Here is a 72,089-nt window from a genome sequence, read left to right as displayed (position 1 = left end):
CTCCCCTTCACAGCTTCTGATGGTTTTTGGAGGTTTAGAGGAAAGCAAACTGCACCCAGACCTCCCTGTCAGAGAGAAACCTCAGTCTGTTCCCCTTTGGGTGCTCCAGAGTACGTAAATTCCCCCTCTGCCACTGGTAGAGCACATTCCCAGTCACAGTCTCTGGGGTCACAGGAACTCCCTCTTGTACCCAAAACCACAATAGCTGAGGTTGTTTGGGCAGCTCCAGACCGCTAGAGAGGTCCCAAGCAGCAATAGTGCACTGAGATTTTCCCGCTGGCCCGGGGTGGGAGTGCTCAGATTCTTCAGGGTCAGACAGAGCACCAGCTGGCACCTGCCTGCATCTCTCTCAGGGGAGGGTGTGGGGCGCGACTCAGACTCTGGTAGCACAGTGCGCATGGAGAGTGCAAAAGGCTGTGGTTCTGCCAGCTGGCGAGGCTCCCTCACACTCTTGGGAGCCAGCACGCTCTCAGGTATGCTGGCAGGTCAGGGACCAAGATGAGGCTTTTTTTGCCACACTTTCTCTGGCTCATCACCAGGGGTGGCTGTCCTGGGTCCAGGGACTTAAGCCTCTGTCCCTAACCACCCCAATTCCCACAATTTCCCCCCATGATCCTTTGCTCTTTTTGAGTGATTTCAACCAGACCCAAGTTAAAGCTTGTCCCCAGTCACAGGGCACTCTCGTATTGGGATATATTACTTCCCAAAGGGTCGCTTCTGGTGGCTCCCTTCCCCTATTGTTTATCTTCCAATATCAGTCCGATGTTCCCACTCCACTTTACCTATCCACTGGCATCTTCTGCCCATGTAGAGATCCAGAAGTGTATAATTCTAATCTCAGGCTGATTTCTTGGGTGATCAGAGTTCTTTGGTAGGTAATCAGCTCACTTTAGGCGACAGGTTGAAATGGTGCCTCCTCCTACTTCCCCGCCATCTTGTCTCCCCTATTGATTTATATTTAAAAAAATTATTTATTTTAAAAATTTCTTTTCAGTGTTCCAGAATTCATTGTTTATGTACCACACCCAGTGCTCCATCCAATACCTGCCCTCCATAATACTCGCCAGGAAGCTCACCCAACCTCCCACCACGGGGTTCTCTGCAGCCCTGTGTTTTGTTTACCTTCAAAACAGAAAAATCCCCGTTCCTCCATTTGGCTCTGTTTTGCCTTCAGGACCCTCCTTCTTGCTTGTAACAAGATTTGACTCTTTCCATGATGTCACCCCCCTGCCCTCCCCTCCCAAACCCTCAGTTTGTTTCTCAGAGCCTACTACCTCTCATCGTTCATCTCCCCCTCCAATTTCCCCACCTGACTTCTCTCCATCTCCCCATGTCTTCCGCGTTATTCCTTATGCTCCACAAATAAGTGAAACCATATGATAATTGACTCTCTCTGCTTGACTTATTTCACTCAGCATAATCTCTTCCAGTCCTTTCCATGTTGATACAAAAGTTGGGTATTCATCTTTTCTGATGGAGGCATAATACACCATAGTATATATGGACTATATCTTCCTTATCCATTTGTCCATTAAAGGGCATCTTGGTTCTTTCCACAATTTGGCGACCGTGGCCATTGCAGCTATGTATCTTTGGGGTAAATACCCAGTAGTGCAATTGCAGGGTCATAGGGAAGCTCTATTTTTAATTTCTTAAGGAATCTCCACACTGTTCTCCAAAGTGGCTGCACCAACTTGCATTTCCACCAACAGTGTAAGAGGGTTCCCCTTTCTCCACATCCTCTCCAACACACGTTGTTTACTGTCTTGGTAATTTTGGCCATTCTAACTGGTTTAAGGTGATATCTCAATGTGGTTTTGATTTGAATCTCCCTGATGGCTAGTGATGATGAACATTTTTTTCATGTGTCTGTTAGCCATTTGTATGTCTTCATTGGAGAAGTGTCTGTTCATGTCTTCTGCCCATTTTTTGACATGATTATCTGTTTTGTATGTGTTGAGTTTGAGGAGTTCTTTATAGATCTTGGCCATCAGCCCTTTGTACTGTCATTTGTGAATATCTTCTCCCATTCCATGGGTTGCCTCTTTGTTTTGTTGACTGTTTCCTTTGCTGTGCAGAAGTTTTTGATCTTGATGAATTCCCAGAAGTTCATTTTTAAATTGAGTTATTTGTTTGTTTTGTTTTTGTTGAGTTGTTGGAGTTCTTGTGTGTTCTGAATATTAACTCCTTGTCAGATATATGATTTGCAAATATTTCCTTCTATTTTGGATTGGTTTTTCGTTCTATTGATTGTGTCCTTTGATGCACAGAGTTTTTACGTTTTGTGTAGTTGCATGTATGTTTTTTGTTGTTGTTGTTGCTTGTGCTTTTGCTGTCATATCCAAGAAATGATTTCAGAGACTAATGTTACAAAGATTTTCTCTATGTTTTCTTCCATGAGCTCTATAGTTTTGTTTTCTGTTTTTAAATTTTTTGTAGGTTTTATTTGTTTTTTTATTTAGTTAGTTATTATTGTTATGTTAGTCATCACACAATATATCATTAGTTTTAGAGGTAGTGTTCCATGATTTATTGTTTATGTCTAGTACACAGTGCTCCATGCAATGTGTGCCCTCCTTAATACTAACTACCAGGCTTACCCACCCCTTAACCCCCTCACCTCTAAAACCCTCAGTTTGTTTCCTGGTTTCCAGAGTCTCTCATGGTTTGTCTCCCTCTCTGATTTCTTCTCTCTCAGTTTTACCTCCCTTCCCCTGTGGTCTTTATGCTCCATATGTGAGTGAAATCATATGATAATTGTCTTTCTCTGCTTGACTTATTTCACTTAGCATAATCACTTCCAGGTCCATCCCTGTTGATGCAAACATTGGATATTCATCCTTTCTGATGGCTAAGTAATATTCCATTGTATATAGGGACCACATCTTTATCCATTCATCTGTTGAAGGGCATCTCGGTTCCTTCCACAGTTTGGTGACTGTGGACATTGCTGCTGTGAACATCAGGGTAGAGATGGCCCTTCTTTTCACTACATCTGTATCTCTGGGGTAAATACGCAGTAGTTCAATTCCTGGGTTATTGTGCACTCTATCATTCTCAATGGGGGAAAGCTGAGAACTTTTCCTTTAAGGCCATGAACACAACAAGGATTATACTTCTTACCAGTTTTTTCAAGTACTACAAGTCTTAGCCTCAGCAATCAGACAACAAAAAGAAACAAAAGGCACTCAAATTAGCAAAGAAGTCAAACGCTCTCTCTTCACAGATATTTTATGTGGAAAACCCAAAGGACTCCACCCCCAAATTACTAGAACTCATACAGCAATTCAGCAACGTGGCAGGATACAAAACCAATGCACAGAAATCAGTTGCATTTCTATATACTAACAATGTGACTGAGGACAGAGAAATTAAGGAATTGATTCCATTTACAACAGAACTGAAAATAAGTGGTTCCTCCTCAATAAAGTTTTCCCCCTTCTCTGCTAATATCCCCAAACATATTAGATTCTTCTGCAATATGCACACATAACTCTTTGTGCTTCCCATTCACAGTGTAGAAATCTACCAAAGAGCATGTTCAATTTGCTGTAAGAGGTTAACATGAATATAACCTTTCTCATTGATTTAGATTGTATAGTCATCTTTATAGCTAATAGCTTATTCCTTGAATACACTTATATATTGTTATATGATGTGCAATATTATGAAATAAACTTTGAGCACTGTGTATGAGCCAGTCTCATAACAGAACCTGTTCCTTTCTTGTTTCATTTTTTTAATTAAATTTTTTATTTATTTTCAGCGTAACAGTATTCATTGTTTTTTCACCACACCCAGTGCTCCATGCAATCTGTGCCCTCCCTAATACCCACCGCCTGGTTCCCCCAACCTCCCAACCCCCGCCCTTTCAAAACCCTCAGGTTGTTTTTCAGTGTCCATAGTCTCTCATGGTTCACCTCCCCTTCCAATTTCCCTCAACTCCCTTCTCCTCTCCATCTACCCTTGTTCTCTATATTATTTGTTATGCTCCACCAATAAGTGAAACCATATGATAATTGACTCTCTATGCTTGACTTATTTCACTCAGCATAATCTCTTCCAGTCCTGCCCATGTTGCTACAAAAGTTGGGTATTCGTCCTTTCTGATGGAGGCATAATACTCCATAGTGTATATGGACCACATCTTCCTTATCCATTCATCCATTGAATGGCATCTTGGTTCTTTCCACAGTTTGGCGACCGTGGCCATTGCTGCTATAAACATTGGGGTACAGATGGCCCTTCTTTTCACTACATCTGTATCTTTGGGGTAAATGCCCAAGAGTGCAATTGCAGGGTCATAGGGAAGCTCTATTTTTAACTTCTTGAGGAATCTCCACACTGTTCTCCAAAGTGGCTACACCAGTTTGCATTTCCACCAACAGTGTAAGAGGGTTCCCCTTTCTCCACATCCTCTCCAACACACATTGTTTCCTGTCTTGCTAATTTTGGCCATTCTAACTGGTGTAAGGTGGTATCTCAATGTGGTTTTGATTTGAATCTCCCTGATGGCTGGTGATTATGAACATTTTTTCATGTGTCTGATAGCCATTTGTATGTCTTCATTGGAGAAGTGTCTGTTCATAAGATACCTCGGAATAAACCTAACCAAAGAGGTTAAAGATCTGTACTTGAGGAACTACAGAACACTCCTAAAAGAAATTGAAGAAGACACAAAAAGATGGAAGACCATTCCATGCTCTTGGATTGGAAGAATAAACATTGTTAAAATGTCTATACTGTGCAGAGCAATCTATACTTTTAATGCCATTCCGATCAAAATTCCACCGGTATTTTTCAAAGAGCTGGAGCAAATAATCCTATAAGTTGTATGGAATCAGAAGAGACCCCGAATTGCTAAGGAAATGTTGAAAAACAAAAATAAAACTGGCGGCATCATGTTACCTGATTTCAAGCTTTACTACAAAGCTGTGATCACCAAGACGGCATGGTACTGGCATAAAAACAGACACATAGACCAGTTCAACAGAGTAGAGAGCCCAGATATGGACCCTCAACTCTATGGTCAAATAATCTTCGACAAAACAGGAAAAAATATCCAGTGGAAAAAAGACAGTCTCTTCAATAAATGGTGCTGGGAAAATTGGACAGCTATATGTAGAAGAATGAAACTCCACCATTCTCTTACAGTGTATCCAAAGATAACCAAGAAATGGATAAAAGACCTCAATGTGAGACAGGAATCCATAAGAATCCTCGAGGAGAACATAGGCAGTAACCTCTTTGATATCAACCACAGCAACTTCTTTCAAGATATGTCTCCAAAGGCAAAGGAAACAAAAGCGAAAATGAACTTTTGGGACTTCCTCAAGATCAAAAGCTTCTGCACAGCAAAAGAAACAGTCAACAAAATCAAGAGGCAACCCATGGAATGGGAGAAGATATTTGCAAATGACAGTACAGATAAAAGGTTGATATCCAGGATCTATAAAGAACTCCTCAAACTCAACACACAGAAAACAGACAATCATATTAAAAAATGGGCAGAAGATATGAACAGACACTTCTTTTTTCATTTTGAGAATTAGTTCTTTTTAAAAGAAATTCCCATATAATTAATATATAGTTTTATGTTAGTTTCAGGTGTACAGTATAGTGATTCAAAAATTCTATATATTTACTCTATGTTCATCATGATAAATGCTCTCTTAATCTGGGAACCTGTTTCCTTCTACACAGAAATCTAAAAAGATGATGACCAGTCTCTGCATCTTGTGACCCCCCAGCATGTATAGATACTCCCAGTGCTCTTGCCTGTGAAACCATTTTATAAGACTTTCTCCGAATGCCCTCTTGATAAGGATGACTTTTCTTATTTTTTTTCCAATTACCAACTAATCAACATGGGGATAATGATAAAAATGCAGAGGTGAACCTGTGTAAGGTTGTGTGTAGTCAGAAATATATTTACAACACTAGGATGTCCAACTGTGTTCTTTAGGTTTTTGGAGAAGGAATGCATTGCAGAGATGGATTGGGCAATCATTAAGAGTACTGCATGCTAGAGAACACACCTATGGAGAGGTGTCCTGCTGGGGGGAAGGGGTCCAATGGGATAAGAAGTACACATAGAGCTCCAGAGATATCTCCTGCTAGTCAAAACTGTGTATGTTTGCATTCTTTTTTCTCTTCCACCTCCAGAGACCCAAATATCCAGGAAGTAGAGAGACAAAAAAGAATACTTCATTAATAAGGCTCAATGGGAATTTATCCCCAAAAGCCACACTGTAAATGTTCTGCCATAAACCTTTCCAAGACTACTTCACGTCACTAATATCAGGTGATGAGAAAACCCAAGTGTCTTCCTGCTGCCCTTGCTGAGAGCAGACTCTCCAGCTTCAACCATTACCTAAGAAAGATACTGGATCACTGAGCTCAGACTGCCACTTGATAATATATAGGTGAGCCACAGCATCTTTACAGACATTGGAGGATGTATGGTGTAGCACAAGGAGCTCATTTTATTGATAGTAACTTTGGGGGGAATCAACAGGGATAACAAGTAAAGGAAAATTAATGATACAAAGCTCTGCCAAGTTACCATCCATGATTCTGGACAAAGATTCTGTATGTAGTAAAAAATTGTTTTCCTCAATCTGTCTCTAGTGTTGGCTCTCAAATCATTGGGCCTTCCTTCCCCAATAGCATTTCTTCTTGTTTTGCTGCTTCTCCTTTCTTTCCCATTGATGGAAATGCCTGTTAAACCTCATTCTGCTGTTTGTACTTTTAGTTGTTTAATGAATATTTATTCAATAATTACTGCATGTTAGGCACTAAACTATGTTCTTGGATTGAAGGAAAGCATTAGACAGTATTTCTTCCCTCGTGGGGCTTATACTTAAAAAAAGGGAAACAAAGAAAATATCTTGATGTAGCATTTTAATCCTGGTGAAGTGGATCCAAAAGTACTCAACCCTTTCGGGGGAGGTGAGTGAAGACTTCATAGACAAGTTTATATTTTTAATTTTTTCCAAACCCAAAAGTGGGAGTGCAATTCTTCAAGTGGAGAAAGGGGATGAGGTGGTAGGGACACAAATGTGGGAATTAATTAGGCTGTAAAAGCGTGCTTAGGAAATTTCTCATAGTTCTTTTTTTTATTATGTTCAATTAGCTGACATATAACACATCATTAGTTTTTTTTTTTAAAGATTTTATTTAATTTGACAGACAGAGATCACAGGTAGGCAGAGAGGCAGGCAGAGAGAGAGGAAGGGAAGCAGGCTTGCTGCTGAGCAGAGAGCCCGATGTGGGGCTCGATCCCAGGACCCTGGGATCATGACCTGAGCTGAAGGCAGAGGCTTTAAACCCACTGAGCCACCCAGGCGCCCCGACATATCATTAGTTTTTGATGTAGTTCTTAATGCCTGACCAATGATGAGGACAGAAGACAAAGAGTCAAATGTGAATTGGTCTAAGTAGCAGCCAGATAACCAAGACCTTACATTTTCATTATTGGATTAATACTTTGTTCTAAAATTAGTGGAGTCAAGTCAGAGTTTACAGTAGATTATGTTCATGGTAGGGCTCAGTATGTGAAAAGATGACCCAGGTGAATGCAGGGAACAGAGAATTGCTAATTGTCAAAATCATAGAGAACAAGAGTGAAGATAACACGTTGGAGGTAGGGATGGGAGGTGGGGAATGAATGTGTGAGCCATTGAAAAATTGTGTTCAAAAGTTCACTGATTAATTCTAGGCACACATGGGTATTTTTATTCATTATTTTATTTAATTACCTCATAACTATGAAGTTCTTATTCTGATTTTATGGATAAAGAATGTGAGACTTACAACAAGTGTATAATGGACACTGGAGTCAAGTTCAGAGATTGCTGTCTCTAAGATGTTTACATGTCACTAATATTAATTTTTATTATTAAAAAAATTTTTCTTTGTAAACAGCTTTAGACTCATGGAAAAATTGTGAAAATAGACAGTCCCCATCAATTCCACACCCAATTTCTCCAATTTTTATCTTCCATCCAGGGTAGTGCATTACATTTAGTCATCCTTTCTTCTTGGATCCTCTTAGATGTGACTGTTTCTCAGACTTATCTTGTTTTAACAAAGTTAAATTTTGAGGAGTACTGGTCGAGTATTTTATAAAATATCCCTTGATTTGGATTTGTCTGATGCTTTTCTCATGGTCTGACAGGGGCTATGGATTTTGGGGAGAAAGGCAACATGTCAAGGGTAAATATTACTAACATATCTTGTCACTGTTCACTGTGGCACTGATTACGTGGCTAAGTGCTTGTTAGGTTTCCCTACTATAAATATTCTTTTTCCCTTCTCAAACTGGGCTCTTTGTAAGTCAGTTACTATGTGCAGTCCACACTTCAGGAGTGGGGAAGAAAAGTTCCACTTTTCTGAGAACAGAATATTTATTTATTCATAAAAATCAATTATCATATGGTTTCACTTACTTGTGGAACATAAGGCATAGCATGGAGGAAATTAGGAGAAGGAAAGGAAAAGTGAAATGGGGTAAATTGGAGAGGGAGATGAACCGTGAGAGACTATGAACTCTGAGAAACAAACTGAGGGTTTTAGAGGGGGGACGTGGGGGGAATGGGCTAGCCTGGTGGTGGGTATTAAGGAGGGCATGTATTGATGGAGCACTGGGTGTGATGAATAAACAATGAATCTTGGAACACTGAAAAAATAAAAAAAATTAAATTTTTTTTATTATATTATGTTATTCACCATACAGTACATCATTTGTTTTTGATATAGTGTTCCATGATTCATTGTTTGCAAATAACACCCATTACTCTATGCAATACATGCTCTTTCAATACCCATCACTGGGCTAACCCATCCCCCCAACCCCATCCTCTCAAAAACCCTCAGTTTGTTTCCCAGAGTTCATAGTCTCTCATGGTTTTTCTCCCCCTCTGGTTTCACTCCCCTTCATTTTTCCCTTCCTTTTCCTAATGTCCTCCACGCTATTCTTTATTTTCCACAAATAAGTGAAACCATATGATAATTGACTTTCTCTGCTTGATTTATTTCATTTACCATAATCTCCTCTAATCCCATCCACGTTGATGCAAAAGTCAGGTATTCATCCTTTCTGATGGCTGAATAATATGTCATTGTATATATGGACCATATCTTCTTTATCTACTCATCTGTTGAAGGGCATATCAGCTCTTTCCAGTTTGGCCATTGTGGTTGCTGTTGCTATGAACATTGGGATGCATACGGCCCTTCTTTTCATTACATCTATATCTTGGGGTAAATAACCAGTAGTGAAATTGCCAGGTCATATAGTAGATCTATTTTTAATTTAAAAAAATTTTTTTTATTTTTTATTTTTTTATTTTTATTTTTTATTTATTTTATTTTTTTATTTTTAATTTTTGAGAACACTTCATACTGTTTTCCAAGTGGCTGTACCAACTTGCACTCCCAGCAACAATGTAATAGTGTTCTGCTTTTTCCACATCCTCTCCAACATTTGTTGTTTCTTGCCTTGTTAATCTTTGCCATTCTAACTGGTGTAAGATGGTATCTCAATTTGTTTTGGTTTGAATTTCCCTTATGGCTAATGATGGTGAACAGTTTTTCATGTGTCTGTTAGCCATTTGCATGTCTTCTTTGGAGAAGTGTCTGTTTATGTCTTTTGCCCATTTTTTGACTTGATTATTTGTTTTTTTGGGTGTTGAGTTTGTGGTCTCAGCACTTGCCCCTTAATCCCTGTGTTCTGTTTGAGCCCTGTTATCAGTCCCTTCTGGTCTCGCCACCACCAGTCTCCAAGCTATCACTGGTCCCCAGGCGCAGGACAATTTTACACTGGGGTATTACTTTCCAATGGCTAGCTTCTGGTGGTTCCCTCCCTCCTTCTCTTTATCCTCCAGTATCTATCCATGCAATCACAACTCAGTCCTTTGCACCTCTTGACTGATGATCCTCTGCCTCCGTGGAGATCCAGATGTGTATAATCTTACATCTAAGGCTGATTTCTTGGGTGTTCAGCATGGCTTGGTAGATTTCTAGCTAAATTCAGGGGACCGGTTGAAACAGAGTCCCCCACTCTTCTGCCATCTTGGGAATCTTACTCTATTACATGACTTACTGATTTTATGACTCCATTTTTGCACAGAGTTGGAAATCCTTTTCTTTTTTCTGTGAACTTAATCAGATGATCTAACATACTTGCTCTGATAACTTCCTCAATGACCTAGTGATATATCTTGCAAGTGGGCTTCTGGGTGTTGTTCCACTTACTGGTATCCTCTTCTCTTACTCTAGAATTATAACCTCCATTTTGAAAATTTCGTCTTCTGGGGGCAAGTATAAAGTATTTTCCACATGTGGGTCTCACTTATCGGTTGTCTCTTTATTCTATGATAGACATTTTGGGGTATATATTATTTCTGCTACTTCATAAAACTACCATAGTCTCAGTGACATACACAGTGGTCATTCTCAGGCTGAACCTCTTCATCTAGGTCTGAGGAACAGAGACATAAAGCTGGCCCTAAAAAGGCTCTTTAGCAGAAAGACATTCTCTGCATAGAAGGATCCTTTGTTTCAAGATGAAGCCTCGGCAATAGGGCTCAAAACCCTAGAAGACCTAGATCACGATATTTATATCAATATGTAGCAAAAATAATGCAATTTCTAATTTACATACTACAGTCCCTAATTTTTCAAACATAAGAAGTGACTATTTCTTCTATGTTTCTTTTTTTAAATTAAATTTTATTTTTTTCTGGTCCTCTGTATGGCTTTCCATGTCTCTTCAGAGGGTCAGAGCAAAAAATGTCTGTGCAAGGATGTCTGGCCCAGAGCCCCAAGATTGTGGTCCCCCTTCTTCAATAAACCCTCCAGGCCAAACTCCCCACTTCTGTGTGCACCAAACCCACAGAATCCTGTGATTCACTCCCACTGCAATTCTCTCCAGGCAGAAATACCTGGAGTCCATGAGCAACACTTCAGTCTTTTTGACTGCACACAGTTGTGGGTTCCCATTGCACCTCTCTCCTCTATTACTCCCAGGTCACAGCTATGTGCCATCCCATTGTTCTTTCCAGGGCCACTGCCACACCAAGAGCTGTTGCCCAGTCATGCAGGCAGCCATTTTGTATCTCCAGCGGATGTTAAGTGGTCCACATGTTCCAGTCCTCTTCAGGGTGCTCAAGCAAAGACCAGTCTCCCTACTGGCCTGGCTCACAGTTTGTGGTGACTGGAGCTGAGAGTCCCTTCTGGGCTCACTGACCATAACTAATTTTCCTGCTCCACTGCTTGGGCACTCTATCATCTCAGGAACCCCCATTCTTTCTGTGTCTCCTGGGACCCTGGGACCACAATGAACCACCTAGAATTCTGCTCTATTCATTCCCTGGGCCCCTTTCAGAAAGGGATTTCTCTCACTGGAGCAGATTTCTAAGGGTTCCAATTTTGCACTCCAGTGTTATATCACTTTCTGGTAGCCAGCTTATGGAGGCTCCCTCCCCCCCTCCATTTATGTTCTGATATTTCCCCACAGTTTCATCATTCAGCACCTCTACCTTTCAAAAATCAGTCATTTTTCTGCTTGTAGAGTTCCAGATATATTTTATTTTTCTTTTTGAAAAATTTTTCTTTATTTTTTAAATTTATTTTCAGTGTTCCAGAATTCATTGTTTATGCACCACACGCAGTGCTCCATGCAATATGTGCCCTCCATAATACCCACCACCAGGCTCACCCAACCTCCAGATATATTTTCTTACACCTCAAGCTGAATTTTATGTGTTCAGAATGGTTTCACACACACCTGGTTTAATTTCAGGGACCAAATAAAATGAGATCCCCTGTTCTGTTGCCATATTGCCTCCTCCTTGTCTTTTTAATGTTTAATTAAAGAAATGTCGAATCACTCTATTGTTCACCTGAAACTAATATTACATTGTCCCTTAACTAACTGGAATTTAAACAAAAGCATTGTATTTTAAAAGTTGAGTTGTTTTGGTTTTTTGCTGTTGAATTTTTGTACAGTTTTGGATGTTAATTTATTATCAGATATGTGTTTTGTCAATCTTTTCTCCACTTGCTGGCTGCCTTTCACTTGAGTAATATTGCCCTTCAATGCACAACATTTTTAATTTTGCTGAAATAATTTTCTTCTCTAGTTGACTGTGTCTTTGCCATTTTATCCAGGAAATCTTGGTCAGAAATCCAGTCATGGATATGTACATCTGTGTTTTCTTCTAAGTGCTTACAGTTTTATTTTTTGTGGTTAGGTCTGTGATGCATTTGGAGTCACGTTTGTAGATGGTGGCTAGCAGGATCCCTCTCATTTTTTGCATGTGGATATTCTGGTTTCCCAGCACCATTTCTTGGAAAGGCTGTCCATTTACCTTTGAATTGTCCTGGCACTATTGTCAAAAATCATTCAACTTATAAACCAAGTTTATTTCTGAGCTTCCTCCTTTTTCAATGATTTGTATTTCTACTTATGTTGTTGTTGAAAACAGATCATTTAATAATGATAGTGTGGTAACTCTGAAAGCCATATTTCACCCATTCCTAGGAATTTTTTTTGTTGAATATAATCTACATACAGTCTTATTTTAGCTTCAGGTGTGCAATGCAATGATTCATCAATTCTATATGCTGTTCAGTGCTCATTGAGATAAGTGTAGTCCTAATGCCCTATATCTATCTCCCCTATCACCCATTCAACTGTGAACTCCTCAAGAGAAGGAACCTTGTCTTATACTTTTCTTCATTCCCAGGACATAGTTTAGTGAGTAGTTTAGTACCATATCATAACTACTACTTAAGTGTTTGTAAGATGTCCAAAGAAGCAAATAGTTGAGTGATGTTAAATAGACATTTTGTACAATGGAGGAGGAAGAAGAAGCAAGACAATAAGAGAAGCACTGCGGTGGCTGGGGGATCTATGATCACGAGCCAACAGAAGAGTGTCTGGATGGGAGAAAGAAAATATTGAAGACACAAGGAATCTCTCCTTCAAATCAGAATTACAGGGTAGTTTGCCTTATTAGTGTGATTCTTATTGAAAGGAGAACTCCTTGTGGGATAAAATAGTTTAATGAGATAAGAGACACTATGGAATGCCCAGGCTGTGTCCCAGTAGCAACACTGGGACTAGTTTGCATTCTGTATTTCTCTCCTAGCTCCAGAGCACAAGTCTCTGAAGAGAAGTGAGACAAAAGAATATTTCATTAGTAAGACTCACGGGAATTCACCCCTACAGCCACAGAAATTTAAAATACCTCTGCTGCACCCACTGAATATGTCTCTTCTAATCTCAGGTGATATGAACACATAACTGCGTATTCCAGAGCCTTTATGAGTGGGGCCATGTCTCTTCCTTTCCTGGGGGCATAACTTCCAACCTCAGCAATCATCCATGGCAGAAACTGGGTCAGTGATCTCACACTGTTCTGTGATATCTTCTGGGTGAGCCACATGTTTTATGGTGGGAGGGACCGTTTCAATCCATAGCTATTTTGGGGGCACCAAGAGGACAATAAGTAAAGGAGGGTTTAGTGATGCCAGATCCTGCCTATTAAGACTTTGATTCTGTGACAAAACTCTGAATACATTAAGCTGTCTTTCCCTGATCAGTCTTCTCCAGAGTAGTGCTTAATGACGGGGATGTCATTCCTCAATAGTCTTTCTTCTTTTTTCATTGACTGTTCTTTCATTGTTGAGAGTATCTGTTTATCGTTATTCAACCATTTGTATTGCAGTTATTTAAAAAATATTTTTCAGCAATTAATGAATGTAGACACTATGGTTTATTCTGGGAATAAATAAATGACTAAGACATTGTTTCTTCTCTCAAGGTACTCACTGTGTAAATGAAATGAGAGATGTAAAAATAAGTAAATGTAATACCATGATGTTGCATTGAAATTTGTAGAAGTGTCCAGAAAAGTTAACTCTTTAGTTTATTTTTAACTGTCTTCAAAAATTTGACTCTTTCAGGGGAGTTAGTAAAGTTCACAGACAAGCTTATAATGGGACTGAGCCTTGAAGGAGCTGTTGGAGTTCTTCCCGGGGGATAATGGGTGTGATCAGTCCAGGAAGAAAGAACAGAGGAGGAAATTTAGAGACTAATTAAACTAGAAGTTGTGCTGCTATGATTAGAAACACTTCTTACTCACCACCAAGCTCAGTCTACAGTCTTTCATGGTTCATCTCCCCCTCCTCTTCCCCCAACTCACTTCTCCTCTCCTCCCAATGTCCTTCATGTTATTCCTTATGCTTCACAAGTAAGTGAAACCATATGATAATTTACTCTCCCTGGTGGTGGGTATTAAGGAGGGCACATATTGAATGGAGCACTGGGTGTGGTGCATAAACGATGAATCTTGGAACACTGAAAGAATAAATTAAAATAAAAAAAATAAAATAATAAAATCATGATGTATATAATGCAAAAAAGAAAAGAAAAGAAAAGAAACACTTCTTAGTGATCTGACCAACAATCAGTAGATCAGTAACAGGGTATGCAAAATGAACCAACATGAACCTGGCCTGGTAGAAAACAGTATGTTAAGAATCAGGTATTTTGGCTAAAGGATTGAAATTTAATTCTGAAATTGGTGGGGGCATAAGTGCAGGTTTTAAATGTCAGGGGGTAGCTATGCACAGGTCTGCCCTATGGAAAATGGCACAGGTTAATGTGAGGAATAAACTATTGCTGTGTTCAGAGTGTGAGGGAGACATTGAGGGATAGAAGTAGCACCATGAGCATGAAATGGGAGGCAAGTGTGGGTCTCTGAGGGATGGACATCATGGATACAAAAATTCAGATGAATAATATTTTATTGTATGTATATAACACATCCTCTTTATCCATTCATCAGTAGATGGACATCTGGACTACAGTTTGGCCATCACTGCCATTTTCAATGATATGGATGGCACTAGAGTGTATTATGCTAAGTGAAATAAATCAGTCAGAGAAAGATAAATAATATATGATCTCCTCATTTGTAGAATTTAAGAAAGAAAGTCACTGAACGATGGAAAGGGAGAAAAGAAAAAGAGGAGAGATAAAAACAAGCCATAAAAGAGTCTTAATGGTGGAGGACAGGTGGGTGGGGGGGTGAGGGGATGTGCTAGATTAGTGATGGGTAGTAAGGAAGGCTCTTGTTGGGATCAGCATTGAGTGTCTTATGTAAGTGATGAATCACTGAGTTCTACTCCAGAAACCAATATTGTACTGTATGTTAACTGACAAAATTTAAATAAATAAATTTAAAAAATCAGATGAATCTTTTCATTCATTATTAAGTGTTTACTAGAAACTATGTTGGTCATCTTCTTTTCATCACATCTATGAGATAATACTACAAACAATGACAGACATATTATAGCCATTATTTTATTGAAACTCAAAAACTATAAATTTGGTATCACTCTTTTATTTTACAGTTGAAAACCACCTCTTGAAACATCATTTGCTCATTCGTTAATATTTTATTGCTCTCTTTGACACACACATATCTTAGACACAATCTGGTGAAGGTCAAACACATATCACTACTTTATAATGTTTTCAACAATGCTTGCCACAAGAAAATTGGTTAAAATATTTGTTAAATGAACAAAAAAAGTCTCAGGAAATTTATAAAGGACAATATTGCTTTGGTTAAATGTTTTGATTCAGGACTAGGACTGCAATTATTTTCAGCATCATGAAAAATATGGAGTTTTTGAGATCCTTGATATTCTTAGCTAATTTTTCTAGATTGGTAGATAATGTGTAAGAATTAATGAACTAAGCATGTTGAAAAGCCAATTTCACCAAGCAAAAAACAGAATTTCTTTCTTTCTCTCTCTCTCTCTTTCATTCATTCATTCATTTATTTTTGGGAGAGAGAGAGAGAGAGACAGAGAGAGAAAGGACAAGCATGGGAGGGTAGAGGGGAAATGAGAGAATTTGAAGTAGGCTCCTGCCACTTCAAAGAGTCCAATGTGGGGCTTGAACTCACCACCAGGAGATCATGACCTATATTTTGCTCTTGTCTCTGCTCCAGCTGTTTTCAGCAGTTACATGGAACAAAGGAATCAAACTGCTGTTTCAGAATTTATCCTCCTGGGACTTTCAGAGGAGGGAGAACTGCAGCCACTGCTCCTGTGGCAGTTCCTGTCCATGTACCTGCTCACCTTCAGTGGGAACCTGCTCATCATCCTGGCCATTGTCACAGACTCCCGCCTCCACACACCCATGTACTTCTTCCTCTCCAACCTGTCCTTTGTAGACATCTGTTTCACCTCCACCACCATCCCCAAGATGCTTCTGAACCTCCAGACACAGAGCAAAGTGATCACCTATGCAGGCTGCCTCAGTCAGATGTATTTTTTCATGGTTTTTGCGGGATTAGACAACTTTCTCTTGACGGTGATGGCCTATGACCGGTTTGCGGCCATCTGTCACCCACTGCACTACATGGTTATCATGAACCCCATGTTCTGTGGCAGCCTGCTTCTGGCATGCTGGGTGTTGAGTGTTCTGGACTCTCTATTACATGACTTACTCGTTTTGCAATTGTCCTTTTGTACGCAGTTAGAAATCCCTCACTTTTTTTGTGAACTTAATCAGGTGATCCACCTTGCTTGTTCTGACACCTTCTTCAATAACCTGGCCATTTATGTTACAAGTGGACTTCTGGGTTTTATTCCACTCATCTGTATCCTTCACTCTTACTCTAGAATTGTAGCCTCTGTTTTGAAAATTCCGTCTTCTGGGGGCAAGTATAAAGCATTTTCCACGTGTGGGTCTCACCTCTTGGTTGTCTCTTTATTCTTTGGTACAGGCTTTGGGGTCTATCTTAGTTCTGCAGCTTCTGAAAACTCTAGGACAACTGCCATAGCTTCAGTGATGTACACAGTGGTCACACCCATGCTGAACCCCTTCATCTATGGTCTGAGGAACAGAGACATAAAGTTGGCACTAAGAAAGCTCTTGAGCAGAAAGAAATGCTCTGCATAGAAGGATCCTTTGTTTCAAGATAAAGATGTGAGTAACAGGGCTCAAGACCCTAGATGACCCAGATCATGATTTTTGTATCAGTTCTTGGAAACATGATCTACAGTTTATCTTTCTACACTATTCAGTCTTTAATTTTTTCATACATAACAATAAACTCTCAGTTTATTTTTTTCAGTTTGAAGTTTAAAAAAAATCCAGCTAGTTAACAGATAGTGTAATGTTAGGTTCAGGAATAGAATTCAGTAATTTATCACTTACTTACAACGTCCAGTGCTCATCACAACAAATGCCCTCCTCAATCCCAATCACCAATTTAGTGCATCCACCCCCCATATCCTCTCCAGCAACCCTTAGTTTGTTCTCTGTTTTTAAGAGTCTGGTTGTGGTCTATTTTCTTTAAAAAGTTTTCTTAAAATATTTATTTGTTTTTTATTTATTTCAGAGAGAGATAGAAATAGCATGAGTTGGGGGGGCAGAGGGAGAGGGAGAGAATCTCAACCAGACTCCATGTTGAATGTGGAGCCATTTGCAGAGCTTGATGTCACCACCCTCAGATGATGACCTAGGCCAAAATCAAGAGTCAGTTGCCTATCGGACTGTGCCATCCAGGTGCCCCTTATCTTGCCCAATTTTAAGCTACCAATTTTAGTTCCAATCACAGTCCTAATGGGCCATAGTAACCTGGCCAGCAACATCACCTTAGCATCTTTGGGCTCGGTTTGGAGGAAAAAGAATTGCATTTATTGCTGTTTTACAATCTTCACTCAGGGGAAACTGGTTCCATCAATTGAAGATCTGGGTCAGTGATTGATCTCAGGTCTGAGAGTGAAATAGAGATTATGACCTATCAGTGCAGTGATACGGTCACTCTTTTCTTCATGATTTTTGGAGGGATTTTTGTTTTGTTTTGTTTTCCTTAGTTACACAAATTGGATGAGCCCTTAGTAAGCTGCCCATCATTTTTGTTTTATGGAGACACCATGAATAATTTTCCATTTTGAGAAATCCCTGTGGCTCTCACAATTTAGATGAGAATGATGAATTCTTACATGAACGATGAATATCAAACCTCAGATGGTTGTGGGCTGTTGACATTTTCTGTTGACATCCCCCAGTTCAGGATGGGCTGACCACAGGGCTAATCCATTTCAATTTGAGCATGTTCATGGCAACTATCCTACAGGGGAGAAGTTCTGTAGAGCTTTGTCAAGGAGGCCATTACAGCCTCACCAAGTTATTTCTCAATGACCTTATTTTATGACCTCTGAACCCTTATTTTGGGTATACTTTGGGATTGAGGTGTTGAATCACATAACATAGGTTTATCACATCACAACACCCTTGTCTTCTACATCATATAAAGCTATTTATGGCATTAACATTCTTAGAGTATGCCAACTTTTTCATCCCTTTTTTGTCATGGTAAAATATATATGAAATTTATTATTTTGAACATTTTGAAGCATTCAGTTATGTGGCATCAAAGACTTTCTCCCTATTGAGCAACCACAGCCCCTATCCATCTCCAGAACTTTCTCATCATCTCAAACTGAACCTTTTGTTCCCATGGAACACGAACTCTCCACTGCCCCTCTGACCAGGCCCTGGCTCCCAACATCTTACCTTCTCTCTCTAAAAGTGGGTCCTGTAGGTGCCTCATATAGATGGAACTGTATACTATTTGTCCTTTTGTGTTTGGCTGCTTTCACTTAGCATAATGTTGGTGAGGTTCACCCATGTCGCAGCCTGTGCCAGAATTCTATTCTTTTTACAGAATAGAATGAATGACAAATGATATTCCACTGTCTGTGGTCTCCACGCTTTATTCATCTGTGATTTTGTTGATGGAGATTGGGGTCGTGTCCACATTTTGGCTACTGGAAATAAAGCTTTATGACACGTGGTGTCCAAATATCTGTTCTAGTCACTGCTACAATTTCCTAGGGGGCATAGAAGTAGGCATATACTCACTGGTGAAACTACTGGATCATATGATAATTCCATGTGTCAGTTTTGAGGAACTGGCACACAGTTTCCCACAGAAGCCGTGCCACTTTAAAAATTCTCATCAGAAAACATCACCAGGTTCCAATTTCTCCATGTCCTCACCAACTCTTACTTTCTATTTTAGCTTTGAAAATAACCATCCTAGTGTGTGTGATGTGGTGTTATATTATGGTTTTGGTTTGCATTTCCCTAAAGATAGTCACATTACCCATCTTTCATGTACTAAGTATTGACTTTTATATCTTCTTTGGAGAAGTGTCTCTTTGTGTGTGTGAAGTGGTATTATATTATGGTTTTGGTTTGCATTTCCCCAATAATTAATGATGTTGCACATCGTTTTTGGGTTAAGTATCAATTCCATATCTTCTTTGGAGAAATATCTATTTGAGTCCGTTGCCTGTTTTTTTTTCCACCATTAATTTTATTTTTTAAGTTATTTTAAGTTTTGATTCTGGTGTAGTTAACATACAGTGTAACGTTAGTTTCAGGTGTACAATATAGTTTTTCAATACTTCCACAGATCACCCAGTGTTGGTCAGGGGAAGTGCACTCCTTAATCCCCATCACCTACTTCACCCATGCCCCCCCCATTTCCCCTCTGGTAACCATCAGTTTGTTCTCTAGAGTAAAGAGTCTGTTTCCAGTTTGTTTTTCTCTTTTTCCTTTGCTCATTTGTTTTGTTTCTTAAGTTCTTCATATGAGTGAAATCATATGGTATTTGTCTTTCTATGAGTGACTTCTTTCACTTAGCATTACATTCTGTAGCTCTGTCCATGCATTGCAAATGGGAAGATTTCATTCTTTTTTATGGCTGAGTAATATTCTATTATATGTATAATTATATGATATCTTCTTTAACCATTCATTTGTTAATGGATTCTTGGTTTGCTTCTATGTCTTAGCTACTGTAAATAATGCTGCTGTAAAAATGTAATCCTTTGAATAAGTTTTTTTTTTTTGAATTTTGGGGGTAGTTACCCACCCAGAAGTGTGTTTACTGGATCATAAAGTAGTTCTATTTTTAACTTTTGAGGAACCTCCGTACTGTTTTCCATATTGGCTTCACCTGTTTGCATTCCCACCAACAGTGCAAGAGAGTTTCTTTTACACCAAATCATTGCCAACAGTTGTTCTTTCTTTTTTCTTTTAATTATTTTTTAGTGTCATTTGTGAATATCTTCTCCCATTCTGTGGGTGGCCTCTTTTTTTTTTTTTTGTTGACTGTTTCCTTTGCTGTCCAGAAGCTTTTGACCTTGATGAAGTCCCCAAAGTTCATTTTTGCTTTTGTTTCCTTTGCTTTTGGAGAACATGTCTTGAAAGAAGCTGCTATGGCTGATGTCGAAGCGGTTATGGTCTATGTTCTCTCCTAGGATTTTGATAGATTCCTGCCTCACGTTGAAGTCTTTCATCCATTTTGCGTTTATCTGTGTGTATGATGTAAGAGAATGATGAAGCTTCATTCTTCTATACATAGTTGTCCAATTTCCCAGCACCATTTACTGAAGAAACTGTCTTTTTCCACTGGATATTTTTCCTGCTTTGTCGAGATTAGTTGATCATGGAGTTGCGGGTCCATATCTGGACTCTCCACTCTGTTCCACTGGTCTATGTGTCTCTTTTTGTGCCAGTACCATGCTGTCTTGGTGATCACAGTTCTGCAGTAAAGCTTGAAATCAGGCAACGCGATGCCCCCAGTTTTGTTTTTCTTTTTCAACATTTCCTTAGAAATTCAAGGTCTTTTCTGGTTCCATACAAATTTTAGGATTGTTTGTTCCAGCACTTTGAAAAATGCTGGTGAAATTTTGATTGGGATTGCACTGAAAATATAGATTGCTTTAGACAGTATAGACATTTTAACAATATTTATTCTTCCAATCCATGAGCATGGAAAGGTCTCCCACCTTCTTGTGTCTTCTTCAATTTCTTTCATGACTGTTCTGTAGTTCCTTGAGTATGGATACTTTATCTCTTTGGTTAGGTTTATTCCCAGGTATCTTACAGTTCTTGGTGCTATAGTAAATGGAATCAAATCTCTAATTTCCCTTTCTGGACTTTCATTGTTAGTGTATAAGAAAGGAACTGATGTCTGTACATTGATTTTGTATCCTGGCACATTACTGAATTGCTGTATGAGCTCTAGTAGTTTGGGGGTAGTGCCTTTTGTGTTAAATAAAAGTGAAAATGAACTTTTGGGACTTCATGAAGATCAAAAGCTTATGCACAGCAAAGAAAACAGTCAACAAAACAAAGAGGCCACCCACGCAATGGGAGAAGATAATTGAAATGACACTACCAACAAAAGGCTGACAGCTAAGATCTATAAAGAACTCCTCAAACGCAATACCCCCAAAACAGGTAATCACGTCAAAAATGGGCAGAAGACATGAACAGACACTTCTCCAATGAAGATATACAAATGGTTAACACACACATTAAAAAATGTTTATCAGAGTCCATAGTCTCTCATGGTTCTGAAAAACAACCTGAGGGTTTTGAAGGGGCGGGGGGTGGGAGGTTGGGGGAACCAGGTGGTGGGTATTAGGGAGGGCACAGATTGCATGGAGCACTGGGTGTGGTGAAAAAACAATGAATACTGTTACGCTGAAAATAAATAAAAAAATTTAATAAAAATATTAAAAAAATGTTTATCATCACTAGCCTTCAGGGAGATTCAAATCAAAATCACATTGAGATACCACCTTAAACCAGTTAGAATGACCAAAATTAGCAAGACACTAAACAACAAGTGTTGGAGAGGTTGTGGGAAAGGAGAACTCTCTTAAACTGTTGGTGGGAATGCACGTTGGACGGGAGAAGTGATTTGGGGGTATCGGAGGGGGAGACAAACCGTGAGAAACTGTGGGCTCTGGGAAACAACCTGAGGGTTTTGGAGGGGCGGGGGAGGGGACATTGGGAGAGTGTAGTGTTGGGTATTAAGGAGGGCATTACTGCGTGGAGAGCTGGGTGTGGTGCATAATCAATGAATCTTGGAACACTGAAAAAAAATAAACTAAAAAATTTTATTATGGAAATGTTGAACCACTCTGTTGTACACCTGAAACTAATATTACCTGTATGTTAACTAACTTGCATTTAAATAAAAGCACTGTGTTTTAAAAATTGCATCTTGGAACACTGAAAAAATAAAATAAAGTTTAAATAAAAAAGTGGTCACATACTCTTTTACACTTTGCTGGTCTTGGAAGCTTTTTTTCTCTCCATCCATATTGAATATCAGTCTAGCTGGATAAAGTATTCTTGGCTTCATGTTCTTTTCATTTAGTGCCCTGAATACATCTTGCCAGCCCTTTCTGGCTTGCCAAGTTTCTGTGGACAGGTCTGCGTTATTCTGATGGGAGTTACTCTGTGTGGAAGGTATCTCTTCCCCCTAGCTGCTTTCAAGAGCTCCTGTCTAAAATTATGATTCATCAGTTTCAAAATCAGGTGTCTGGAGGTCTTTATAGATTCCACAACCTTGGTAGGGGACCTTTCTGTCTCTAGGACACGAACGCTGGTTCCATTCCTCAGACTGGGAAAATTTTCATGGAGAATTTGTTCAACGATATCCTCTAGTTTCTTTCTTTCTCCTCCCCCTCAGGGATTCCAATAATTCTGATGTTGGGATGTTTCACGGTGTCATTTATTTCCCTAAGTCTGTTTTCATGGCTCCTGAACTGTTTGTTCTAGGCCTCCTCCTGATCCTTTTTCTCTATCAGTTTGTCCTCCAGATCACTAATTCTATCTTCTGCCTCAGTTACCCCAGCTATTAGAGAATTTAGATTAGATTGGAACTCATTGATAGCATTGTTAACATCATCCCTGGTGGCTTTCACTTCTGCCTTAATCAATTCCATGTTGTGATTAATGGTTTTCTCCAACCTAGCCATTGCCTGGTTAATTGTTAGCCTGAATTCCCTTCCTGACATACTGTTTTTGTCCGTATCCAGTAGCTCTGGTGGAGACGACACATTCTCTGAATTTTTCTTCTCTTGGAAATTCCTCCTCCTAGTCCTTTTGGTGAGAGATGGCTGAACGGATGTGTAGCTGAATGTATCAACTGTGATCCAGGCAAGGTGCACCCTGGAACGCTTCTGAGCAATTGGGAGTCCCCACCAAAAAGAGAGGAAAAAAGAGAGAAAAAGAGAGATATGGGAAAAAAAGGAGAGAAGACCCTAACGGTAAAATTTATAAAGTATACAAACCAAAACAGACAAACAAAAAGACCGACAAAAGTAAATGACAAGAAAAAAAAGAACCCAGCCAAAATGAACCCCAAGTATAAGATTTATATACTACCAGAACAAAAACAAATACACAGAAACACTGACAGAAGAAAAAGATGGGAGGGTGGCTATAAACCCTCAGTGTGGGCAAGGAAGGTTATTTTGACTCTTCCTGACTGTATCTTGATATCTTTGTTAAAGGACTCAAGTTTCCCGAGATAAAGGGGGACTAAAACTGGTTTATATATAAGGGTAGTATTGATCGGGGAAAGGAGATTACCTTGAAGCTTATCTCTATATGAATATTAAAAAAATAGTTAATCAAAAAAGAACCACAGGTATATGTATCGAAAAAATTCAAGTTAAAAGATTATTATGGAATTTGTTGTATTGACCTCTCATTGTGATGGTAAATAGGTTAAAAAATTATAAAAAATTAAAAAGAACAAGAATGGGGGAACAAATTAAAAATAAAAGTTGTGTCTGTGAAGTATACAGGTTTTAGGTCAATACCAGAACCTTAATATCTTCTTTTCCCCTGATATTGGGTTTTCCAAGACAGCATGGTACTGGCACAAAAACAGTGGAAAAGAGAAAAGAGCCCAGATATAGACCCTCAACATTATGGTCAACTAATCTTCGACAAAGCGGAAAAAAATATACAGTGGAAAAAAGACAGTCTCTTCAGTAAATGGTGCTGGCAAAATTGGAGAGCTATTTGTAGAAGAATGAAACTCGACCATTCTCTTACACCATACACAAAGATAAACTCGAAATGGATGGAAGTCCTCAACGTGAGACAGGAATCCATCAGAATCCTAAGAGGAACATAGGCAGTATCCTCTTCGACATCGGCCACAGCAACTTCTTTCAAGACATGTCTCCAAAGGCCAAGGAAACAAAACCAAAAGTGAACTTTTGGGACTTCATCAAGATCAAAAGCTTCTGCACAGCAAAAGAAACAGTCAACAAAACAAAGAGGCAACCCATGGAATGGGAGAAGATATTCACAAATGACAGTACAGACAAAAGGTTGATTTCCAGGATCTATAAAGAACTTCTCAAACTCAACACACACAAAACAGATAATCATATCAAAAAATGGAGAGAAGACATGAACAGACCCTTCTCCAATGAAGACATACAGATGGCTAACAGACACATGAAAACATGTTCATCATCACTAACCATCAGGGAGATTCAAATCAAAACCACAATGAGATACCACCTTACACCAGTTAGAATGGCCAAAATTAGCAAGAGAGTAAGTAATGTGTGTTGGAGAGGATGTGGAGAAAGGGGAACCCTCTTCCACTGTTGGTGGGAATGCAAACTGGTGCAGCCACTTTGGAAAACAGTGTGGAGATTCCTCAGGAAATTAAAAATAGAGCTTCCCTATGACCCTGCAATTGCACTACTGGGTATTTACCCCAAAGATACAGATGTAGTGAAAAGAAGGGCCATCTGTACCCCAATGTTTATAGCAGCAATGGCCACGGTCGCCAAACTGTGGAAAGAACCAAGATGCCCTTCAACAGAAGAATGGATAAGGAAGATGTGGTCCATCTACACTATGGCGTATTATGCCTCCATCAGAAAGGACGAATACCCATCTTTTGTATCAACATGGACGGGACTGGAGAGATTATGCTGAGTGATATGTCAAGCCGAGAGAGTCAATGATCATATGGTTTTGCTTATTTGTGGAGCATAAGGAATAACATGGAGGACATGGGGAGATGGAGAGGAGAAGGGAGTTGGGGGAAATTGGAGGGGGAGACATACATGAGAGACAGAGAGTCCATGAGAGACTATGGACTCTGAAAAACAATCTGAGGGTTTTGAAGGGGCGGAGGGTGTGAGGTTGGGTGAGCCTAGTGGTAGGTATTATGGAAGGCAGGTATTGCATGGAACACTGGGTGTGGTACATAAACAATGAATTGTGGTGCACTGAAGAGAAATAAAAAAAATTAAGAAAGGCAGACAAGACACATAATTACATGATTTCATGTATATGAAGTCTCTAAAGTCACCACTCTTAGAAATAGAAACTAGAACAGTGGTTATCTGAAACCAAGGGGAGGGGGAATGGGAATTGTTCAATGTGGACAGAATTTCAGCTCTGCAAGATGGAAAAGTTCTAGAGCTCTGTTGTTAATATTCCTGGGCTGTACACTTAAAGATGGTTAAGATGTAAATTTTATGATATCTGCTTTACCATAATAAAAAAAGAATAAAATAAAGTTAAAAGATGAATTGTTTGGGTCTTCTGCTATTGAATTTTTGTACATGTTTTGGATATTAATTTGTCATCAAGTATGTGGTTTGCCAATTTTTTCTTTGTGGGTTGCCTTTTCACTTGGGAAATAGTGCCTTTCAATGCACAAATAGTTTGAACTTACAGAAGTAATTTTTTCTCTGGTTGCCCGTGTCCTTGATATTATATACTGGAAATCTTGGTCAAATCCAGTATCATAAAGATGTACCATTGTGTTTCCTTCTATGTACTTACAGTGTTACTTCTTGTGGTTAGATCTGTGATCCGTTTGGAGTCATGTTTGTAGATCATGGGCAGAAAGTTCACCTTCAAGTTTTTGCAGATGGAAATCTTGGTTTCCCATCACTATTGCTTGGAATGGCTGTCTGGTTACCATCAAACTGTCCTGGCAATATAAAAAATCATTCAAAGTGGTTTTGATTTGAATCTCCCTGATGGCTAGTGATGATGAACATTTTTTCATGTGTCTGGTAGCCATTTGTATGTCTTCATTGGAGAAGTGTCTGTTCATATCTTCTGCCCATTTTTTAATATGATTATCTGTTTTGTGTGTGTTGAGTTTGAGGAGTTCTTTATAGATCCTGGATATCAACCTTTTATCTGTACTGTCATTTGCAAATATCTTCTCCCATTCCGTGGGTTGCCTCTTTGTTTTGATGACTGTTTCTTTTGCTGTGCAGAAGCTTTTTATCTTGATGAAGTCCCAGAAGTTCATCTTTGCCTTTGTTTCCTTCGCCTTTGGAGACATATCTTGAAAGAAGTTGCTGTGGCTGATATCAAAGAGGTTACTCCCTATGTTCTCCTCGAGGATTCTGATGGATTCCTGTCTCACGTTGAGGTCTTTTATCCATTTCGAGTTTATCTTTGTGTACGGTGTAAGAGAATGGTCAAGTTTCATTCTTCTACATATAGCTGTCCAGTTTTCCCAGCACCATTTATTGAAGAGACTGTCTTTTTTCCACTGGATATTTTTTCGTGTTTTGTCAAAGATTATTTGACCATAGAGTTGAGGGTCCATATCTGGGCTCTCTACTCTGTTCCACTGGTCCATGTGTCTGTTTTTATGCCAGTACCATGCTGTCTTGGTGATCACAGCTTTGTAGTAAAGCTTGAAATCAGGTAACGTGATGCCATCAGTTTTATTTTTGTTTTTCAACATTTCCTTAGCAATTCGGGGTCTCTTCTGATTCCATACGAATTTTAGTATTATTTGCTCCAGCTCTTTGAAAAATACTGGTGGAATTTTGATTGGCCAAAATTAGCAAGACAGGAAACAACGTGTGTTGGAGAGGATGTGGAGAAAGGGGAACCCTCTTCCACTGTTGGTGGGAATGCAAACTGGTGCAGCCACTTTGGAGAACAGTGTGGAGATTCCTCAGGAAATTAAAAATAGATCTTCCCTATGACCCTGCAATTGCACTGCTGGGTATTTACCCCAAAGATACAGATGTAGTGAAAAGAAGGGCCATCTGTACCCCAATGTTTATAGCAGCAATGGCCACAGTCGCCAAACTGTGGAAAGAACCAAGATGCCCTTCAACGGATGAATGGATAAGGAAGATGTGGTCCATATACACTATGGAGTATTATGCCTCCATCAGAAAGGACGAATACCCAACTTTTGTAGCAACATGGACAGGATTGGAAGAGATTATGCTGAGTGAAATAAGTCAAACAGAGAAAGTCAAGTATCATATGGTTTCACTTATTGGTGGAGCATAACAAATAATATAGAGGACAAGGGTAGATGGAGAGGAGAAGGGAGTTGAGGGAAATTGGAAGGGGAGGTGAACCATGAGAGACTATGGACTCTGAAAAACAACCTGAGGGTTTTGAAGGGGCGGGGTGGGAGGGTGGGGGAACCAGGTGGTGGGTATTAGGGAGGGCACAGATTGCATGGAGCACTGGGTGTGGTGAAAAAACAATGAATAATGTTACGCTGAAAATAAATAAAAAATTAAAAAAAAATGGCTAACAAAAAAAAAATCATTCAATCATATACATGAGAGTATATATATATGTGAACTTTCTCCTAGTCCAGTGATTTCTGTTTCTGTTTGTGTTGTTGTTATTGAAAACAGATTGATTTAAAAGTATAATGTGATATCTCTGAAAATCATGTTTCCCCCTCTCCCTGGGATTTTTTTTATGAAAGTATAATAACATACATTGTTATATTAGCTTCAAGTGCACAACATAATGATCCAACAATTGTGTATACTGTTCGGTGTTCATGGGGATAAGTGTAGTCTTAATCCCCGTTATTTATCTCACCCATCTCCTCACCCACCTCCCCTTTGGCAATCACCAATTTTTTTCTGTATTTAAGAGTCTGTGTTTTTTTGGCTCTTTTTTCCTGGTTTGTTTGCGTGTTTTGTTTCTTAAATTCCATATATGATTGACATCAAATGGTATTGGTCTTCCTCAGACTGACTTATTTCACTCAGCACTATACCTTTAGCTCCATCTATGTGGCAAACTTGCATACTATTTTATGTTTGTTTTTTTTAACTTGTAAAAGTGTCCATTCATTCTCTATTTTTCAATCTATACTTTTTCAGTTTTCTTTGACTACTGTAGTAGCAAGAGTGTACGTATAACATTGTCACAGGATGACTTTTCCACAGGGTGCGCTCGATCCTGGACATCCCATCACGAAATCTGCACTGACACTCAACTATTTTCATAAAAAAAAAAAAACATGTCAGCCTGTAGCCAAAATGTAAGCATCTCTGCTATCTGAATGCTGTCTCACTGCCCAGGGGCAGGTTTCAATGATCATCCTTAGCCCCTTATTACTGGTCAGCAAGTGTGAAGTACAGGAAATATCTTGACTGTACCTTAACAGTCTAACTGCCACGTTGACTGCCCTGATACCCCTTCTTGGAGTGCTCTTACCCCTTTCTCTGACATCAAGACTCAGAACAATTAAAAGCTTGTTTGGGAAGCCTTCACTCATCTCCCCTGGAAGAGTCGATCATGTTGGTGTTCTCTTTGTCAGGTGTCAGGGCCACTTCAGCTTAGTGCACTCATTTGTTGTTCTGTCTCTTGCCCTGTTTTAACTGTGAGCCATGTCTTACACTTTTCTTTATCCCCAGGATGTAGCTTAGTACCTACTGTATCGATCCCTGCTGTCCAAGTGTTTGCAAGATGCCCAAAGAGGCTAATGGTCGAGCCATGTTAAACAGACACTGTGTACAATGAAGGAGAATGAGGTGCAGAACAGGAAAAGCATTGTGGGGTCTGGGGAATCCGTGATCATGAGACAACAGAAGAGGGTCCAGATGGGAGAAAGAAGAGATTTAGGGAACATGGAATCTCTCTTCCAAATAAAGAATTGCATATTCATTATGGGGTACTCTGGCTTAGTGAGACCCTCTACAGGGAGAGGACCTCCTTGTGGGATCAAAGAGTTTAATGGGATAAGAGACAATCATGGAATGCCCAGGCGGTGTCCTAATACCAACACTGGGACTAGTTTGCATTCTGTGTTTCTGACCAAGTCTTTCAATGGGAAGTGAGACAAAAGAATATTTCATTAATGAGACTCCTGGGAATTCATCCTCTATAGCCACAGAAATTGAAAATGTCTCTGCTGCACCCACTGACTTCATCTTTTCTAATCTCAGGTGATACAAACACATAACTGTGCCTTCCAAAGCCTTCATGAGTGGGACCATGTCTCTTCCTTTCCTGGGGGCATAACTTCCAACCTCACCAATCATCCATGGGAGAAAATGGGTCGGTGATCTCATGCTGTTCTGTGATAACATCTGGGTGAGTCACAAGTGCTGGGGACATGTGGTATGGTGGGAAGGACCCCTTTTGTTGGTGAATATTGTTGGGGGATTGACAGGGACAATAAGTTAAGGAGAGTTTAATAAAGCTAAGGCCTGCCTGTTAAGGCTTTGATTCTGGAGAGAAACTCTGGCTACACTAAACTACCTCTTCCTGATCTGTCTTCTCCGGAGTAATGATTAAGCATAGAGACTCCATTCTTCAACAGTCTTTCCTCTGTTTCATTGTTTGTTCTTTCATTTTTGAGAGTGACTGTTTATCATTATTCAGCCATTTGTTATTGTAGTCTTTCAACAAACATTTTTCAGTATTTATCACATGGTAAACACTACCATTTATTGTGGGCATAAATAAGACGTTTCTTCTCTCAAGGTATTCACTGTGTAAACGAAGTGAGAGATGTAAAAATAAGTAAATGTGATATCGTGAGGTTGCATTGAAATCTGTGGAAGTATCCAAAAAAGTTGACTCTTTATCTTTGAACATCTTTTTTTTTTTCAAAAAGTTATGTGTATCTATGTGTGTATCTGTGTGTAGGGAGCAGAGAAGTTATCATTATAGTACACACTGGTTAAACATTTAGAGCAAGCTGAAGTTGTCTTAGGCAATAAAAAAATGCAGAGTGTAGACCAACTATAGACTGAGGATAGAGAGAGAAAGAGAAAGAATTATAGAGGAATGAATTTTGTTCCATTTGTATATATTACAGAAAATTTGTGCTGTTGTAGACATCATATATATAGATATATGCACAATTATATTTATATATATGTACATATACATATATACACATATATACACACATATAGAGGTACATATATATGTACACACACACACACACACACACACACACACATAGAATGAGAGTGTCCATTGCCTTAGAATGTTTCCAAAGAAGTAGGAGACTTTGACATCCTCTCTCTGTTCTCCTACATCGAGCACCTGTTCTTGTTGTGTTACCTACTCTGCTCACAGCTTTCTCTTTGATGTTGTCCTACGGTTTCCGTGAGCTCTTGTCTAAGGCTGTTCACACAGGCTCTTTCTCTGTCTTATGTGTTTTTCTCAAAATTATGTGCGTGGTTCAAGAATCCACTATTCTCAGCTTTCCTGCTCAAAATCCCCTTATCAGAGAAGATACAACGGAAAGTTTTCTCTTCAGTATAGCACTACCTTGTCTTGCATTATTTTACTTATTAGTGAAAACCACCACTTGAAATGTCATTTGCTCACTCATTAATATTTTATTGCTCCCTCTGAAACACACATATCAGACTCAATCTTGTTAAGGTCAAACACACATCACTAATTTATAATGCTTTCAACAGTGCTTGCCACAAGATAATTGGTTAAAATATTTGTTAAGTGAACAAAAAACATCTCAGGAAATTTATAGAGGACAGCACTTCTTTGGGTAAATGTTTCAATTCGGGACTGCAAGTTTTTCAAGTAACATGGAAAACATGGAGCTTTGGAGGTCCTTGAAATTTTTAGCGAATTGTTCTAGAAGGATAGGTAATGTATGAGAATTAATGAGTGAAGCAATTTGAAAACAAAAATTTCACCAGACAAATCTCAGCATCTCTCTCTCTCTCTCTCTTTCTCTCATCTATCCTGAGAGATAGATGAGAGATAGAGATAGACGAGATAGATGAGATAGATGAGAGAGAGAGAGAGAGAGAGAGAGAGAGAGGTGGTGGAGAGAGAGAGAGAACAAAAATGGGCAGAGGAGGAGAGGGGGAGGAAGAGAATCTGACATAGCCTCTGCTCCCAGCAGAGTCCAGTGTGGGGCTTGAACTCACCACCAGGAGATCGTGACCTGAGCTGAAATCAAGAGTTGGTTGCTGAACCGACTGAGCCCCCAGGAACCCCAATCACAGCATTTCTTTTAATTCTGTGCACACTGTTTGTGACTATATTTTGCTCTTGTCTCTGCTCCAGCTGTTTTCAGCAGTTACATGGAACAAAGGAATCAAACTGCTGTTTCAGAATTTATCCTCCTGGGACTTTCAGAGGAGGGAGAACTGCAGCCACTGCTCCTGTGGCAGTTCCTGTCCATGTACCTGCTCACCTTCAGTGGGAACCTGCTCATCATCTTGGCCATTGTCACAGACTCCCGCCTCCACACACCCATGTACTTCTTCCTCTCCAACCTGTCCTTTGTAGACATCTGTTTCATCTCCACCACCATCCCCAAGATGCTGCTGAACCTCCAGACACAGAGCAAAGTGATCACCTATGCAGGCTGCCTCAGCCAGATATACTTTTTCATGGTTTTTGTGGGAGTAGATAACTTTCTCTTGACGGTGATGGCCTATGACCGGTTTGCGGCCATCTGTCACCCACTGCACTACATGGTTATCATGAACCCCATGTTCTGTGGCAGCCTGCTTCTGGCATGCTGGGTGTTGAGTGTTCTGGACTCTCTATTACATGACTTACTCGTTTTGCAATTGTCCTTTTGTACGCAGTTAGAAATCCCTCACTTTTTTTGTGAACTTAATCAGGTGATCCACCTTGCTTGTTCTGACACCTTCTTCAATAACCTGGCCATTTATGTTACAAGTGGAATTCGGGGTTTTATTCCACTCATTGGTATCCTTTTCTCTTACTCTAGAATTGTAGCCTCTATTTTGAAAATTCCGTCTTCTGGGGGCAAGTATAAAGCATTTTCCACGTGTGGGTCTCACCTCTTGGTTGTCTCTTTATTCTTTGGTACAGGCTTTGGGGTGTATTTTAGTTCTGCAGCTTCTGAAAACTCTAGAACAACTGCCATAGCTTCAGTGATGTACACAGTGGTCACACCCATGGTGAACCCCTTCATCTATGGTCTGAGGAACAGAGACATAAAGCTGGCGCTCAGAAAGCTCTTGAGCAGAAAGAAATGCTCTGCATAGAAGGATCCTTTGTTTCAAGATAAAGATGTGAGTAACAGGGCTCAAGACCCTAGATGACCCAGATCATGATTTTTGTATTGGTTCGTGGAAAGATGATCTACAGTTTATCTTTCTAAACTTTTCAGTCTTTAATTTTTTCATACATAACAATCAACTATATGTTTATTATTTTTTCAGTTTAAAGTTTAAAAAAAAATCCAGTTAGTTAACAGATAGTGTAATATTAGGTTCAGGAATAGAATTCAATAATTTATCACTTACTTACAACGTCCAGTGCTCATCACAACAAATGCCCTCGTCAATCCCAATCACCCATTTAGTGCATCCACCCCCCCCGCACCCCACATATCCTCTCCAGCAACCCTTAGTTTGTTCTCTGTTTTTAAGAGTCTGGTTGTGGTCTATATTTTTTTAAGTTTTCTTAAAAGATTTATTCATTTATTTATTTCAGAGAGAGATAGAAATAGCATGAGTTGGGAGGGCAGAGGGAGAGGGAGAGAATCTCAACCAGACTCCATGTTGAATGTGGAGCCATTTGCAGAGCTTGATGTCACCACCCTCAGATGATGACCTAGGCCAAAATCAAGAGTCAGTTGCCTATCGGACTGTGCCATCCAGGTGCCCCTTATCTTGCCCAATTTTAAGCTACCAATTTTAGTTCCAATCACAGTCCTAATGGGCCATAGTAACCTGGCCAGCAACATCACCTTAGCATCTTTGGGCTCGGTTTGGAGGAAAAAGAATTGCATTTATTGCTGTTTTACAATCTTCACTCAGGGGAAACTGGTTCCATCAATTGAAGATCTGGGTCAGTGATTGATCTCAGGTCTGAGAGTGAAATAGAGATTATGACCTATCAGTGCAGTGATACGGTCACTCTTTTCTTCATGATTTTTGGAGGGATTTTTGTTTTGTTTTGTTTTCCTTAGTTACACAAATTGGATGAGCCCTTAGTAAGCTGCCCATCATTTTTGTTTTATGGAGACACCATGAATAATTTTCCATTTTGAGAAATCCCTGTGGCTCTCACAATTTAGATGAGAATGATGAATTCTTACATGAACGATGAATATCAAACCTCAGATGGTTGTGGGCTGTTGACATTTTCTGTTGACATCCCCCAGTTCAGGATGGGCTGACCACAGGGCTAATCCATTTCAATTTGAGCATGTTCATGACAACTATCCTACAGGGGAGAAGTTCTGTAGAGCTTTGTCAAGGAGGCCATTACAGCCTCACCAAGTTATTTCTCAATGACCTTATTTTATGACCTCTGAACCCTTATTTTGGGTATACTTTGGGATTGAGGTGTTGAATCACATAACATAGGTTTATCACATCACAACACCCTTGTTTTCTACATCATATAAAGCTATTTATGGCATTAACATTCTTAGAGTATGCCAACTTTTTCATCCCTTTTTTGTCATGGTAAAATATATATGAAATTTATTATTTTGAACATTTTGAAGCATTCAGTTATGTGGCATCAAAGACTTTCTCCCTATTGAGCAACCACAGCCCCTATCCATCTCCAGAACTTTCTCATCATCTCAAACTGAACCTTTTGTTCCCATGGAACACGAACTCTCCACTGCCCCTCTGACCAGCCCCTGGCTCCCACCATCTTACCTTCTCTCTCTAAAAGTGGGTCCTGTAGGTGCCTCATATAGGTGGAACTGTATACTATTTGTCCTTTTGTGTTTGGCTGCTTTCACTTAGCATAATGTTGGTGAGGTTCACCCATGTCTCAGCCTGTGCCAGAATTCTATTCTTTTTACAGAATAGAATGAATGACAAATGATATTCCACTGTCTGTGGTCTCCACGCTTTATTCATCTGTGATTTTGTTGATGGAGATTGGGGTCGTGTCCACATTTTGGCTACTGGAAATAAAGCTTTATGACACGTGGTGTCCAAATATCTGTTCTAGTCACTGCTACAAATTCTTAGGGGGCATATTAGTAGGCATATACCCACTGGTGAAACTACTGGATCGTATGATAATTCCATGTTTCAGTTTTTGAGGAACTGGCACAGAGTTTCCCACAGAAGCCGTGCCACTTTAAAAATTCTCCTCAGCAAAACATCACTGGGTTCCAATTTCCCCACGTCCTCACCGACTCTTATTTTCTGTTTTAGCTTTGAAAGTATCCATCCTAGGGTGCCTGGGTGGCTCAGTGGTTAAGCGACTGCCTTCGGCTCAGGTCATGATCCCGGAGTCCTGGGATCGAGTCCCGCATCGGGCTCACAATTCCAAGGGGAGTCTGCTTCTCCCTCTCACCTTCTCCTCGCTCATGCTCTCTCTCACTGTCTGTCTCTCAAATAAATAAATAAAATCTTAAAAAAAAAAAGAAAATAGCCATCCTAGTGTATGTGAATTGGTGTTACGTTACGGCTTTGGTTTGCATTTCCCTAAAGATATTCATGTTACCCATCTTTCATGTATTAAGTATTGATTCCTATATCTTTTTTTAAAAAAATTTCTTTTCATCATAACAGAATTTATTGTTTATGCACCACACCCAGTGCTCCATGCAATACGTGTCTTCCATAATACCCACCACCTGGCTCCCCCAACCTCCCACCCCTGCCCCTGCAAAACCGTCAGAATGTTTTTCAGAGTCCATAGTCTCTTATGCTTCATCTCCCCCTCCGATTTCCCTCAACTCCGTTCTTCTCTCCATCTCCCCATGTCCTCCATGTTATTTTTATGCTCCATAAATAAGTGAAACCGTATGATCATTGACTCTCTCTGTTTGACTTATTCCACTCAGCATAATCTCTTCCAGTCCTGTCCATGTTGATACAAAAGTTGGGTATTCGTCCTTTCTGATGGAGGCATAATAAGCCATAGTGTTTATGGAGCACTTCTTCCTTATCCATTTGTCTGTTGAAGGGCATCTTGGTTCTTTCCACAGTTTGGCGACCGTGGCCATTGCTGCTTTAAACATTGGGGGTACAGATGGTCCTTCTTTTCAACACATCTGTATCTTTAGGGTAAATACCCAGGAGTGCAATTGCAGGGTCATAGGTTAGCTCTATTTTTAATTTCTGAAGGAATCTCCACACTGTTTTCCAAAGTGGCTGCACCAACTTACATTGTCACCAACAGTGTAAGAGGGTTCCCCTTTGTCTACATCCTCTCCAACACACGTTGTTTCCTGTCTTGCTAATTTTGGCCATTCTAACTGGTGTAAGGTGGTATCTCAATGTGGTTTTAATTTGAAAGTCCCTGATGGTTAGTGATGATGAACATTTTTTCATGTGTCTGATAGCCATTTGTATGTCTTCATTGGAGAAGTGTCTGTTCATGTCTTCTGCCCATTTTTTGATATGATTATTTGTTTTGAGTGTGTTGAGTTTGAGAAGTTCTTTATAGATCCTGGAAATCAACATTTTGTCTCTGCTGTCATTTGCAAATATCTTCTCCCATTCCGTGGGTTGCCTCTTTGTTTTGTTGACTGTTTCTTTTGCTGTGCAGAAGCTTTTTATCTTGATGAAGTCCCAAAAGCTCATTTTTGCTTTTGTTTCCTTTGCCTTTGGAGACATATCTTGAAATAAGTTGCTGTGGTTGATATCAAAGAGTTTACTGTCTATGTTCTCCTCTAGGATTCTGATGGATTCCTGTCTCACGTTGAGGTCTTTTATCCACTTCTAGGTTATCTTTGTGTACAGTGTAAGAGAATGGTCGAGTTTCATTCTTCTACATATAGCTGTCCAATTTTCCCAGCACCATTTATTGAAGAGACTGTCTTTTATCCACTGTATATTTTTTCCTGCTTTGTTGAAGATTATTTGACCGTAGAGTTGAGGGTCCATATCTGGGCTCTCTATTCTATTCCACTGGTCTATGTGTCTGTTTTTATGCCAGTACCATGCTGTCTTGGTGATCACAGCTTTGTAGTAAAGCTTGAAATCAGGCAACGTGATGCTCCCAGTTTTGTTTTTCTTTTTCAACATTTCCTTAGCAATTCAGAGTCTCTTCTGACTCCGTACAAATTTTAGGATTATTTGCTCCAGCTCTTTGAAAAATACCGGTGGAATTTTGATTGGAATGGCATTAAAGGTATTGATTGCTCTAGGCAGTATAGACATTTTAACAATGTTTATTCTTCCGATCCAAGAGTATGGAATGGTCTTCCTTCTTTTTGTGTCTTCTTCAATTTCTTTCATGAGTGTTCAGTAGTTCCTCAAGTACAGATCCTTTACTTCTTTGGTTAGGTTTATTCCCAGGTTTCTTATGGTTTTTGGTGCTATAGTAAATGGAATCGATTCTCTAATTTGCCTTTCTTAGTTTCATTTTTAGTGTATAACAAAGCAACTGATTTCTGTACATTGACTTTGTATCCTGCCACATTACTGAATTGCTGTATGAGTTCTAGTAGTTTGGGGTGGAATCTTTTGGGTTTTCCATATAAAGAATCATGTCATCTGTGAAGAGAGATTGTTTGCCTTCTTCATTGCCAATTTGAATAGCTTTTATTTCTCTTTGTTGTCTGATTGCTGTTGCTAGGACTTCTAATACTATGTTGAACAATAGTGGTGAGAGTGGGCATCCTTGTCGTGTTCCTGATCTCAACGGGAAGGCTGTGAGCTTTTTCCCATTGAGGATGATATTTATGTGGGTCTTTCATAGATAGGTTTTATGAAGTTCAGGAATGTTCCCTCTATCCCTATACTCTGAAGCGTTTTAATCAGGAACGGATGCTGGATTTTGTCAAATGCTTTTTCTGCATCAATTGAGAGGACCATGTGGTTCTTCTCTCTTCTCTTATTGATTTGTTCTATCACATTGATTGATTTGCGAATGTTGAACCATCGTTGTAACCCAGGGATGAATCCCACCTGGTCATGGTGGATAATCTTTTTAATATGCTGTTGGATCCTGTTGGCTAGGATCTTGTTGAGAATCTTAGCATCCATATTCATCAGTGATATTGGTCTGAAAGTCGCCGTTTTCGTGGGGTCTTTGTTTGGTTTGGGGATCAGGGTAATGCTGTCTTCATAAAAAGAGTCTGGAAGTTTTCCTTCTACTTCAATTTTTTGAAACAGCTTCAGGAGAATAGGAGTTATTTCTTCTTTGAAAGTTTGGTAGAATTCCCTGGGAATCCATCTGGTCCTGGGCTCTTGTTTCTTGGGAGGTTTTTGATCACTGCTTCAATCTCATTACTAGATATGGGTCTATTCAAGTTGTCCATTTCTTCCTGGTTCAATTTTGGGAGTTTATAGTTTTCCAGGAATGTATCCATTTCATCTAGGTTGCTTAACTTATAGGCATGTAACTGTTGATAATAACTTCTGATGATTGTCTCTACGTCCTTGGTGTTAGTTGTGATCTCTTCCTTATCTTCTTTGGAGAAGTGTCTCCTTGCGCATGTGACGTGGTATTATATTATGGTTTTGGTTTACGTTGCCCTAATAATTAATGATGTTGCACATCATTTTAGTGTTAAATATCAATTCCATATCTTCTTTGGAGCAATATTATGTGTGTCCATTGCCTTTTTATTCCACCATTAATTTTATTTTTTAAATTATTTTAAGTTTTGATTCTGGTGTAGTTAACATACAGTGTAATGTTAGTTTCAGGTGTACAATATAGTGATTCAGTATCTCCTTAGATCACCCCGTGTTGGTAAGGGGAAGTGCACCTCATAATTCCCTTCACCTACTTCACCCATGCCCCCCATTTCCCCTCTGGTAACCATCAGTTTGTTCTCTAGAGTAAAGAATCTGTTTCTGGTTTGTTTTTCTCTCTCTTTTTCCTTTGCTCATTTGTTTTGTTTCTTAAGTTCTTCATATGAGTGAAATCATATGGTATTTGATTTTCTATGAGTGACCTCTTTCACTTAGCATTACATTCTGTAGCTCTGTCCATGCAAGGCAAATGGGAAGATTTCATTCTTTTTTATGGCTGAGTAATATTCTATTATATGTGTAATTATATGACATCTTCATTTTTTAAATTAAATTTTTTATTTATTTTCAGCGTAACAGTATTCATTGTTTTTTCACCACACCCAGTGTTCCATGCAATCTGTGCCCTCCCTAATACCCACCACCTAGTTCCCCCAACTTCCCACCCCCGCCCCTTCAAAACCCTCAGGTTGTTTTTCAGAGTCCATAGTCTCTCATGTTTCGCCTCCCCTTCCAATTTCCCTCAACTCCCTTCTCCTCTCCATCTACCCTTGTCCTCTATATTATTTGTTATGCTCCACAAATAAGCAAAACCATATGATCATTGACTCTCTCTGTTTGACTTATTTCACCCAGCATAATCTCTTCCAGTCCCGTCCATGTGGCTACAAAAGTTGGGTATTCGTCCTTTCTGATGGAGGCATAATACTCCATAGTGTATATGGACCACATCTTCCTTATCCATTCATCCGTCGAAGGGCATATTGGTTCTTTCCACAGTTTGGCGACCGTGGCCATTGCTGCTATAAACATTGGGGTACAGATGGCCCTTCTTTTCACTACATCTGTATCTTTGGGGTAAATACCCAGTAGTGCAATTGCAGGGTCATAGGGAAGATCTATTTTTAATTTCCTGAGGAATCTCCACACTGTTTTCCAAAGTGGCTGCACCAGTTTGCATTCCCACCAACAGTGGAAGAGGGTTCCCCTTTCTCCACATCCTCTCCAACACACGTTGTTTCCTGTCTTGCTAATTTTGGCCATTCTAACTGGTGTAAGGTGGTATCTCAATGTGGTTTTGATTTGAATCTCCCTGATGGCTAGTGATGATGAACATTTTTTCATGTGTCTGGTAGCCATTTGTATGTCTTCATTGGAGAAGTGTCTGTTCATATCTTCCGCCCATTTTTTAATATGATTGTCTGTTTTGTGTGTGTTGAGTTTGAGGAGTTCTTTATAGATCCTGGATATCAACCTTTTGTCTGTACTGTCATTTGCAAATATCTTCTCCCATTACGTGGGTGGCCTCTTTGTTTTGTTGACTGTTTCCTTTGCTGTGCAGAAGCTTTTGATCTTGATGAAGTCCCAAAAGTTCATTTTCGCTTTTGTTTCCTTCGCCTTTGGAGACATATCTTGAAAGAAGTTGCTGTGGCTGACATCAAAGAGGTTACTCCCTATGTTCTCCTCGAGGATTCTGATGGATTCCTGTCTCACGTTGAGGTCTTTTATCCATTTCGAGTTTATCTTTGTGTACGGTGTAAGAGACTGGTCGAGTTTCATTCTTCTACATATAGCTGCCCAATTTTCCCAGCACCATTTATTGAAGAGACTGTCTTTTTTCCACTGGATATTTTTTCTTGTTTTGTCGAAGATTATTTGACCATAGAGTTGAGGGTCCATATCTGGGCTCTCTACTCTGTTCCACTGGTCTATGTGTCTGTTTTTATGCCAGTACCATGCCGTCTTGGTGATCACAGATTTGTAGTAAAGCTTGAAATCAGGTAACGTGATGCCGCCAGTTTTATTTTTGTTTTTCAACATTTCCTTAGCAATTTGGGGTCTCTTCTGATTCCATACAAATTTTAGGATTATTTGCTCCAGCTCTTTGAAAAATACTGGTGGAATTTTGATCGGAATGGCATTAAAAGTATAGATTGCTCTGGGCAGTATAGACATTTTAACGATGTTTATTCTTCCGATCCAAGAGCATGGAATGGTCTTCCATCTTTTTGTGTCTTCTTCAATTTCTTTTAGGAGTGTTCTGTAGTTCCTCGAGTACAGATCTTTAACCTCTTTGGTTAGGTTTATTCCGAGGTATCTTATGGTTCTTTGTGCTATAGTAAATGGAATCGATTCTCTAATGTCCCTTTCTGTATTTTCATTGTTAGTGTATAAGAAAGCCACTGATTTCTGGACATTGACTTTATATCCTGCTACATTACTGAATTGCTGTATGAGTTCTAGTAGTTTGGAGGTGGAGTCTTTCGGGTTTTCCATATAAAGAATCATGTCATCTGCGAAGAGAGAGAGTTTGACTTCTTCCTCGCCAATTTGGATACCTTTTATTTCTCTTTGTTGTCTGATTGCTGTTGCTAGGACTTCTAATACTATGTTGAACAAGAGTGGTGAGAGTGGGCATCCTTGTCGTGTTCCTGATCTCAACGGGAAGGCTGTGCGAGCTTTTTCCCATTGAGGATGATATTTGCTGTGGGTCTTTCATAGATAGATTTGATGAAGTTCAGGAATGTTCCCTCTATCCCTACACTTTGAAGCGTTTTAGTCAGGAACGGGTACTGGATTTTGTCAAATGCTTTTTCTGCATCATGAGAGGACCATGTGGTTCTTCTCTCTTCTCTTATTGATTTGTTCTATCACATTGATTGATTTGCGAATGTTGAACCATCCTTGTAGCCTAGGGATTAATCCTGGTCATGGTGGATAATCTTTTTAATGTGCTGTTCGATCCTGTTTGCTAGGATCTTGTTGAGAATCTTGGCATCCATATTCATCAGTGATATTGGTCTGTAATTCTCCTTTTTGGTAGGGTCTTTGTTTGCTTTGGGGATCAAGGTAATGCTGGCTTCATAAAAAGAGTCTGGAAGTTTTCCTTCTGCTTCAAATTTTTGAAACAGTTTCAGGAGAATAGGTGTTATTTCTTCTTTGAAAGTTTGGTAGAATTCGCCAGGGAATCCGTCGGGTCCTGGGCTCTGGTCGGGTCCTGTTGTTGATTCTCCAGTTCTTTAAGGTGTAGAGACAGCTGGTATACTCTGGACTTTTCAATTTTTTTGAGAGAGGTTTGGATGGCTATGTATTTCCCCCTTAGGACCGCCTTTGCTGTATCCCATAGGTTTGGAGTGAAGTGTCTTCATTCTCATTCATTTCCATGAATTGTTGAAGTTCTTCTTTGATCTCCTGGTTGATCCAAGCATTCTTAAGCAAGGTGGTCTTTAGCTTCCAGGTGTTTGAGTTCCTTCTGAACTTTTCCTTGTGATTGAGCTCCAGTTTCAAAGCATTGTGATCTGAGAATATGCAGGGAATCATCTCAGTCTTTTGGTATTGGTTGAGCCCTGATTTGTGACCCAGTATGTGGTCTATTCTGGAGAAGGTTCCATGTGCACTTGAGAAGAATGAATATTCTGTTGTTTTAGGGTGGAATGTTCTGTATATATCTATGAGGTCCATCTGGTCCAATGTGTCGTTCAATGCTCTTATTTCTTTATTGATTTCCTGCTTTGATGATCTATTTCTGAGAGAGGCGTGTTAAGATCTCCTACTATTAATGTATTCATATCAATATGACTCTTTATCTTGATTAACAGTTTTCTTATGTAATTGGCTGCTCCCATATTGGGGGCGTAGATATTTACAATTGTTAGATCATCTTGGTGGATAGTCCCTTTAAGAATTATGTAGTGTCCTTCTGTATCTCTGACTACCATCTTTAGTTTAAAATCTAATTTATGTGATATGAGAATCGCTACCCTGACCTTCTTTTGAGGCCCATTGGCATGAAAGATGCTTCTCCATCCCTTCACTTTCAGTCTGGGTGTATCTTTAGGTTCAAAATGGGTCTCTTGTAGACAACATATGGATGGGTCCTGTCGTTTTATGCAATCTGCAACCCTGTGTCGTTTTATGGGCGCATTTACGCCATTCACATTGAGAGTGATTATCGAGAGATACGTTTTTATTGACATTGTGTTATCTTTGAAGTCTTTCTTTCTGTCGATTGTCTCTATATTTCTGTTCAATGCTATTCTTAGGGTTTTTCCTCTTTTATAGAACCCCCCTTAATATTTCCTGCAGTGTCGGCTTGGTGGTTGCATAGTCTTTTAAGCCTTGCCGATCTTGGAAACTCTTTATCTCTCCATCCATTTTGAATGTCAGTCTTGCTGGATAAAGTATTCTTGGCTGCATGTTCTTCTCATTTAGTGCCCTGAATATATCTTGCCAGCCCTTTCTGGCTTGCCAGGTCTCTGTGGACAGGTCTGACGTTATTCTGATGGGCTTTCCTCTGTATGTAAGGAGCTTCTTTGTCCTAGCGGCTTTCAAGAGATTGTATCTACAATTATGGTTCCTCAATTTTACTCTGAGGTGCCTGGATTTTTTTTTGAATTTATAATCTTGGGGGGAGACCTTTCTGCTTCTAGTACATGAACACTGGTTCTATTTGTGTGATTGGGAAAATTTTCATGAAGAACTTGTTCCACTTATCTTTTAGACTTCTTTCTTTCTCCTCCCCTTCAGGGATTCCAATGATTCTGACGTTGGAACGTTTCATGGCATCATTTATTTCCCTGATTCTGTTTTCGTGGCTTCTAAGCTGTTTGTTCCAGGCTTCCTCCTGATCCTTTCTCTCTATCTGTTCGTCCTCCAGATCTCTAATTCTATCTTCTGTCTCAGTTACTCTAGCTTTTAGAGAATTTAGATGAGATTGGAACTCATTGAGAGCATTGTGAACCTCATCCCCGGTGGCCTTCAGCTCTGCCCTAACATTATGAACATCATTCCTGGTGGCTTTCAATTCTGCCTTAATCAATTCCGTTTGGTCATCCATGGCTTTCTCAAACCTAGCTATTGCCTGGATAATTGTTAGCCTGAATTCTCTTTCTGACATATTGTCTATGTTGATAGCCATTGGCTCTGTTGCAGAAGGCCCATCCTCTCTATTTTTCTTCTGTTGGGGCTTCCTCCTCCTAGTCATTTTGGTGAGAGATGACTGGACAGATGTAGCTGGATGTGGCAACCGTGGTGCAGTCAAGATGCACCCTGGAACGCTTCTGAGCACTCAGGATTCCCCACCCAAATGAGATCAAAAAGAAAAGAGAAAGAAAAGAGAGAGAGAGAGAGACATGAAAAAAAGGGAAGATAAAAGAGAAGTTTCAGCCTAAATGGGCCCCAGGGTAAGATTCATGACGTATACAAACAAAAACAGCCCAACAAAAAGACTGATAAAGGTATATGACGAGAGAAAATATATATATATATATATATATATATATATATATATATATATATAAGCAAAAAAAGTAAGAACCTCATCAAAAAGAACCCCAAGTATAATATTTATATACTATCAGGACAAACATGAATACACAGACACACTGGCAGAAGAAAAAGATGGGAGCATGGTTATAGATTCTCAGTGTGGGCGAGGAAGGTTATTTTGATTCTTCTTGGATGTATCTTGATATCTTTGTTAAAGGACTCAACTTTCCTAAGGTAAAGGGGGATTAAAAATTGTATTACCTATAGGGGTAGCATTGATTGGAGAAAGGGGGTTACCTTGAAGTTTAACTCTATATGAATATTAGAAAATAAAAATAAAAAAGGAATAAACTGGACTAAACTAAACTAAAATTTTTTTAAAATATTAAAAAAAATAGAAAAGCAAAAGAAAAACACATGTGTATTTATCAGAAAATTCAGGTTAGAAGTTTGTTATGGAATTTTATGTACTGGACATCTCACTGTGATGGTAAATAGGTTAAAAAGTTATCTATATAAAAAAAGAAAAAGAAAATGAACCAGCATAGTGGGAATGAGTTAAAAATAAAAGTTGTATCTATGAAGTAGTGGTGGTTGTTCTCTTGTAGTCTTTTTTTTTTTTCTTTCCTGATTTGTTTTCTGGGGGAGGGGCCTGCCACGTGGGTTTTCAGTCAATGATGTTCCCTGAGTTAAGTCCTCCAGCCCCCCTCAAGGGGGTGGGCTCTGAGGAAAACAGTTTTTTCAGGCTTTTGTTCTCTGGAGGTTTTTATGTTTGTTCACTTCTTTTCTCTCGCCTTGACAGCTTTTGATGGTTTTTGGAGGTTTAGAGGAAAGCAAACTGCACCCCGACCTCCCTCTCAGAGAAAAGCCTCAGTCTGCTCCCTTGCAGGTGCTGCAGCCGCTGGGCCGCTGGCAGAGCAGGTTCTGAGTCGCGGTCCCTGGGGACGCAGGATCTCCTGCTTGTATGCAAAACCATGGCAGCGGCGGCTGTCTGGGCAGCTCCAGACCGCCAGAGAGGTTCCAAACAGTGATCACACACTGAGATTTTCCCGCTGGCTGGGGCTAAGAGCGCCAGGCTTGCGCGCACCTCTCCCAGGGGAGGGTGTGGAGCGCGGGAGTCTCCCGCTCTATCGCGGTGTTGGTCCCAGAACATCAGGCTGGGCATTCGTACACCTCTCTGGGGGGGTGGGGTGGGGTGGGGCGCATGCGCATCTCTGGCAAGGTGTGAGTTCTGCCTTCTGGTGTGGCTCCCAGCCCCTCACGGGAGCCGGACTCCACTCGTTCTCGGGGGCGCTGTTGGCTCATGGACCAAGACCTGGTTTCTCCGCAGCACTCTCTCTGGCTCAGCGCCAGGGGAGGCTGTCCTGGGTCTGGGGACTTAATCCCCTATCCCTAGCCGCCCTGATTCCCACAATTTCCCCCCGTGATTCTTTGCTCTTTTGAGTGCTTTCAACCAGACTCCAAGTTAATGCTGGTCCCCACACGCAGGGCACTCTCGTATTGGGGTATTATTTTCCAGCTGGTCGCCTCTGGTGGCTCCCTCCCCGTTTTGTTTATCTTCCAATATCAGTCTGACGTTCCCACTCCGCTTTACCTGCCCACTTGTGTTTTCTGGCCCCCGTAGAGATCCAGACGTGTATAATTCTGATCTCAGGCTGATTTCATGGGTGATCGGAGTTCTTTGGTAGGTAATCAGCTCACTTTAGGGTACAGGTTTAAAAGGCGCCTTCTCCTACTTCCCAGCCATCTTGTCTCCCCCCATATGACATCTTCTTTAACCATTCATCTGTTAATGGATTCTTGGTTTTCTTCTATGGCTTAGCTACTGCAAATAATGCTGCTATAAAAATGTAATCATTTGAATTAGTTTTTTTTGAATTTTGGGGGTAGTTACCCACCCAGAAGTGTGTTTACTGGATCATAAAGTAGTTCTATTTTTAACTTTTGAGGAACCTCCATACTGTTTTCCATATTGGCTTCACCTGTTTGCATTCCCACCAACAGTGCAGACAGTTTCTTCTTCACCAAATCATTGCCAACAGTTGTTCTTTCTTTTTTTTTTAAATTTTTTAATGTCATTTGTGAATGTCTTCACCCATTCCGTGGGTGGCCTCTTTGTTTGTTGACTATTTCCTTTGCTGTGCAGAAGCTTTTGATCTTGATGAAGTCCCAAAAGTTCATTTATGCTTTTGTTTCTTTCCTTTGGAGACATGTCTTGAAAGAAGTTGCTGGGGCTGATGTCGAAGAGGTTATTGCCTATGTTCTCTTCTAGGATTTTGATAGATTCCTGCCTCACGTTGAGGTCCTTCATCCATTTTAAGTTTATCTTTGTGTATGATGTAAGCGAATGCTCAAGCTTCATTCTTCTATACATAGTTGTCCAATTTCCCAGTACCATTTACTGAAGAAACTGTCTTTTTCCACTGGATATTTTTTCCTGCTTTGTCGAAGATTAGTTGATCATAGAGTTGCAGGTCCATATCTGGACTCTCTACTCTGTTCCACTGGTCTATGTGTCTGTTTTTATGCCAGTACCATGCTGTCTTGGTGATCACAGCTTTGCAGTAAAGCTTGAAATCAGGCAACGCGATGCCCCCAGTTTTGTTTTTCTTTTTCAACATTTCCTTAGAAATTCAAGGTCTTTTCTGGTTCCGTACAAATTTTAGGATTGTTTGTTCCAGCACTTTGAAAAATGCTGGTGAAATTTTGATTGGGATTGCACTGAAAATATAGATTGCTTTAGACAGTATAGACATTTTAACAATATTTATTCTTCCAATCCATGAGCATGGAAAGGTCTCCCATCTTGTGTCTTCTTCAATTTCTTTCATGAGTGTTCTGTAATTCCTTGAGTAAAGATCCTTTACATCTTTGGTCAGGTTTATTCCCAGGTGTCTTATCGTTCTTGGTGCTATAGTAAATGGAATCAATTCTCTAATTTCCTTTTCTGTGTTTTCATTGTTAGTGTATAAGAAAGGAACTGATGTCTGTACATTGATTTTGTATCCTGCCACATTACTGAATTGCTGTATGAGCTCTAGGAGTTTGGGGGTGGTGCCTTTTGGGTTAAATAAAAGTGAAAATGAACTTTTGGGATTTCATGAAGATCAAAAGCTTCTGCACAGCAATGGAAACAGTCAACAAAACAAAGAGCCACCCACGCAATGGGAGAAGACATTTGCAAATGACACTACAAACAAAGGGCTGATAGCCAAGATCTATAAGGAACTCCTCAAATGCAACAATCCCAAAACAGATAATCATGTCAAAAAATGGGCAGAAGACATGAACACACATTTCTCCAATGAAGATATACAAATGGTTAACACACACATTAAAAAATGTTTATCAGAGTCCATAGTCTCTCATGGTTCTGAAAAACAACCTGAGGGTTTTGAAGGGGCGGGGGGTGGGAGGTTGGGGGAACCAGGTGGTGGGTATTAGGGAGGGCACAGATTGCATGGAGCACTGGGTGTGGTGAAAAAACAATGAATACTGTTACGCTGAAAATAAATAAAAAAATTTAATAAAAATATTAAAAAAATGTTTATCATCACTAGCCTTCAGGGAGATTCAAATCAAAATCACATTGAGATACCACCTTAAACCAGTTAGAATGACCAAAATTAGCAAGACACTAAACAACAAGTGTTGGAGAGGTTGTGGGAAAGGAGAACTCTCTTAAACTGTTGGTGGGAATGCACGTTGGATGGGAGAAGTGATTTGGGGGTATCGGAGGGGGAGACAAACCGTGAGAAACTGTGGGCTCTGGGAAACAACCTGAGGGTTTTGGAGGGGCGGGGGAGGGGACATTGGGAGAGTGTAGTGTTGGGTATTAAGGAGGGCATTACTGCGTGGAGAGCTGGGTGTGGTGCATAATCAATGAATCTTGGAACACTGAAAAAAAATAAACTAAAAAATTTTATTATGGAAATGTTGAACCACTCTGTTGTACACCTGAAACTAATATTACCTGTATGTTAACTAACTTGCATTTAAATAAAAGCACTGTGTTTTAAAAATTGCATCTTGGAACACTGAAAAAATAAAATAAAGTTTAAATAAAAAAGTGGTCACATACTCTTTTACACTTTGCTGGTCTTGGAAGCTTTTTTTCTCTCCATCCATATTGAATATCAGTCTAGCTGGATAAAGTATTCTTGGCTTCATGTTCTTTTCATTTAGTGCCCTGAATACATCTTGCCAGCCCTTTCTGGCTTGCCAAGTTTCTGTGGACAGGTCTGCGTTATTCTGATGGGAGTTACTCTGTGTGGAAGGTATCTCTTCCCCCTAGCTGCTTTCAAGAGCTCCTGTCTAAAATTATGATTCATCAGTTTCAAAATCAGGTGTCTGGAGGTCTTTATAGATTCCACAACCTTGGTAGGGGACCTTTCTGTCTCTAGGACACGAACGCTGGTTCCATTCCTCAGACTGGGAAAATTTTCATGGAGAATTTGTTCAACGATATCCTCTAGTTTCTTTCTTTCTCCTCCCCCTCAGGGATTCCAATAATTCTGATGTTGGGATGTTTCACGGTGTCATTTATTTCCCTAAGTCTGTTTTCATGGCTCCTGAACTGTTTGTTCTAGGCCTCCTCCTGATCCTTTTTCTCTATCAGTTTGTCCTCCAGATCACTAATTCTATCTTCTGCCTCAGTTACCCCAGCTATTAGAGAATTTAGATTAGATTGGAACTCATTGATAGCATTGTTAACATCATCCCTGGTGGCTTTCACTTCTGCCTTAATCAATTCCATGTTGTGATTAATGGTTTTCTCCAACCTAGCCATTGCCTGGTTAATTGTTAGCCTGAATTCCCTTCCTGACATACTGTTTTTGTCCGTATCCAGTAGCTCTGGTGGAGACGACACATTCTCTGAATTTTTCTTCTCTTGGAAATTCCTCCTCCTAGTCCTTTTGGTGAGAGATGGCTGAACGGATGTGTAGCTGAATGTATCAACTGTGATCCAGGCAAGGTGCACCCTGGAACGCTTCTGAGCAATTGGGAGTCCCCACCAAAAAGAGAGGAAAAAAGAGAGAAAAAGAGAGATATGGGAAAAAAAGGAGAGAAGACCCTAACGGTAAAATTTATAAAGTATACAAACCAAAACAGACAAACAAAAAGACCGACAAAAGTAAATGACAAGAAAAAAAAGAACCCAGCCAAAATGAACCCCAAGTATAAGATTTATATACTACCAGAACAAAAACAAATACACAGAAACACTGACAGAAGAAAAAGATGGGAGGGTGGCTATAAACCCTCAGTGTGGGCAAGGAAGGTTATTTTGACTCTTCCTGACTGTATCTTGATATCTTTGTTAAAGGACTCAAGTTTCCCGAGATAAAGGGGGACTAAAACTGGTTTATATATAAGGGTAGTATTGATCGGGGAAAGGAGATTACCTTGAAGCTTATCTCTATATGAATATTAAAAAAATAGTTAATCAAAAAAGAACCACAGGTATATGTATCGAAAAAATTCAAGTTAAAAGATTATTATGGAATTTGTTGTATTGACCTCTCATTGTGATGGTAAATAGGTTAAAAAATTATAAAAAATTAAAAAGAACAAGAATGGGGGAACAAATTAAAAATAAAAGTTGTGTCTGTGAAGTATACAGGTTTTAGGTCAATACCAGAACCTTAATATCTTCTTTTCCCCTGATATTGGGTTTTCCAAGACAGCATGGTACTGGCACAAAAACAGTGGAAAAGAGAAAAGAGCCCAGATATAGACCCTCAACATTATGGTCAACTAATCTTCGACAAAGCGGAAAAAAATATACAGTGGAAAAAAGACAGTCTCTTCAGTAAATGGTGCTGGCAAAATTGGAGAGCTATTTGTAGAAGAATGAAACTCGACCATTCTCTTACACCATACACAAAGATAAACTCGAAATGGATGGAAGTCCTCAACGTGAGACAGGAATCCATCAGAATCCTAAGAGGAACATAGGCAGTATCCTCTTCGACATCGGCCACAGCAACTTCTTTCAAGACATGTCTCCAAAGGCCAAGGAAACAAAACCAAAAGTGAACTTTTGGGACTTCATCAAGATCAAAAGCTTCTGCACAGCAAAAGAAACAGTCAACAAAACAAAGAGGCAACCCATGGAATGGGAGAAGATATTCACAAATGACAGTACAGACAAAAGGTTGATTTCCAGGATCTATAAAGAACTTCTCAAACTCAACACACACAAAACAGATAATCATATCAAAAAATGGAGAGAAGACATGAACAGACCCTTCTCCAATGAAGACATACAGATGGCTAACAGACACATGAAAACATGTTCATCATCACTAACCATCAGGGAGATTCAAATCAAAACCACAATGAGATACCACCTTACACCAGTTAGAATGGCCAAAATTAGCAAGAGAGTAAGTAATGTGTGTTGGAGAGGATGTGGAGAAAGGGGAACCCTCTTCCACTGTTGGTGGGAATGCAAACTGGTGCAGCCACTTTGGAGAACAGTGTGGAGATTCCTCAGGAAATTAAAAATAGAGCTTCCCTATGACCCTGCAATTGCACTACTGGGTATTTACCCCAAAGATACAGATGTAGTGAAAAGAAGGGCCATCTGTACCCCAATGTTTATAGCAGCAATGGCCACGGTCGCCAAACTGTGGAAAGAACCAAGATGCCCTTCAACAGAAGAATGGATAAGGAAGATGTGGTCCATCTACACTATGGCGTATTATGCCTCCATCAGAAAGGACGAATACCCATCTTTTGTATCAACATGGACGGGACTGGAGAGATTATGCTGAGTGATATGTCAAGCCGAGAGAGTCAATGATCATATGGTTTTGCTTATTTGTGGAGCATAAGGAATAACATGGAGGACATGGGGAGATGGAGAGGAGAAGGGAGTTGGGGGAAATTGGAGGGGGAGACATACATGAGAGACAGAGAGTCCATGAGAGACTATGGACTCTGAAAAACAATCTGAGGGTTTTGAAGGGGCGGAGGGTGTGAGGTTGGGTGAGCCTAGTGGTAGGTATTATGGAAGGCAGGTATTGCATGGAACACTGGGTGTGGTACATAAACAATGAATTGTGGTGCACTGAAGAGAAATAAAAAAAATTAAGAAAGGCAGACAAGACACATAATTACATGATTTCATGTATATGAAGTCTCTAAAGTCACCACTCTTAGAAATAGAAACTAGAACAGTGGTTATCTGAAACCAAGGGGAGGGGGAATGGGAATTGTTCAATGTGGACAGAATTTCAGCTCTGCAAGATGGAAAAGTTCTAGAGCTCTGTTGTTAATATTCCTGGGCTGTACACTTAAAGATGGTTAAGATGTAAATTTTATGATATCTGCTTTACCATAATAAAAAAAGAATAAAATAAAGTTAAAAGATGAATTGTTTGGGTCTTCTGCTATTGAATTTTTGTACATGTTTTGGATATTAATTTGTCATCAAGTATGTGGTTTGCCAATTTTTTCTTTGTGGGTTGCCTTTTCACTTGGGAAATAGTGCCTTTCAATGCACAAATAGTTTGAACTTACAGAAGTAATTTTTTCTCTGGTTGCCCGTGTCCTTGATATTATATACTGGAAATCTTGGTCAAATCCAGTATCATAAAGATGTACCATTGTGTTTCCTTCTATGTACTTACAGTGTTACTTCTTGTGGTTAGATCTGTGATCCGTTTGGAGTCATGTTTGTAGATCATGGGCAGAAAGTTCACCTTCAAGTTTTTGCAGATGGAAATCTTGGTTTCCCATCACTATTGCTTGGAATGGCTGTCTGGTTACCATCAAACTGTCCTGGCAATATAAAAAATCATTCAAAGTGGTTTTGATTTGAATCTCCCTGATGGCTAGTGATGATGAACATTTTTTCATGTGTCTGGTAGCCATTTGTATGTCTTCATTGGAGAAGTGTCTGTTCATATCTTCTGCCCATTTTTTAATATGATTATCTGTTTTGTGTGTGTTGAGTTTGAGGAGTTCTTTATAGATCCTGGATATCAACCTTTTATCTGTACTGTCATTTGCAAATATCTTCTCCCATTCCGTGGGTTGCCTCTTTGTTTTGATGACTGTTTCTTTTGCTGTGCAGAAGCTTTTTATCTTGATGAAGTCCCAGAAGTTCATCTTTGCCTTTGTTTCCTTCGCCTTTGGAGACATATCTTGAAAGAAGTTGCTGTGGCTGATATCAAAGAGGTTACTCCCTATGTTCTCCTCGAGGATTCTGATGGATTCCTGTCTCACGTTGAGGTCTTTTATCCATTTCGAGTTTATCTTTGTGTACGGTGTAAGAGAATGGTCAAGTTTCATTCTTCTACATATAGCTGTCCAGTTTTCCCAGCACCATTTATTGAAGAGACTGTCTTTTTTCCACTGGATATTTTTTCGTGTTTTGTCAAAGATTATTTGACCATAGAGTTGAGGGTCCATATCTGGGCTCTCTACTCTGTTCCACTGGTCCATGTGTCTGTTTTTATGCCAGTACCATGCTGTCTTGGTGATCACAGCTTTGTAGTAAAGCTTGAAATCAGGTAACGTGATGCCATCAGTTTTATTTTTGTTTTTCAACATTTCCTTAGCAATTCGGGGTCTCTTCTGATTCCATACGAATTTTAGTATTATTTGCTCCAGCTCTTTGAAAAATACTGGTGGAATTTTGATTGGCCAAAATTAGCAAGACAGGAAACAACGTGTGTTGGAGAGGATGTGGAGAAAGGGGAACCCTCTTCCACTGTTGGTGGGAATGCAAACTGGTGCAGCCACTTTGGAGAACAGTGTGGAGATTCCTCAGGAAATTAAAAATAGATCTTCCCTATGACCCTGCAATTGCACTGCTGGGTATTTACCCCAAAGATACAGATGTAGTGAAAAGAAGGGCCATCTGTACCCCAATGTTTATAGCAGCAATGGCCACAGTCGCCAAACTGTGGAAAGAACCAAGATGCCCTTCAACGGATGAATGGATAAGGAAGATGTGGTCCATATACACTATGGAGTATTATGCCTCCATCAGAAAGGACGAATACCCAACTTTTGTAGCAACATGGACAGGATTGGAAGAGATTATGCTGAGTGAAATAAGTCAAACAGAGAAAGTCAAGTATCATATGGTTTCACTTATTGGTGGAGCATAACAAATAATATAGAGGACAAGGGTAGATGGAGAGGAGAAGGGAGTTGAGGGAAATTGGAAGGGGAGGTGAACCATGAGAGACTATGGACTCTGAAAAACAACCTGAGGGTTTTGAAGGGGCGGGGTGGGAGGGTGGGGGAACCAGGTGGTGGGTATTAGGGAGGGCACAGATTGCATGGAGCACTGGGTGTGGTGAAAAAACAATGAATAATGTTACGCTGAAAATAAATAAAAAATTAAAAAAAAATGGCTAACAAAAAAAAAATCATTCAATCATATACATGAGAGTATATATATATGTGAACTTTCTCCTAGTCCAGTGATTTCTGTTTCTGTTTGTGTTGTTGTTATTGAAAACAGATTGATTTAAAAGTATAATGTGATATCTCTGAAAATCATGTTTCCCCCTCTCCCTGGGATTTTTTTTATGAAAGTATAATAACATACATTGTTATATTAGCTTCAAGTGCACAACATAATGATCCAACAATTGTGTATACTGTTCGGTGTTCATGGGGATAAGTGTAGTCTTAATCCCCGTTATTTATCTCACCCATCTCCTCACCCACCTCCCCTTTGGCAATCACCAATTTTTTTCTGTATTTAAGAGTCTGTGTTTTTTTGGCTCTTTTTTCCTGGTTTGTTTGCGTGTTTTGTTTCTTAAATTCCATATATGATTGACATCAAATGGTATTGGTCTTCCTCAGACTGACTTATTTCACTCAGCACTATACCTTTAGCTCCATCTATGTGGCAAACTTGCATACTATTTTATGTTTGTTTTTTTTAACTTGTAAAAGTGTCCATTCATTCTCTATTTTTCAATCTATACTTTTTCAGTTTTCTTTGACTACTGTAGTAGCAAGAGTGTACGTATAACATTGTCACAGGATGACTTTTCCACAGGGTGCGCTCGATCCTGGACATCCCATCACGAAATCTGCACTGACACTCAACTATTTTCATAAAAAAAAAAAACATGTCAGCCTGTAGCCAAAATGTAAGCATCTCTGCTATCTGAATGCTGTCTCACTGCCCAGGGGCAGGTTTCAATGATCATCCTTAGCCCCTTATTACTGGTCAGCAAGTGTGAAGTACAGGAAATATCTTGACTGTACCTTAACAGTCTAACTGCCACGTTGACTGCCCTGATACCCCTTCTTGGAGTGCTCTTACCCCTTTCTCTGACATCAAGACTCAGAACAATTAAAAGCTTGTTTGGGAAGCCTTCACTCATCTCCCCTGGAAGAGTCGATCATGTTGGTGTTCTCTTTGTCAGGTGTCAGGGCCACTTCAGCTTAGTGCACTCATTTGTTGTTCTGTCTCTTGCCCTGTTTTAACTGTGAGCCATGTCTTACACTTTTCTTTATCCCCAGGATGTAGCTTAGTACCTACTGTATCGATCCCTGCTGTCCAAGTGTTTGCAAGATGCCCAAAGAGGCTAATGGTCGAGCCATGTTAAACAGACACTGTGTACAATGAAGGAGAATGAGGTGCAGAACAGGAAAAGCATTGTGGGGTCTGGGGAATCCGTGATCATGAGACAACAGAAGAGGGTCCAGATGGGAGAAAGAAGAGATTTAGGGAACATGGAATCTCTCTTCCAAATAAAGAATTGCATATTCATTATGGGGTACTCTGGCTTAGTGAGACCCTCTACAGGGAGAGGACCTCCTTGTGGGATCAAAGAGTTTAATGGGATAAGAGACAATCATGGAATGCCCAGGCGGTGTCCTAATACCAACACTGGGACTAGTTTGCATTCTGTGTTTCTGACCAAGTCTTTCAATGGGAAGTGAGACAAAAGAATATTTCATTAATGAGACTCCTGGGAATTCATCCTCTATAGCCACAGAAATTGAAAATGTCTCTGCTGCACCCACTGACTTCATCTTTTCTAATCTCAGGTGATACAAACACATAACTGTGCCTTCCAAAGCCTTCATGAGTGGGACCATGTCTCTTCCTTTCCTGGGGGCATAACTTCCAACCTCACCAATCATCCATGGGAGAAAATGGGTCGGTGATCTCATGCTGTTCTGTGATAACATCTGGGTGAGTCACAAGTGCTGGGGACATGTGGTATGGTGGGAAGGACCCCTTTTGTTGGTGAATATTGTTGGGGGATTGACAGGGACAATAAGTTAAGGAGAGTTTAATAAAGCTAAGGCCTGCCTGTTAAGGCTTTGATTCTGGAGAGAAACTCTGGCTACACTAAACTACCTCTTCCTGATCTGTCTTCTCCGGAGTAATGATTAAGCATAGAGACTCCATTCTTCAACAGTCTTTCCTCTGTTTCATTGTTTGTTCTTTCATTTTTGAGAGTGACTGTTTATCATTATTCAGCCATTTGTTATTGTAGTCTTTCAACAAACATTTTTCAGTATTTATCACATGGTAAACACTACCATTTATTGTGGGCATAAATAAGACGTTTCTTCTCTCAAGGTACTCACTGTGTAAACGAAGTGAGAGATGTAAAAATAAGTAAATGTGATATCGTGAGGTTGCATTGAAATCTGTGGAAGTATCCAAAAAAGTTGACTCTTTATCTTTGAACATCTTTTTTTTTTCCCAAAAAGTTAACTCTTTCATGGGAGTTAGTGAAGTCTTCACAGACAAGATTATAATGGAACTGACCATTGAAGGAGGTGTTGGAGTCCTTCCAGGGGGACACTGGGTGTGATCAGTCCAGGAAGAAACAGCAGAGGAGGAAATTTAGAGATTAATTAAACTAGAAGTTGTGCTGCTATGATTAGAAACACTTCTTACTGATCTGACCAACAATCAGTAGCAGGATATGCAAAATGGGTGAATAGACAACTGGCCTGGTAGGAAATCATATGTTAAGAAAGAATCAAGTGTTTTGGCTACAGGGTTGAAATTTAATTCTGAAATTAGTGAAGCATTAGTGCAGGTTTTAAAGGTCAGGGGATATCTATGCATAGGTCTGCTCTGTGGAAAAGTGACATAGGTTAATGTAAGGATCAAACTGTTACTGTGCTCAGAGTGTGAGAGGGACATTGAGGGATAGAAATAGCACCATGAGCACGAGATGGGAGACAAGCGATGGGTCTCTGAGGGGGTGGACATCATGGATAAAAAATTCAGATGATTTTTTTTTCATTCATTATTAAGTTTTTTCTAGAAACTGTACCAGACATCTTCTCTTTTTCATTTGTATACATTAGTTATTACTACAAACAGTGCTAGACATATCATATCACAGTCGTCATTTTATTGAAAGCTTCCAAAAAGTATGAATTTGTTATCAGTCTTTTAATTTATGGATGGAAGTGTCGCTGACAACAGTGATACTGCTTACAGAAAACATGTACTGGAACCTAAGATGTTGTCAGAGTTCAGTGTTTCCAAAGATTTTGCATTTCATTAATAATTTTTTCTTCATTAATTATTTTAAGTTTTATTCAACTTAAGTTTTTGAACAGTTGTACACTTAAACACAAAACAAATTGCTGTGATAGTTAGGAGAGTTCTCACAAGCCCCCTTCCCAGTATCTGGTGTTATCATTACATTGTGTCTGTTATACATGTTACGTGTAATCCTCTTATCTGCTGAGCTTCCACACACGTGAATTTTCTCAGGCCTCCTTCGCTCTTGAAGTAATTGATGGTTTTGAGGAGTACTAGGCGGGTGTTCTATAAAATTATCTTCTTTTGGTCTTGCCTCATTGTTCTTTTCTTCCTGAGTAGGCTAGGACTGTGGGCGTGGGATAAGAAGACCAGAGAGATAAACTGCCATACTCATCTCATGTTATCGAGGGTACACACTATCAACATGACTGCCCTCATTGGAGTTGCTGCTGAAGCGCTGGCTGCATGGGGTTTTCCAGATTTCTCTACTGTGGTTACTTTCCCCCCTTTGTTTCCCTACTGTACTCTTGTAGGGACTTTTCTAAGTGTAGCCTCATTCCTAAGTAGTGGGAATTATTCTCCACCTCCTTGAAAATGGAATATCTATGTACATCATTGGTATTCTTGTGCCCTCTAGTGGGCGTCTTCTCCATTTTTTCCCACTTATTTACATTGGTGTGCACTCCTTGATACTGATAATATAGTCTGTGTTTTAACCCAGTACTATTCATTTTGTTGCTCAATTTGTTCCAGCTTTGGTAATAGAGAACTCCTTCAGTCAGCTAATATGCCTCTTTGGCGTGTCTCTATTCTTGGCTTTTTAGGGTAGCATTTGATTACTGTCTTACAGTAAAAGAAACTTCAGCTTCAGCTTCGGCTTCTGTATTTTCCCTCCCGAGCCCTAGCATCAGGGATTCCTGCAAGGAGTCCTGTTTCATTTTATTGGATCATGGGAGTGGCTCGAAGATCTGGGTGCCAGGTGTGCTTGCTGCTGTCAGGGTCTCTATATACCCTCCACTGATGTGGTGAGGAAACGTATGAATGTATACTCTGTGTATAAGCGTGCGTGCACGCACGCACACGCGCACGCGCACACACACACACACAGAGATAGAGATAGAGATAGATAGAGATAGAGACAGATATATACAACTCTCTGTAACTATGTCAAGCTAAAGCAAGTTCATACTAATGGCTCCAGCTCCCATTCATTGCCACATGGATCATCCTAGCCTCTCCACCTTGCTTACATGTAAACTCCCACACCAAATGACCCACAATTTACTCTCCATTTTTTTATAACTTCAATTTCAGTTCACATGTGTAGAGTATCAGCATCGTTAACAGTTCTCTCTGGGATACACCTGTATTAACTGTAGTAGAATCTTTCTGTACAATTTCATCTCCAGTTTCGGTGACTCCACTCAGTCTCCAGATCACATATTTCTGCATTTTTGCCCACATGCTTCATTAAGATTTTTTTTTCATGAAATTGTAAAGTAGTTAGATTGTTTTTTATTTTTTCACATGGAATATTCCATTCTGGGATTTCTTCACTCCTCTGTGTTTTGTGTGTTTGATTAGTATTTGTTTTTTTTAAATTTTTTAATTTTTAAAATTTCTTTTCAGTGTGCCAGAATTCATTGTTTATGCACCACACCCAGTGCCCCATGCAATACGTGCATTCCATAGTACCCACCACCAGGCTCACCCATCTTCCCACCCCCTGCCCCGTCAAGAACCTCAGATTGTTTTTCAGAGTCCATAGTCTCTCATGGTTTGTCTCCCCCTCCAATTTCCCCCAACTCCCTTCTCCTCTCCATCTCCGCACGTCCTCCGGGTTATTCCTTATGCTCCAGAAATAAGTGAAACCATATGACTGCTTGACTGCTTGACTTATTTCAGTCAGCATGTCTCTTCCAGTCCCATCCATGTTGCAACAAAAGGTGGGTATTCATCCTTTCTGATGGAGGCATAATACTCCATAGTGTAGATGGACCACATCTTCCTTATCCATTCGTCCATTGAATGGCATCTTGGTTCTTTCCACAGTTTGGCGACCGTGGCCATTGCAGCTATGAACATTGGGGTACAGATGGCCCTTCTTTTCACTCCATCTGTATCTTTGGGGTAAATACCCAGCAGTGCAATTGCAGGTCATAGGGAAGCTCTATTTTTAATTTCTGAAGGTATCTCCACACTGTTTTCCAAAGTGGCTGCACCAACTTGCATTCCCACCAACAGTGGAAGAGGGTTCCCCTTTCTCCACATCCTCTCCAACACACGTTGTTTCTTGTCTTGTTAATTTTGGCCATTCTAACTGGTGTAAGGTGCTATCTCAATGTGGTTTTGATGTGAATCTCCCTGATGGCTAGTGATGATGAACATTTTTTCATGTGTCTGATATTGGAGAAATGTCTGTTCATGTCTTCTCTCCATTTTTTGACATGGTTATCTGTTTTGTGTGTGTTTAGTTTGATTTGTATTTGTAACATTGTTGAACTGTATATTAATCTAATGGTTTTTCTTGTTTTTAATTGTGTTATTTTTTTAAATACAATCACCTTCTTTATGAACAGAAATCGTATTACTTCTTCCTTTCTAATTTTCATGCCTTCCCTTCCCTTCCTTTCCCTTTCCCTTCCTTTTCTTTTCCTCTCCTTTCCTTTCTCTTTTTTCACCTTCCTTCCTTCCTTCCTCCCTCCCTCTCTCCCTCCTTTTCTCCTTCTCCTTCTCTGTCACCTTCTCCTTCTCTTACTTTCTTTCTTTCTTTTTCTTTCTCTTCACTGGTTCATTGCTTCATCTGTAATTTGGAATGCTGTGTGTAAAGAAGTTATAAAAGCAGGCATTCTTGCCTTGTTCTTATCTTAGGGTTGCTTTCAGGCTTTCACTATTAAGAATAACATTGAAGGTGGGTTTTCATATGTGACCTATATCACATTGAAGAAGTTTCCTCCTGCTCTTAATTTTTCCAATGTTGTTATTATGAAAGAATGCAGAATTTTGTCAATTTTTTCTACATCTGTTGAGATAATCCTGCCTTTTATCCTTCATTCTGTTAACGTGGTGTATTACAGGGAGGGGTTTTCATAAGTTAAACCATCCTTGCCTTCCAGGAATGCATCCCACTTGGTCATGATGCACAATTCTTTCATACAGCATGAACAAAAGGCTGCTATATTCAGTTGTAATATTTAGTCAAAGATTCCCATGGAATGTTGATCTGTACTTCTCTTCTTGCAATGTCTTTGGCTTCAGTGTAAGTGCAATACTGTCCTCTTGGAATAAAGTAGGAAGTGTTTGCCCTTTGAAGTTTTTTGGAAGAGTTTGAGAAGGATTGGTGTTCATCCTTCTAATTCTGTGTGGATCTCGTGATCTTTAATCATGACTACTCCATTGGAATGTTGAAATTATAAAATGCAATCCTCCTAGGAGAAAGAAGCTCTGTGACTCATGGTATAGCCTTTCCTCTGCTTTCTAATACAGTTGTGCTTCAGTTACAAGGGGTACACAGTACTACCATACTGGACAACACTGTCTTTCATCTTCTCTGCACTCTGTGCTTGTGTGCGTGCATGCGTGCATGTGTGCATGCGTGTATGTGTGTGTGTGTGTGTGTGTATCTGTGTGTAGGGAGCAGAGAAGTTATCATTATAGTACACACTGGTTAAACATTTAGAGCAAGCCGAAGCTGTCTTAGGCAATAAAAAAATGCAGAGTGTAGACCAACTATAGACTGAGGATAGAGAGAGAAAGAGAAAGAATTATAGAGGAATGAATTTTGTTCCATTTGTATATATTACAGAAAATTTGTGCTGTTGTAGACATCATATATGTATATATGCACACTTATATTTATATATATGTACATATATATATATACACATATATACATACACATAGAGGTACATATATATGTACACACACACACACACAGACACACACACACATAGAATGAGAGTGTCCATTGCCTTAGAATGTTTCCAAAGAAGTAGGAGTCTTTGACATCCTCTCTCTGTTCTCCTACATCCAGCACCTGTTCTTGTTGTGTTACCTACTCTGCTCACAGCTTTCTCTTTGATGTTGCCCTACGGTTTCGGTGAGCTCTTGTCTAAGGCTGTTCACACAGGCTCTTTCTCTGTCTTAAGTGTTTTTCTCAAAATTATGTGCGTGGTTCAAGAATCCACTATTCTCAGCTTTCCTGCTCAAAATCCCCTTATCAGAGAAGATACAACGGAAAGTTTTCTCTTCAGTGTAGCACTACCTTGTCTTGCACTATTTTACTTATTAGTGAAAACCACCACTTGAAATGTCATTTGCTCACCCATTAATATTTTATTGCTCCCTCTGAAACACACATATCAGACTCAATCTTGTTAAGGTCAAACACACATCACTAATTTATAATGCTTTCAACAGTGCTTGCCACAAGATAATTGGTTAAAATATTTGTTAAGTGAACAAAAAACATCTCAGGAAATTTATAGAGGACAGCACTTCTTTGGGTAAATGTTTCAATTCAGGACTGCAAGTTTTTCAAGTAACATGGAAAACATGGAGCTTTGGAGGTCCTTGAAATTTTTAGCGAATTGTTCTAGAAGGATAGGTAATGTATGAGAATTAATGAGTGAAGCAATTTGAAAACAAAAATTTCACCAGACAAATCTCAGCATCTCTCTCTCTCTCTCTCTTTCTCTCATCTATCCTGAGAGATAGATGAGAGATAGAGATAGACGAGATAGATGAGATAGATGAGAGAGAGAGAGAGAGAGAGAGAGATGGTGGAGAGAGAGAGAGAACAAAAATGGGCAGAGGAGGAGAGGAGGAGGAAGAGAATCTGACATAGCCTCTGCTCCCAGCAGAGTCCGGTGTGGGGCTTGAACTCACCACCAGGAGATCATGACCTGAGCTGAAATCAAGAGTTGGTTGCTGAACCGACTGAGCCCCCAGGAACCCCAATCACAGCATTTCTTTTAATTCTGTGCTCACTGTTTGTGACTATATTTTGCTCTTGTCTCTGCTCCAGCTGTTTTCAGCAGTTACATGGAACAAAGGAATCAAACTGCTGTTTCAGAATTTATCCTCCTGGGACTTTCAGAGGAGGGAGAACTGCAGCCACTGCTCCTGTGGCAGTTCCTGTCCATGTACCTGCTCACCTTCAGTGGGAACCTGCTCATCATCCTGGCCATTGTCACAGACTCCCGCCTCCACACACCCATGTACTTCTTCCTCTCCAACCTGTCCTTTGTAGACATCTGTTTCACCTCCACCACCATCCCCAAGATGCTTCTGAACCTCCAGACACAGAGCAAAGTGATCACCTATGTAGGCTGCCTCAGCCAGATATACTTTTTCATGGTTTTTGCGGGATTAGACAACTTTCTCTTGACGGTGATGGCCTATGACCGGTTTGCGGCCATCTGTCACCCACTGCACTACATGGTTATCATGAACCCCATGTTCTGTGGCAGCCTGCTTCTGGCATGCTGGGTGTTGAGTGTTCTGGACTCTCTATTACACGACTTACTCATTTTGCAATTGTCCTTTTGTACGCAGTTAGAAATCCCTCACTTTTTTTGTGAACTTAATCAGGTGATCCACCTTGCTTGTTCTGACACCTTCTTCAATAACCTGGCCATTTATCTTTCAAATATACCTCTGGCTTTTGTTTCACTCATTGGTATCCTTTTCTCTTACTCTAGAATTGTAGCCTCTATTTTGAAAATTCCATCTTCTGGGGGCAAGTATAAAGCATTTTCCACGTGTGGGTCTCACCTCTTGGTTGTCTCTTTATTCTATGGTACAGGCTTTGGGGTGTATCTTAGTTCTGAAACTTCTCAAAACTCGAGGACAACTGCCATAGCTTCAGTGATGTACACATTGGTCACACCCATGCTGAACCCCTTCATCTATGGTCTGAGGAACAGAGACATAAAGCTGGCACTCAGAAAGCTCTTGAGCAGGAAGACAGTCTCTGCATAGAAGGATCCTTTTTTCCAAGATAAAGATGTGAGTAACAGGGCTCAAGACCCTAGATGACCCAGATTATGATTTTTTTATGAGTTCATGGAAAGATGATCTACAGTTTATCTTTCTAAACTGTTCAGTCTTTAATTTTTTCATACATAACAATCAACTATCTGTTTATATTTTTCAGTTCGAAGTTTAAAAAAAATTCCAGTTAGTTAACAGATAGTGTAATATTAGGTTCAGGAATAGAATTCAGTAATTTATCACTTACTTACAACATCCAGTGCTCATCACAGCAAATGCCTTCCTCAATCCCAATCACCCATTTAGCACATCCACCCCCCATATCCTCTCCAGCAACCCTTAGTTTGTTTTCTGTTTTTAAGAGTCTGGTTGTGGTCTATTTTCTTAAATATTTATTCATTTATTTATTTCAGAGAGAGATAGAAATAGCATGAGTTGGGGGGGCAGAGGGAGAGGGAGAGAATCTCAACCAGACTCCATGTTGAATGTGGAGTCATTTGCAGAGCTTGATGTCACCACCCTCAGATGATGACCTAGGCCAAAATCAAGAGTCAGTTGCCTATCGGACTGTGCCATCCAGGTGCCCCTTATCTTGCCCAATTTTAAGCTACCAATTTTAGTTCCAATCACAGTCCTAATGGGCCATAGTAACCTGGCCAGCAACATCACCTTAGCATCTTTGGGCTCGGTTTGGAGGAAAAAGAATTGCATTTATTGCTATTTTACAATCTTCACTCAGGGGAAACTGGTTCCATCAATTGAAGATCTGGGTCAGTGATTGATCTCAGGTCTGAGAGTGAAATAGAGACTATGACCTATCAGTGCAGTGATACGGTCACTCTTTTCTTCATGATTTTTGGAGGGATTTTTGTTTTGTTTTGTTTTCCTTAGTTACACAAATTGGATGAGCCCTTAGTAAGCTGCCCATCATTTTTGTTTTATGGAGACACCATGAATAATTTTCCATTTTGAGAAATCCCTGTGGCTCTCACAATTTAGATGAGAATGATGAATTCTTACATGAACGATGAATATCAAACCTCAGATGGTTGTGGGCTGTTGACATTTTCTGTTGACATCCCCCAGTTCAGGATGGGCTGACCACAGGGCTAATCCATTTCAATTTGAGCATGTTCATGGCAACTATCCTACAGGGGAGAAGTTCTGTAGAGCTTTGTCAAGGAGGCCATTACAGCCTCACCAAGTTATTTCTCAATGACCTTATTTTATGACCTCTGAACCCTTATTTTGGGTATACTTTGGGATTGAGGTGTTGAATCACATAACATAGGTTTATCACATCACAACACCCTTGTCTTCTACATCATATAAAGCTATTTATGGCATTAACATTCTTAGAGTATGCCAACTTTTTCATCCCTTTTTTGTCATGGTAAAATATATATGAAATTTATTATTTTGAACATTTTGAAGCATTCAGTTATGTGGCATCAAAGACTTTCTCCCTATTGAGCAACCACAGCCCCTATCCATCTCCAGAACTTTCTCATCATCTCAAACTGAACCTTTTGTTCCCATGGAACACGAACTCTCCACTGCCCCTCTGACCAGCCCCTGGCTCCCACCATCTTACCTTCTCTCTCTAAAAGTGGGTCCTGTAGGTGCCTCATATAGATGGAACTGTATACTATTTGTCCTTTTGTGTTTGGCTGCTTTCACTTAGCATAATGTTGGTGAGGTTCACCCATGTCTCAGCCTGTGCCAGAATTCTATTCTTTTTACAGAATAGAATGAATGACAAATGATATTCCACTGTCTGTGGTCTCCACGCTTTATTCATCTGTGATTTTGTTGATGGAGATTGGGGTCGTGTCCACATTTTGGCTACTGGAAATAAAGCTTTATGACACGTGGTGTCCAAATATCTGTTCTAGTCACTGCTACAAATTCTTAGGGGGCATATTAGTAGGCGTATACCCACTGGTGAAACTACTGGATCGTATGATAATTCCATGTTTCAGTTTTTGAGGAACTGGCACAGAGTTTCCCACAGAAGCCGTGCCACTTTAAAAATTCTCCTCAGCAAAACATCACTGGGTTCCAATTTCCCCACGTTCTCACCGACTCTTACTTTCTATTTTAGCTTTGAAAATAGCCATCCTAGTGTGTGTGAAGTGGTGTTATATTATGGTTTTGGTTTGTATTTCCTAAAGATATTCACATTACCCATCTTTCATGTACTAAGTTTTGACTCATATCTTCTTTGGAGAAGAGTCTCTTTGTGCGTGTGAAGTGGTATTACATTATGGTTTTGGTTTACATTTCCCCCCAAATTAATGATGTTGCACATTGTTTTTGTGTTAAGTATCAATTCCATATCTTCTTTGGAGCAATATCTATTTGAGTCCATTGCCTGTTTTTCTTCACCATTAATTTTATTTTTTAAATTATTTTAAGTTTTGATTCTGGTGTAGTTAACATACAGTGTATCGTTAGTTTCAGGTGTACAATATAGTGTTTCAATGCTTCTACAGATCACCCAGTGTTGGTCAGGGGAAGTGCACCTCTTAATTCCCATCACCTACTTCACCCATGGCCCCCATTTCCCCTCTGCTAACCATCAGTTTGTTCTCTAGAGTAAAGGGTCTGTTTCCGGTTTTTTTTTCTCTCTCTTTTTCTTTTGCTCATTTGTTTTATTTCTTAAGTTCTTCATATGAGTGAAATCATATGGTATTTGTCTTTCTATGAGTGACTTCTTTCACTTAACATTACATTCTGTAGCTCTGTCCATGCATTGCAAATGGGAAGATTTCATTCTTTTTTATGGCTGAGTAATATTTTATTATATGTGTAATTATATGACATCTTCTTTAACCATTCATCTGTTAATGGATTCTTGATTTGCTTCTATGTCTTAGCTACTGTAAATAATGCTACTGTAAAAATGTAATCCTTTGAATTAGTTTTTTTTTTGAATTTTGGGGGTAGTTACCCACCCAGAAGTGTGTTTACTGGATCATAAAGTAGTTCTATTTTTAACTTTTGAGGAACCTCCATACTGTTTTCCATATTGGCTTCACCTGTTTGCATTCCCACCAACAGTGCAAGAGAGTTTCTTTTACACCAAATCATTGCCAACAGTTGTTCTTTCTTTTTTTTTTAATTATTTTTTTTTAGTGTTATTTGTGAATATCTTCTCCCATTCTGTGGGTGGCCTCTTTTTTTTGTTGTTGTTGTTGACTGTTTCCTTTGCTGTGCAGAAGCTTTTGATCTTGATGAAGTCCCCAAAGTTCATTTTTGCTTTTGTTTCCTTTTCCTTTGGTGACATATCTTAAAAGAAGTTGCTGTGGTCGATATTGAAGAGGTTACTGCCTATGTTCTCCTCTGTGATTCTGATGGATTTCTGCCTCACGTTGAGGTCTTTCATCCATTTCGATTTGATCTTTGTGTATGGTGTAAGAAAATGGTCGAGTTTCATTCTTCTACATATATCTGTCCAATTTTCCCAGCACCGTTTATTGAAGAAACTGTCTTTTTTCCACCGTATATTTTTTCCTGCTCTGTCCAACAATATTTGACCATAGAGTTGAGGGTCCCTATCTGGGCTCTCTACTCTGTTCCACTGGGCTATGTATCTGTTTTTATGCCAGTACCATGCTGTATTGCTGATCACAGCATTGTAGTAAAGCTTGAAATCAGGCAATGTGATGCCCCCAGTTTTGCTTTTCTTTTTCAACATTTCCTTAGCAATTTGGGGTCTCTTTTGATTCCATACAAATTTTAGGATTATTTGCTCCAGCTCTTTGAAAAATGCTGGTGGAAGTTTGATCGGAATGGCATTGAAAGTATAGATTACTCTAGGCAGTATAGACATTTTAGCAATGTTTATTTTTCCGATCCATGAGAATGGAATGGTCTTCCATCTTTTTGTGTCGTCTTCAATTTCTTTCATGAGTGTTCTGTAGTTCCTTGAGTACAGATCATTTACAGAGTTTTTAATTTTTTTTTATTGTGTTGGTTACTCAGATTGAATGGATTCTTAGTAAGCTGCCCATCAATTTGTTTCATGACGATGTCATGAAGCATTTGCCATTTTGAGAAATCTGTGTGGCTCACCCAGTTTGTATAAGAATGGTGAATTCTTACATGAACTATGAACACAATATCTCAGATGGTTGTGTACTGCTGAAATGGCCTGTCTGCTGGTTCAGAATGGGTTGACCTTAGGACAAATCCATTTTAGTTTGAGCTTGTTCATGGTAACCATATCTTACAAGATTGTATGACTCTGTAGAGCTTGTCAAGGTAGATATTACAGCCTCACCAGTTTATTTCTCAATGACCTTATGTTGAGTTTTATGTCCTCTGAAATCTTATTTTAGGTATACTTTTGGGTTGAGGTTTTGAATCACACAAGACAAATCATTAAAATTTGCCTTATCTCCTGAACTGTGGATTCCCTCTTCTATATCATATGATGCTATTTATGGCACTGACAATCTTCTAGAGAATTTTTTCATCATTTTTGATCATGGTAAGATATATATTAAACATACTATTTTAAAATTTTAAATTATCATTTTTCTGGGTGGTTCAGTGGATTAAGCTTCTGCCTTCAGCTCAGGTCATGATCTCAGGGTCCTGGGATCAAGCTCTGCATCAGGTTCTCTGCTCAGTGGGGAGCCTGATCCCCCCCCCGTCTCTCTGCCAACTTGTGATCTCTCTGTCAAATAAATAAATAAATTCTTTAAAACAAATTAAAGTATTCGAGGGAGAGACAAGATGGCGGGGAAGTAGGAGGAGGCGCCTTTTCAACCTGCACCCTAAAGTGAGCTGATTACCTACCAAAGAACTCCGATCACCCATGAAATCAGCCTGAGATCAGAATTATACACGTCTGGATCTCTACGGGGGCCAGAAGACGCCAGTGGGCAGGTAAAGTGGAGTGGGAACGTCGGACTGATATCGGAAGATAAACAAAAGGGGGAGGGAGCCACCAGAGGCGACCGACTGGAAAATAATACCCCAATACGAGAGTGCCCGGCATCTGGGGACCAGCATTAACTTGGAGTCTCGTTGAAAGCACTCAAAAGAGCAAAGACTCGCGCGGGGAAATTGTGGGAATCGGGGCGGATAGGGATAGGGGCTTAAGTCCCCAGACCCAGGGCAGCATCCCCTGGCGCTGAGCCGGAGAGTGCGGCGGAGAAACCTGGTCTTTGTCCCGGAGCCGCCAGTGCGCCCGAGAACGGGTGGAGTCCGGCTCCCGTGAGGGACTGGGAGCCACACCAGACGGCAGAACGCGCACCTTACTGGAGATGCGTGCGTGCCTCAACCTCCCCTGAGAGAGGTGCACGAACGCCCAGCCTGGTGTTCTGGGACCCACGCGGTGATAGACCCACGCGGCGATAGAGCCGATAGAGCTGGAGGCGCCGCGCCCCAAAAAATCCCCTGGGAGAGGTGCGCGCAAGCCCTGAGCTCTCAGCCCCAGCCAGCGGGAAAATCTCAGTGTGCGATTGCTGCTTGGAACCTCTCTGGCGGTCTGGAGCTGCCCAGACAGCCACAGCTGCCTTGGTTTTGCGTACAAGCAGGAGATCCTGCGTCCCCAGGGACCGCGACTCAGAACCTGCTCTGCCAGCGGCCCAGCGGCTGCAGCACCTGCAGGGGAGCAGACTGAGGCTTCTCTCTGAGAGGGAGGTTGGGGTGCAGTTTTCTTTCCTCTAAACCTCCCAAAACCATCAAAAGCTGTCAAGGCGAGAGAAAAGAAGTGAACAAACATAAAAACCTCCAGAGAACAAAAACCTGAAAAAAACGTTTTTCTCAGAGCCCACCCCCTTGAGGGGGTCGGGAGGACTTAACTCAGGGAACATCATTGACTGAAAACCCACGTGGCAGCCCCCTCCCCCAGAAAACAAATCAGGAAAAAAAAAAAAAAAAAAGACTACAAGAGAACAACCACCACTACTTCATAGATACAACTTTTATTTTTAATTCTTTCCCACTATTCTGGTTCATTTTTTTTTCTTTTTTTATATAGATAATTTTTTAACCTATTTACCATCACAGTGAGATGTCCAGTACATCAAATTCCATGATAAACTTCTAACCTGAATTTTTTTGATACATACACATGTGTTTTTCTTTTGCTTTTCTATTTTCTTAATTTTTAAAAAATTTTTTAATTTAGTTTAGTCCAGTTTATTCCTTTTTTATTTTTATTTTCTAATAGTCATATAGAGTTAAACTTCAAGGTAACCCCCTTTCTCCAAGCAATGCTACCCCTATAGGTGAACCAATTTTTAATCCCCCTTTTTCTTAGGAAAGTTGAGTCCTTTAACAAAGATATCAAGATACATCCAGGAAGAATCAAAATAACCTTCCTCGCCCACACCGAGAATCTATAACCATGCTCCCATCTTTTTCTTCAGCCAGTGTCTCTGTGTATTTATGTTTGTCTGGATAGTATATAAATCTTATACTTGGGGTTCTTCTTGACGAGGCTCCTCCTTTTTTTTGCTTATATATATATATATTTTCTCTCGTCATATACTTTTATCAGTCTTTTTGTTTGTCTGTTTTTGTTTGTATACGTCATAAACCTTACCCTGGGGCCCATTTGGGCTGAACCTTCACTTTTATCTTCCCTTTTTTTCCTGTCTCTCTCTCTCCCTCTTTTTTCTTTTTCTTTTCTTTTTTCTCTCATTTGGGTGGGGAATCCTGAGTGCTCAGAAGCGTTCCAGGGTGCACCTTGACTGCACCACGGTCAATACATCCAGCTACATCTGTCCAGTCATCTCTCACCAAAATGACTAGGAGGAGGAATCCCCAACAGAAGAAAAATACAGAGGATGGGCCTTCTGCAACAGAGCTAACGGCTATCAACATAGACAATATGTCAGAAAGAGAATTCAGGCTAACAATTATCCAGGCAATAGCTAGGTTGGAGAAAGCTATGGATGACCAAACAGAATTGATTAGGGCAGAATTGAAAGCGACCAGAGAGGAGGTTCATAATGTTAGGGCAGAGCTGAAGGCCACCAGGGATGAGGTTCACAACGCTCTCAATGAGTTCCAATCTAATCTAAATTCTCTAAAAGCTAGGGTAACTGAGACAGAAGATAGAATTAGTGATCTGGAGGACAAACAAATAGAGAGAAAGGATCAGGAGGAAGCCTGGAACAAACAGCTTAGAAGCCACGAAAACAGAATCAGGGAAATAAATGATGCCATGAAACGTTCCAACGTCAGAATTATTGGAATCCCTGAAGGGGAGGAGAAAGAAAGAAGTCTAGAAGATATAGTGGAACAAATTTTTCATGAAAATTTTCCCAACCTTGCGAATGGAACAAGTGTTCATGTACTAGAAGTAGAAAGGTCCCCCCCCAAGATTATAAATTCAAAAAAAACATCCAGGCACCTCATAGTAAAATTGAGGAATCATAATTGTAGATACAATCTCTTGAAAGCCGCTAGGACAAAGAAGCTCCTTACATACAGAGGAAAGCCCATCAGAATAACGTCAGACCTGTCCACAGAGACCTGGCAAGCCAGAAAGGGCTGGCAAGATATATTCAGGGCACTAAATGAGAAGAACATGCAGCCAAGAATACTTTATCCAGCAAGACTGACATTCAAAATGGATGGAGAGATAAAGAGTTTCCAAGACCGGCAAGGCTTGAAAGACTATGCAACCACCAAGCCGACACTGCAGGAAATATTAAAGGGGGTTCTATAAAAGAGGAAAAATCCTAAGAATAGCATTGAACAGAAATATAGAGACAATCGACAGAAAGAAAGACTTCAAAGATAACACAATGTCAATAAAAACGTATCTCTCAATAATCACTCTCAATGTGAATGGCCTAAATGCACCCATAAAACGACACAGGGTTGCAGATTGGATAAAACGACAGGACCCATCCATATGTTGTCTACAAGAGACCCATTTTGAACCTAAAGATACACCCAGACTGAAAGTGAAGGGATGGAGAAGCATCTTTCACGCCAATGGGCCTCAAAAGAAGGCTGGGGTAGCGATTCTCATATCAGATAAATTAGATTTTAAACTAAAGACGGTAGTCAGGGATACAGAAGGACACTACATCATTCTTAAAGGGACTATCCACCAAGATGATCTAACAATTGTAAATATCTATGCCCCCAATATGGGAGCAGCCAATTACATAAGAAAACTATTAATCAAGATAAAGAGTCATATTGATATGAATACATTAATAGTAGGAGATCTTAACACGCCTCTCTCAGAAATAGACAGATCATCGAAGCAGAAAATCAATAAAGAAATAAGAGCATTGAATGACACATTGGACCAGATGGACCTCATAGATATATACAGAACATTCCACCCTAAAACAACAGAATACTCATTCTTCTCAAGTGCACATGGAACCTTCTCCAGAATAGACCACATACTGGGTCACAAATCAGGGCTCAACCGATACCAAAAGACTGAGATGATTCCCTGCATATTCTCAGATCACAATGCTTTGAAACTGGAGCTCAATCACAAGGAAAAGTTCAGAAGGAACTCAAATACCTGGAAGCTAAAGACCACCTTGCTTAAGAATGCTTGGATCAACCAGGAGATCAAAGAAGAACTTAAACAATTTATGGAAACCAATGAGAACGAAGACACTTCACTCCAAAACCTATGGGATACAGCAAAGGCGGTCCTAAGGGGGAAATTCATAGCCATCCAAGCCTCCCTCAAAAAAATTGAAAAATCCAGAATACACCAGCTGTCTCTACACCTTAAAGAACTGGAGAATCAACAACAAATCAAACCAACTCCACACGTAAGAAGGGAAATAATCAAGATTAGAGCAGAGATCAACGAGGTAGAAACCAGAGATACAGTAGAACGTATCAACGAAACTAGAAGCTGGTTTTTTGAAAGAATCAATAAGATCGATAAACCATTGGCCACACTAATCCAAAAGAAAAGAGAGAAAGCCCAAATTAATAAAATTATGAATGAAAAGGGAGAGATCACAACTAACACCAAGGAAGTAGAAACAATCATCAGAAGCTATTATCAACAGTTATATGCCAATAAGCTAAGCAACCTAGATGAAATGGATGCATTCCTGGAAAACTATAAACTCCCAAAATTGAACCAGGAAGAAATTGACAACCTGAATAGACCGATATCTAGTAACGAGATTGAAGCAGTGATCAAAAACCTCCCAAAAAACAAGAGCCCAGGACCTGACGGATTCCCTGGGGAATTCTATCAAACTTTCAAAGAAGAAATAATACCTATTCTCCTGAAGCTGTTTCAAAAAATTGAAGCAGAAGGAAAACTTCCAGACTCTTTTTATGAAGCCACCATCACCCTGATCCCCAAACCAGGCAAAGACCCTACCAAAAAGGAGAATTTCAGACCGATATCACTGATGAATATGGATGCTAAGATTCTCAACAAGATCCTAGCAAACAGGATCCAACAGCACATTAAAAAGATTATCCACCATGACCAGGTAGGATTCATCCCTGGGTTACAAGGATGGTTCAACATTCGCAAATCAATCAATGTGATAGAACAAGTCAATAAGAGAAGAGAGAAGAACCACATGATCCTCTCCATTGATGCAGAAAAAGCTTTTGACAAAATCCAGCATCCGTTCCTGATTAAAACGCTTCAAAGTATAGGGATAGAGGGAACATTCCTGAACTTCATCAAATCTATCTATGAAAAACCCACAGCAAATATCATCCTCAATGGGAAAAAGCTTGCAGCCTTCCCATTGAGATCAGGAACACGACAAGGATGCCCACTCTCACCACTCTTGTTCAACATAGTATTAGAAGTCCTAGCAACAGCAATCAGACAACAAAGAGAAATAAAAGGTATCCAAATTGGCAAGGAAGAAGTCAAACTCTCTCTCTTCGCAGATGACATGATTCTTTATATGGAAAACCCAAAAGACTCCACCTCCAAACTACTAGAACTCATACAGCAATTCAGTAATGTAGCAGGATACAAAGTCAATGTCCAGAAATCAGTGGCTTTCTTATACACTAACAATGAAAATTCAGAAAGGCAAATTAGAGAATCGATTCCATTTACTATAGCACCAAAAACCATAAGATACCTCGGAATAAACCTAACCAAAGAGGTTAAAGATCTGTACTCGAGGAACTACAGAACACTCCTAAAAGAAATTGAAGAAGACACAAAAAGATGGAAGACCATTCCATGCTCTTGGATGGGAAGAATAAACATCGTTAAAATGTCTATACTGCCCAGAGCAATCTATACTTTTAATGCCATTCCAATCAAAATTCCACCAGTATTTTTCAAAGAGCTGGAGCAAATAATACTAAAATTTGTATGGAATCAGAAGAGACCCCGAATTGCTAAGGAAATGTTGAAAAACAAAAATAAAACTGGTGGCATCACGTTACCTGATTTCAAGCTTTACTACAAAGCTGTGATCACCAAGACAGCATGGTACTGGCATAAAAACAGACACATGGACCAGTGGAACAGAGTAGAGAGCCCAGATATGGACCCTCA

General features: G+C 39.9%; 3 protein-coding genes across 3 annotated transcripts; all 3 read left to right on the top strand.

Annotated features, from left to right (window-relative positions):
- Nucleotides 1–16,051: 16,051 nt before the first annotated feature.
- On the top strand, nt 16,052–16,990 carry LOC308352836 (olfactory receptor 7A17-like; the record flags this gene model as incomplete). Its single annotated transcript, XM_080819288.1, has 1 exon — nt 16,052–16,990. One exon carries the CDS (start codon nt 16,052–16,054, stop codon nt 16,988–16,990), a length of 939 nt encoding a protein of 312 aa, XP_080675414.1.
- A 14,261-nt stretch (nt 16,991–31,251) lies between these two features.
- On the top strand, nt 31,252–32,190 carry LOC308352780 (olfactory receptor 7A10-like; the record flags this gene model as incomplete). Its single annotated transcript, XM_080819150.1, has 1 exon — nt 31,252–32,190. The coding sequence occupies one exon, from the start codon at nt 31,252–31,254 to the stop codon at nt 32,188–32,190; it is 939 nt and encodes a 312-aa protein (XP_080675276.1).
- A 28,450-nt stretch (nt 32,191–60,640) lies between these two features.
- Nucleotides 60,641–61,579, top strand: LOC308352707 (olfactory receptor 7C1-like; the record flags this gene model as incomplete). Its single annotated transcript, XM_080819031.1, has 1 exon — nt 60,641–61,579. The coding sequence occupies one exon, from the start codon at nt 60,641–60,643 to the stop codon at nt 61,577–61,579; it is 939 nt and encodes a 312-aa protein (XP_080675157.1).
- Between the last annotated feature and the right edge of the window lie 10,510 nt (nt 61,580–72,089).

Source organism: Martes martes, assembly GCF_963455335.1.
Source record: "Martes martes genome assembly, chromosome: 1".
Classification (NCBI taxonomy): domain Eukaryota; kingdom Metazoa; phylum Chordata; class Mammalia; order Carnivora; family Mustelidae; genus Martes; species Martes martes.
This window is presented reverse-complemented; position numbering and strand designations above follow the sequence as displayed.